The sequence below is a fragment of the Mytilus galloprovincialis genome, chromosome 12 (assembly GCF_965363235.1).
Source record: "Mytilus galloprovincialis chromosome 12, xbMytGall1.hap1.1, whole genome shotgun sequence".
In the NCBI taxonomy this organism is placed as follows: Eukaryota; Metazoa; Mollusca; class Bivalvia; order Mytilida; family Mytilidae; genus Mytilus; species Mytilus galloprovincialis.
Genome location: NC_134849.1, coordinates 13341061 through 13401488, shown reverse-complemented (window position 1 = coordinate 13401488; position 60428 = coordinate 13341061). Strand labels below are relative to the sequence as shown.

At 32.2% G+C, this 60428-nt stretch overlaps 2 protein-coding genes across 2 annotated transcripts; both read right to left on the bottom strand.

The window, feature by feature from the left end:
- Positions 1–10843: 10843 nt before the first annotated feature.
- Positions 10844–41044, bottom strand: LOC143054399 (carbohydrate sulfotransferase 15-like). The gene is made up of 9 exons (XM_076227412.1): positions 40971–41044; positions 24737–24784; positions 23464–23800; positions 21077–21287; positions 19264–19377; positions 14025–14184; positions 12667–12832; positions 12173–12320; positions 10844–11172 (listed from the first exon to the last, which is right to left on the bottom strand). The coding sequence occupies exons 2-9, from the start codon at positions 24742–24744 to the stop codon at positions 10844–10846; spliced, it is 1473 nt and encodes a 490-aa protein (XP_076083527.1). The 5' UTR covers positions 24745–24784; positions 40971–41044.
- A 7658-nt stretch (positions 41045–48702) lies between these two features.
- LOC143054001 (carbohydrate sulfotransferase 15-like) lies at positions 48703–58048 on the bottom strand. Its single transcript, XM_076226839.1, has 6 exons — positions 58011–58048; positions 55221–55334; positions 52263–52422; positions 50892–51057; positions 50363–50510; positions 48703–49285 (listed from the first exon to the last, which is right to left on the bottom strand). The coding sequence occupies exons 2-6, from the start codon at positions 55243–55245 to the stop codon at positions 48957–48959; spliced, it is 828 nt and encodes a 275-aa protein (XP_076082954.1). The 5' UTR covers positions 55246–55334; positions 58011–58048; the 3' UTR covers positions 48703–48956.
- Positions 58049–60428: the final 2380 nt, after the last annotated feature.

Genomic DNA, 60428 nt, shown 5'->3' with positions numbered 1-60428 from the left:
TTAAAATGTGTCACCAGTCGAATTGCTATTGTAAGTACAACCCGGTGATAATAAAATTGAGAATGGAAACCAGGAATGTGTCAAAGGGTCAATAATCCGACCAAAGAGCAAAAACAACACAAGGAAACCAATGGGTCTTCAACACAGAAAATTCCATATCCGGGGACGGGCTTCAGCTTGTCCCTAAACAAAAGGGTATACTAGTTCAGTATAAAACGGTTGTCACCCTCAACCCAAAAACATAGACATGAACTAAAACTTAAACAAACTAATATAATTGAGAAAAGGGCTTAACTACACAGATCAATACAAAGCACAAAACACAGAGTGGATGTGGCAGTGTACTTATACATCCCCACAACAATAGGATTCTTACTGGCGCGAAAGTGCATCGGGGATAAACAGGCCATTAGCGTAGATCATTTTTGAGAAAAAGAGGAAGGGAATGTAATAACAACAACTAGAAAAATCCGTCATCAACTATAACACAGAAATTACACAACGATCAACCAACTGCAGATGATTTCAACTTCATCACTTGGAACTTTTAGTAACAGTCTTTTACCATAAATTAAGCAAAATAGTTTAGGAGCCTGTATATTCAGTGGTTTTCGTTTGTTTATGTGTTACATATTTGTTTTTCGTTCACTTTTTTACATAAATAAGGCCGTTAGTTTTCTCGTTTGAATTGTTTTACATTGTCTTATCGGGGCCTTTTATAGCTGACTATGCGGTATGGGCTTTGCTTATTGTTGAAGGCCGTACGGTGACCTATATTTGTTAATGTTAATGGCTAAATGCACAATGTGTCGTTATGCCTTTATTTGTAGCGCTAACCCTCTCACTTTGATGACAGTCTCATCAAATTTCGTTATATTTACATTGATGCGTTAACTAAACAGACACAATAAACAAAAGTACAATCCTTAGTTTTCGAAAAATTCAAAGTTTTGTTAACAGGAAATTTGTAAAAATGACCACATTATTGATATTCATTTCAACACCGAAGAACTTCCCTTTTGATAGGCAGACATGTCATTTAGATTTTGAGGCATGGAGTTTGGCTAGTGCAGATGTTCATATAACACAAGAAAGCAAGGGAATAGTATTGGCCGATGATCTACAGAAACATGGTGAATGGAAAATAGTATCGTCATCTGTCGTGAATCTCGCGGAATCTCACGAGACGAAAGTTCGGTTTACAATTATGATTCAACAAAAATCATTGTACGCTATAATGAATTATATCATACCGATCTTGTTAATTTCAATATTGGATATCTTTACATTCAAAATACCGGTTGACACAGGGGAACGCATAGGATATGTTATAACAGTCTGGCTAGCATATGCTGTGTTTCTAACGATTATCAGTGATGCGTTACCACAGAGTTCAGAATCTATTCCTATTGTTTCTATATATATCATGCTACAAATATTTGTCGGAACTGTGATTGTAATCATTTCAGCAATAGAATCCGGATGTGCACATCGGTCTGATGATGAATCAGTGTATAACATATTAAAAACACTCACAAAAAAGTGCCGAAAACATAACGAACCTGAAAATTCCATGTGTTTGGATAGGGGAAGTTTGACGACATTGGCTACCCATGAGGATCTTTGTTTTGAAGGAGAAGAAGTTTGTGTAACATGGAAGGAAGCAATATCAAGTTTTGTTTTTGGGTTTTCCTGACAATATTTGTTTCATATCCACTTTGATCACGTTACTTGTTGCAGGTCCTAAGTATATATAAGTTATTTGAATAACTATGCATTTTTGAAATAGATCTAGAGATCGGCGTTGTAAGACATGGATGTTTTAAGAGTAATATGCCTCTCCCAAATGTACAGATAATTTTTACAATTTCAATATATAACAAGTCCAGATTTCCATTTATTGTATATAAAACACGACTGGATACAATAATAGTGTATTTCCGTATTAAAGAATACTTTTCTGCCAAATTATATTGCTTGTTTTCATTTTTCATTGACTACATAGCCTTCAATCAACTTGTGAAAATATGCGAATACAAGTATGCAATTTTCTTTTGACACATGAATATTCACTCCAAAATTACTGCTTTGCAGACATCCTTTAGAAAGGCTTATATCAAAATTGAATGATAACACGTAGTTAAAAAACACCAAATATTATTATTAAAATGGCGAATTCGACTGATGACGATTATTAGTGGAAATTGCTGACGAAGGTTTGAATACCCTAGATAAATCAGATTGATAATAAATTTCATAGACTTCAAATCTTCGTATATCCAATAAAAATATCTTGTACGTATCAATTTCAAACGCACTTTTATTCAAACTAGAAACACTTATGAGCCACATCAACAAACGACAACAACTACTGACACTAGATTTCTGGTTTAGGACAGGTGCAAACAAATGCAGCTGGTTTAAACCTGTCAATAGATACAAACCTTCACCTTTACCTGAAATAATAGTGTAGCATCACAATATAGAAAGACACACTATAAAATATCAATTGAAATGCCTTAACAAATCAAAAGACATATTAACACAAACAAGTGAACATACACTGAACTAATAAATTTGATACATGACACAATGTGAATAAGAAAATCAATAACATCAGTGTTGGGATATTTTAAAAACGATATCACAAAGACAACCTGTCGCCAAATATAATAAAGTACATGGGTAAATGAAAATAATAACTAAAAGGAATACAGTGATCAAATACGGAAATATTTGTTTACAAATACATAATATTGTTGTTTATAGTACGAGAAAAGAAGTGAAAAAATTATAGTTTTACCAAACATTTAACAAAGCTGGTATATATAATTATGTATTTTGTTTTATAAATCAAAAACAAAAAGTGTGATATCTTTGTTTGAACAGTGTAATCTTTATTATTTTTTTTCTATTTCTACAGGAAATTATAATGTAGTAAACAAAAACACCCATGAAAGGTAAAAGATTACTGATGTTTGCTCTATGTCCTTCAAGAAAGTTTGCTTTTTGTTGTTTGCTTTGCTTGGTTATCATTTTGTTTGGAATCCTTGCTGTTAAGGTCTGCTAAAGTCACTATATCCTGTATTTAACAAAATTCGGACGTAGCACAATATATATTGTATAGAGATTCCTCTGAAAGGTTTTGCTTTTCTTGAACTCGCATCATGTTTTAAAATGCTTAATGCAGCGACACAATGAGATGAATTGGCGTGTTTGATTAACTTTCCAAGATAGATTTGAAGTTGATAGTCCTCAAGATAAAGCGTTTTTCTACAAATTTCCCAAAAGTTAAAATTATGCATAAACAATACAAATGATGTCGAGTTTGAGGTCAGATAAACCAAGTCAGACAAACAGTTACACCGTACAATCTATTTATACACTAAATAGAGTATGATGGAGCGTTGTCTCATTGACCATAATACCACATATTCGCGTTTCTGTTGACTTACAACATGTACAAGATACAGACAAACCGTAATGTTTGAATATCAACAAATGAACCATGAAAATGAGATCAAGGCCTGATGAACCTTGCAATACAGGCATATATACTTTATAAACAATATGCACTTTAAATATAACTGATAGTATTCCTTATATAATCTTACAACCAGCTTTTAACATAAAACCAAAGCATTTAGCAATGAACTATACAAATGTAGTCAAACATTGCCAGACTGAAATGTACACCTTACAATTATTCCATGACTTTAACTCCAATCGACAAATCATTGAGATTAGTTGAACACATTACAGTAACTGTAAACTACATCTAATGTTGTCCTGGCTAAAAACACCCAATTACATCTTACGGTTGATGTTTACAATATAGATATACAAAAACCGTTACACACGTGTACATATTCCGAAGAAAAAAAGTTCAAAGTAAAAAAAAAGGTATTATTTTCAGACATATTTTCATAATTTTGGAATTATATGTCGTACCAGCTATCTATAAAATTATTAAATTGACATTAAAAGACTCCGATTTGCATCGAGCATCAATCGTTTCTTCGTATATCCTATAAACGATTGATGCTCGATGCAAGTAGGAGTCTTTTAATGTCATATCATTAAACAATTTTAACATTTGAATGTTGTATGCACTGATTTATTGCAAATATTGTTAATACATTACAAAAATTCTTTGTTTAGTGCATTTATGACTTAATTTTGTTACAAGGTTATTGTTTCAAATAAATTAACAGACGTTATAGGTTATTTTATTGTTAGTTAAGTATATTTATATTATTTTTATGATCATCTGTTCAGTATTCGGAGTTTTTATAGTTCGCTTTAGTATTTGTCGGCCTGTTCATTACTTAAATAAAAGACAGTAAAAATTATTCAATTGTCTAATATCCAGTTCAACATTAATGACCAACAACTTTAAATGATATTGGTATCCGTCTATAAGTCATTGCGCATTTGCATAATTAAAACTGATTTTGTTATTCTTCATTTGAAAAAAATATTCTATATACTTGATAATTGGAAATCCCAATTTGACTAAGTTGAATAGGTGTATCATGGACACAGGTCAGAAAAAACTAATCTCTCATTTAATTTTTAGAATCTATCCAACTTTCATACATGAAATTGTTACAGTTAAATCAGCTTTATAATTCCGAAAAGGGAAAAAATAGATAGCAAAGTGACATTCAAACTCATCAGACAAAAATAGAAAAAGACCAAAAGACAAACAACGATACACAAAACACAAACTAGAAACTGAACATTGAGAAACACGAACCCAAATAAAAACCGGGTTGATCTCTATTGTTCCCGACAATTGCGCCAAAAAAAGTCCCTCTTTCCATTATTGTAATAAAATAATGCAACATGTATATGTATCAAGTATCACTCACAATCTTCATATCTGACATATACCTTTAATTGCAATGGAACCCTTCTACTCGTTACAGAAATTCGACTTTATTTTAGAATTTCTAAACTACTGGTGCAGAATGTTCATGATGTCTGTGTACAAATATTTGGGATTCATTATTTCAACAAAGCGTGACAATAGAAAAACGAAAATTGATTTCATAACTAAAGGTTACTCACACAAACATTCTGTACACTAAAGATTATATGGTTCTTCTTTTTCTTTTTGTTTTGAATTTTATTTGCCAAATAAATACATCAAATATCAAAAAGTAGCATCTCAAAAATACTGAAATCCGAGGAAATTCCAAACGGAAAGTCTCTAATCAAATGGCAAGGGATGATTTCAAGTTCACCACTGGAAACTCTTGTTTGAATAGCTTTTATCCGTTATCAAGGAATATTGCTAAATAAAAATTGGCAGTTCAAAATTGGGAGGGCTTAAATCATCTCTTCCACCGTACATTTACGTTCGCAACCGGCCCTCATTATGAATTTATAGATGTAAGTCAAAATATAAGGCATCCTTAACTGTGTCTTAAGTACCTTTGAAATACGATGACAACAATGCATCCAACATAGTCACTAAAGATTTTTATTTAATTACAGTACATTCTCAATATAGCGAAAAGTGAAATTAAAGTGTAATACTGGATTCTTTTCATTTTTTCAAGAAGAAACTGTATTGTAAGTCAGCAACTTATAAATTGTAGAACAAGTCGACAACTGAGCACCGTTGGTTCCCATAGAAATGACAATTGTTTGTTAAAAATACACGTCTTATAAATATTAAAATATTTTGACAATTGATAAATGCAAACATCTTTATAAGGGCAGTTTCGGAGGAATATGTGTTATTGAATCAAAGTAATTTATTTACAAAGTACGATTTATCTTTCCCTACGTCGACATACTTGTAACTACGTTAGTCCTTATATTCTATGAAACAAAGCAGAATCAATTATATCAATTTGTCCTTTAGTTTTGATTGCGAAACAGAAACCCCTTGGTGTATGGTAAAGGGTAGTCAAATGTATTGACATTATCACAAGATGATAGGGTTTAGATGATATGTTCTCTAACAGATTTAGATTTGTTTTATATTCACATCTGATTAATGCGGCCTCTAGAATATGTAGTTTCACAAATGCTTTGAAACCCTGATTTGATTGCTGATGAAATTGATGTTAATTTTGGAAAATATTTTATTTTGTGTTGAGCACATGAGAGCCGAATTCGCGACACTTTATTTTCAAGAACTAGTATTTGTATTAATGTATTTGATTAAGAAATTATTAGTTTGCTCTGTTTGTGATGGTTTCATTTATTCGAATTATTTTCAATCCGCTTATGTCGAGAAAATATTGCTTGCTAAAGTGTGTTGGTAGCAGTCTATGGAAGAAGCGAATCGATAAAAGCTTTTCTTATATCAACGAGCGATATTGTCTTATATCAACGAGTTGCATTGTGGGAAATTTCAGACGAATGTTAGCATTTGTACGAAGAAAGGCAGATTTCTTGGTATAAAGTAATGACTCTTTCCCTAAAACAGAGTGACATTTAACATGACATACGTCTGGTATATAATTTTCATGAGTTATTTTATGTAATAACAAGCAAGGTGTATTTAAACGAGAAAATTGAATTATTGAATAAATGAAACATAAATGCACGATTTATCATTTGTAGATGTACACATTCTATAAATATGATGTAGCAAATTCAGTGGAATGCAATTGAGATGAATTCAATTGTTTGCTACGCCAAAATCAACTATAAGTCAACAATACTGCTATATTTTAAAATATCAATGCGATATTTGTCTTATATCATAGCGATGATTTTTTAATATCAAAATTTTATGAATGCGATACTTTTTTAATATAACTGCTATAGTTTTCTAATATAGAATTAATACGATGACACGTCACAATGCATGTCAAGAAAACTGCAAACATAATTCACAAAGTTAACTTAGATCATGACCAGTTCAATGTTTTAGGATCAACATCACTAAAACTTCGTAACTGTAACACAATTAACGCTTACATGAACTTATCATTCCGAAAATGTTGCTTGACCCTATTGATAGTTGAAAGTGTTAACAACCTGTTCAGTCTATTGTTTTCAATCACATGGTTTAACCAACTAACTAACATGTTTAACCCCGCCACATTATTTATGTATGTGCCTTTCCCAAGTCAGGAGCCTGTAATTCAGTGGTTGTCGTTTGGTTATGTGTTACATATTTGTTTTTCGTTCATTTTTCTTTTATATAATAAGGCCGTTATTTTCTCGTTTGAATTGTTTTACATTGTCTTATCGGGGCCTTTTATAGCTGACTATGCGGTATGGGCTTTGCTCATTTTTGAAGGCCGTACGGCGACCTATAATTGGTAATGTCTGCGTTATTTTGGTCTCTTGTGGACAGTTGTTTCATTGGCAATCTTACCACATTTTCTTTTTTATAATTCTATTAGAAGTGATGATGCAATGGCGGAATTTAAAGCGGTTGCAAATACGTCGATACCGACTTTTTAGATTCTAATTTACTGGTCACACTGCTATAGTCTACCCACCTTGGTAATATCGAAATAGACAAAAAATATCATTACAAAAAATAAACAATCATTCAAACAATCCAATCCAATACAGCTCCAAATTACAATGAATATTCCAATGGTAAAATCAATAATCCAAAAAAATTAAAATGTACAAATGCTGATGTCCCGCTCTTTGAAGATACCAACTGAGTAGCATCAGACTATAAATTGGACAACTTCAGATACAACGAAAATCAAAAATCTTGTCAAACAGAAAATATATTTATTATTAACATAGCAAAAGATATTGAGAAGGAAGACAGTTCTTTTTGGATATCAAAGACTTTCCCCCGTTGGTAAATCGATATCTCTATGAACATAATCAGCTCGCCGCGTGGACGCTCTTTTACATCGCGATGACCATGAGGGTATTCCGATGTATTGTTGCCACAGAGATTTGACTTTCGTTTTTGGCTAGTAACCGATCGTATAAATACGCGAACTTTTCTTAGTGCAAAATAACAATCCGTATCGCTTATTATAAATTCATTTCTTCAATGAGTACTAAAAAACATGTTTAGAACACAAATAAATAAGATGTAAATGTCTTTTGACGTTAGAAATGTGTAAACATTCGTACATTCATTCATTGTGTATTACGTTACGTTTTTTGATTGAGTTAAGTCTGCCAATTGATATTTTATCGTGTGATTTTCTATGTTGTGATGTTATGCTATTGTTTCAAAAAATTGAGAAGGTTTGGATCCATTAAAACGTTTAATCCCGCTGCAAATGTTTGCACCTGTCCAAAGTCAGAAATCTGATGTACAGTAGTTGTCGTTTGTTTATGTAATATATACGTGTTTCTCGTTTCTCGTTTTTTTTATATAGATTAGACCGTTGGTTTTCCCGTTTGAATGGTTTTACACTAGTAATTTTTGGGCCCTTTATAGCTTGTTGTTCGGTGTGAGCCAAGGCTCCGTGTTAAAGGCCGTACATTGACCTATAATCATGGTTTACTTTTTTTTTAAATTGTTATTTGGATGGAGTGTTGTCTCATTGGCACTCACACCACATCTTCCTATATCTATATATCTTTTCTATATTCATAAATTTAGATTGTTCAATTGGGGGACTGGAAAGCAGTTATTTATAAGGGGAAATTTTAAAGATTTGTAGATATAGGAAGATGGTGCATGAGTTGAATGAGACAACTTTCCATCAAAGTAATAATTTGTTTAAAGTAAACCATTATAGATCAAAGTAGGTCCTTAAACACAGAGCCTTGGCTCACAGCGAACACCACGCTATATAGGAACAAGAACATTGCTAGTGTTAAACCATTCAAACAGGAAAACCAACGGTCTAATTTGAAAGTAAAGGAGATTCAAAAGTACAGGTCAATCATTTTGATACTTAGCTATTTGATTATTTGATTACGGCATTGTTTATTAAACTCTTATTTGATTAGATTTGCTTCCAAAACCAATTGAGAAATTTGTAAGATGTTACCAAAAACAATTTGAATTTAAGCAATGGTCTTAAAACTGCTTATTTACATACAATATTACTAAGAAGTAAAATTTAAAAAAATACTGAACTCCGAGGAAAATTCAAATCAGAAAGTCCCTTATCAAATTGTATAATCAAATGAAAAAACACACCAAACGAATGGATAACAACTGTCATCTTTTTGACTTGGTACTGGAATTTTCAAATTTTGAAAATGGTGGATTGCACCTGGTTTTATAGCACTTCACCTCTCACGTGTATGACAGTCTCATCAAATTCTGTCATATTTACAACGATGAGTGAACAAAACAGACATAATAGGTAAAATTGTCAAAATATGGGTACAACAGTCTAATATTTCTACTAATCGGTACTAATATGTATATAACAAAAACACCGCTATGATATTTTAAATGTATCGCATTGATATTTTAAAAGTATAGCATTGTTTATTTATGTATATAAGAAAAATACAGCACTTCAAAAATTACTCTGACATAAACGTAAGCTTCTAACTAACTTCTGCATGTATATTTAGACTCAATTGTTGTTTATATTTGAACAATATGTTTTAAAATTAGTATTTTCTTAATTTTTCGTTGCCGAAAACAACATTTTCCGCATGGAATGTCTGCATATTTACAATTGATATAAGACAATATCGCTATGTGATATAAGAAAAGTTTTTATCGATACGCTTCTTCCATAGACTGGGTAGCAATAATTTAAAACCCTGTTTTGTTCAAGACAATCACGCTGAATTAATTTATTAAAAATGTTAAAGTCCACAAGGTATGAGTCCACAAGAAGAATGACACTGAGCCGACAATTTTTACGTCTTACTCTCAATAACCTTGTATGATTAAAAGGAGAAGCAATATAATAAACCATTGTAACTCACCCTCTTATGAATGATAAAACGAGTCGATGACCGCGCAACGTTGGATCCCATTGAAATGACAATTGGAAAACCAGGTCTTATAAACTGTAAAATATTATAACAATTAACGAATTCAAATATCTTGAAAAGGTCAGTTTTGGATTTTCTATTGAATCAAAATGATTTTTGTTACAAAGTACGATTTATCCTTCCTACGTCAGGATAATTGTAGCTATGTTAGCCATGTTTTTCTACGAAACAAAGCAGAACCAACTCTATCAATGTATCCTTAGTTTGCATTGGGTAATATATACTTTGGTGTAAGATAACTTGTTGAAATCATTACAAGATGAAAGGGTGTTAGATTATATGTTCTCTAAAAGATTATTTTTGTTATATTCACATCTGATTCATGTGGCCTCTAGAATAGGTAGTTTCACACAAAAGCTGAAAAGCCTGGGTTTGATTGCTGATAAAATTGATGTTAATTTTGGAAAATATTTTATTTGGTGTAGAGCATTTGAGAGTCGAATTCGCGACGATTCACTTTCAAGAACTATTATTCGTATTAATTTAGACATTATTAAACTTTGTTATATTCGGTTTTTTTTTTTTTTGTCTTCTTCGAAATATTTAAAATCCGCGGATGTCGTAACAATAGATTGCCTACAAAAGTATGTAGGATGTAAGTTTTCAAAATCCTGTTTGGTACTAAACTGTTACGCTGAATTGATTTTTAACAATGTTAAAGTCCACAAGAAGAATGACACTGAGTCGACCATTTTTACATCTTACTCTCAATAACCGTGTTTAATTAAGCGGAGAAGCAATATAATAAACCACAGCTTCAGACAAACCTGTGACATCCCAGACTCGAGATTACATTTTAAAACTAGTCTCCACTAGAGGATTAGGTACATGCTATAATCAATGTGCATCCTTACTAAATTCATTAGTTCGATCTATTTATAAATGTGACTGTTGTTTCAAAATGAAATCCATAATCGAATATAAATTAACGAGGTATATATTTATTTCTGAAATATTTCGTAGCGTTTTTCTTGCTAATAAAATAGCGTTTCACTTTTTTCCTTTTAAGTTTAGACACTAAAGGCTTTCTGGCCATAAATCTTGTACAGTTTATTTTACTGGCCATGTCATCTTGTGGCTGAAGTGAAAGATCTATTCCATATTCTTCTACTAGACTGACCATGTCGCGCTGGCTATCGCTATAGAATGTTTCTAACAGGCTTCTCGTGTCGTTCATTATTGGCGACCTGTAATTTGATTTATACTCCAACTCTCTACATGCCATTTTCTCCAGCACATACGGTCCTACGTTGTCTGTAAAAAAAATGCTTTCAAGTAATTCATAAATTTTCTACAACAGAAAACAAAATACTCTTTTGCACCTGTCACAAGTAAGGAGCTCCTGGTCTTTGTTAATCTTGTATGTTTTTTTTTTTTTTTAAATTTAAGTTCATTTTATATGTTTGTGAGTTTAGTCTGACGTCCTTTTTCTTGAACTACACATGTAATATATATTTATTGCTTAGTGGTCAGCTGACGTCGGACTCTGAATTTGGTATTTTTCTCGCTGTGTTGAAGACCCCTTGTGATTATGAATCGGTTTTTTTCTCTTCGGTCGGGTTGTTGTCTCTTTTAAACATTCCCTAATTCCCTTCTGTATTTTATTATTGTAATACAAACAACATAGTACGTCATATATGACGTCACAAACAGTTTGCAGTAAAATATGTACCTCTATAAAACAGTTTTTCAAGCTTTGCTTTACAATAAAATGGTAAATACATGAATATTGATTGTATAATTATCTATCGTACAATATATGTCGCACTCGCATGCAATCTGGAACAATTAAAAAATCTATTAGCAAAACAATATTCATCTATTAGAAAATATACAGATATTTTAGTCTCACGGTATGGAACTATGACAAGCATTAACAAACGAAGTTTAACAGTTCGTGTACTTTAAGACATATTGTGTTTTTTTCAATATACAAAATATTCTTTAATATTAACATACAATTTTGTTTCACAATAAGGGGTGCATGTTAAGTACCCTTGGAATTTCCATTATTTGACTATGTTAATCGTTTTCAAAGCATATTTATAAACAACATATATTATAATGTATCATGCCATGGATTACAAAATATGAACGTGCACATTAAAACAACCACTTCATTTGTTAAAGTGGACTCATCATTCTATACAATTAGAACATTCACAATGCTTAATATTTTGTAAAACCATACACTATAAAACATGCAAAGTATGAGACAAAATATTAATTTTAAGGAAAAGATTATTGTACATACCCAGATTTAAGAATTTGAACACCTTCATCAGAGTTCCTGCTATATTATGTTCGTAGTCTTCAGTGCGTATTACCATAAGCTGATCTTTGTCAAAGACCTTTAACCAATCACGCAGAAAAGTACTGTAAAACCCCGAGGATATTGGTGCCTGAAACGTAAACACGGTTTTGTAATCCGAATTGAAAGAAAATTGAACTAAGCAAGTTTTCAGGAGTACTTTATTTTACTCAAGATTAATGGTGGTTGAAATTTTGATGAAAACATATACATAGTAGTGTGTTTTTTCCAGAAATAAATCTTTAAGAAATGTTTACTTAGAAAGTTACTAAAATTATAGATATATAAATGAAGAAATACACTTGCAAGACACATTATCACTTTATGCTCCTGTCCCAAGTCAGGAGTCTGAAGTGGGTGTCGTTGAACTGTTATCAATTATACACACTGCATGAAAATTAAATAGTTGCTATCGTCTTAATCATAATCAAACGTACCCGTAACCTTTTGTATAGAACTGTATCATATAAACATGCCCGAAGACTTTTTCTATTGGTACAATTAGCAAATGTAGAAACAGCATGTTGAACATCTTCATGGAATTCCTTGGCACTGGGATGTATATTGATCCCCAAATTCGTATGTAGGTAATGACTGTAAAGTCTAAAATAAAATAATTTAATTTTGAATGTAACGCTTCTTCTGATTGGCTGACAGTGTTTTGTCTATCAGATGATAGACATAATTTTGTAATATTACCATGACGTCATCAACGTTTATTTTCACAATTTTTACTCTGGTATAAAATGGATTTGAATTAAATTATAAGTAATGACTGTAATATTTTTTCTGTCTATTCGAAAGAACATACAAAATGTGGCGCACACTTTAAAATACCACGCTATGCGGGTGATTCAGTGTGCACCAACTTTTTGATGTTAGTTCTTCATAGATACAAAAAATATTACAGTCAATCTGGCCTTCAACAACTACAGCACAAATACCGCATAGCTGGCTATAAATGGCATGAAATAATTCAATTGTGAAAAATAACTGTCTAATTTATACGAAAATAAATATGACAGACAGAACCAATGATAACCATTGAACAACAGGCTCCTGACTTGGACAAGAACACAATCATAATTTACTAATAACCAAAAGATTTATGCATCTTAAAATCTACGTTTCAAGAACGCAAATGGTTAGATTACTACTACCTTGAAGTGTTATGTCCAGAAATAAATAAATCAATGGATATAGGAAGATGTGGTATGAGTGTCAAAGAGACAACTCTCCATCCACGTAACAATTTATAAAAGTAAACCATTATGGGCCAAGGTACGGTCTTCAACATGGAGCCTCGAGTCATCTCGAACAGCAAGCTAAAAAGGACCCCAACAATTACTAGTGTAACACCATTCAAACGGGAAAACCAACGGTCTAATCTATAAAAACAAATGAATGATTCTTATTTGTGATAGCTAATGCATCAAATCTTTTATCAGAATAGACAATTCCGTGTTTGCAAAGGCTTCATAATATTCAAACTCAACAGGTTTTCTATTGTACATGTATTTTCGCCAGTGTATTAATATTTTAGGATCGCTGTAGTTCAGTCTGTATAGTTCAACAATATTTGTAAAATGGATTTAAAAAAATACAGATTCATGAATGAATACAATATCTGACTTATTTCAGGAAACATAATTCTGTACGTGCATTAGCGCTCGACTGTAACCTCAATTGAACAGGATTGTCAGTTTTCCTACTGAAGTTCGCTGGTTCTCTTAATCATGCTAATTGACCGCCACGAAATATGACAATAATGCTAAATTCTCTCTCAAAGAATTACCTTTCAGCTGGGTCTCGTATAACGAGAATTAGCCTGACATTTGGATTTATATGAGATATCAGATTCGGTGTTATATAAACTGGTTCTTCTGATGTAGGATTATTCTGCGGTATCAATGTCCAATTAAAAGGGTACCAGATGTCCATTGGATCGCCATGACCTTAATAAAAACAGGGAAAATGAATGAACTGAATAAGCTTTCTTAAGGTTCTTTTTTTATTGGTGGAGTTCGTATTACTCTGTGTTTACTTTTCGTTGTTGTGTTTTGTGTGTTGTTGTATGTTAATTGGATTTTTTCCTCATGTTATTCTCTTTACTGATGAGTTTGAGTTAGTTCTTAGGTTTATTTCGCCTCTATTTTACGTATAATTAACATTGAAACTTCTTTCAATCGGTACAACACAGAACATAAGAGTTTTCTCTACTGTTTTTAAAATAAATGTTGTATTTGTTGATAGTTTATAAAAAAATGTTATTTTTATGTGACTTTTCTATTAAACAAGAGGCTCTCAAGAGCCTGAATCGCTCACTTTTGTTTTTGCCTAAATCTTTCATAAATGATTATTTTTGATTTTCAATACATATTAATGAGTGGCTTAGAAATGACATCTAAATGTTCATTGTATTTGTCATATTTTCTTCTTTAAGGCGAAGTGTACGTAATTAAACTACACAATGGATTTTTTAAAAATTTTACATGTAGATTCTGCTTGTAAAAATAAATCGTAAAATAAAATAAAAAAAGGGGGTAACCGTTTTCGTTTTTGAGATACGAGCTGTTGAAGTTAACAGCATCATACACCAAAATTACCAAGGATATATAGGGAAAATCGTGAAATTCGGCAGGAATTGTTACATTTCCAAGATTTTCTATTATATTAGACAATCGATTTTTTTTTAAATTTATGAGACGATTCTAAAATGTCTGAGGAATCGATTGGTGCAAAGAAAGTCCTTAGCAACCGTGCTACTTTTCAAGCTATACCCTGTTAAAGTTGAATCTTGAGTGTAAAAAAACAAAAAACAACGACAACGTTATTGACGTCGCCGTAACAGTTACGACGCTTCATATAGTTCTATACTTGTATGAAATATATACCGTTTTGTTGGAGTTCGTGTTGCTCGGTCTTTAGTTCTTTATGTTACGTTTTGTGTACTATTGTATTGTATTTGTCTTTTATATTCGGGTGCGTGCGGAGATCGCCAAGCTAGAAAACGGTTGACATTTTCTTTATTATGAACTAGAACTATTTTCGACCTTGGTGCCTTATTTTTGTTAAAATCTAAACACTGCGGCGTGTTTTCAAAATCTTTGTTCCCATAAAACTTCATTTCATCAAGGTCTCTTCTCAGAATATCAGCCATCTGTTTGGCACAGGATAACAAATCAATATTTAAGTAAATTTAAGTTGTGTGGTAATTCTTAGTACATTTGGGTTAATTAATCTTATCTTTGTGCCGCATAAGCATCTCTATAATTCAACACATCCCTGAGCCACGACATTATATATTTTATGCATTGCATGCGCTTCTTTTTATCACAATCCAGACCGGCTAGTAACCGTTGTATAACTTTTACACGTTTGAAGACGAATATTTGCGTGAAACATTTTTGTATGATTTTTATTTCTAGAAATCAATCTGAAATCTACAACAGTCCTTTCCCGAAAGTCGGGCTGGACCTTTACTTTAATGTGCATTCGGGATTTACACAAATTGTAACCCTAATAATTCAGTCGTATTATTCAGCTATAATGTACAAATGCTACATTTCTCGTGTGAGAGAAAATCGGACATGGAAAGGGCTTGAATTATTCGAGTTACTCAAATTGAAACTCGGGAATATATTTCTAGCTGTTCGGAATTCGCGGAAACAAATGGTTGTTTTTCGGCATTACGGCATTGAATCAATAGAAATACAAATTTTTTCTTTTAACAAATTCGAATACCAGTCAGTTCATTGGACTTTAGTTTGAAATAGCGGCGGTAATCCATTCATTTTATCAAATCAATTTGGGGGGGGGGAGTCAACATTGATAGCCAAAATCCTTGAAATATTCGATAAAAAACCGTTGAATGTAAATTATATGAACTCCAAAGTCTCATATTATGAGACTAGTAAACCACAGGCTTCTCAATTCTTGTATGATCATGAACTAGGTGAAAACCTAGAGCTGATCGAGTGCGAGATCCTCATGGATAATCATCGAGGTCGTTAAACACCCCTTGCAGTAAACTTGGGTTAAATTTTAAAAAAAATCCAAATGTAATAGTCTGAACACATTTCACCTCTCATTCCACTAAATATTAAATTACAGTTACAAGTATCACAAAACTTCCCTGACCTCTTTTCTTTAATCATAATAGAGGGAGGAGGGATGGAGGGATCCAGATCCCGAAATCCCGGGCTTAAAAACACGACATCCCGAGGTCCTGAATTTAAAAATAATTAAATACCGACTACCCGAAATTCGGAAATAGAATTCCCAGATCCCGAAAGGGTCAATCCCGAAATCCCGAGCTTAAAAACACCCGATCCCGGAGTTCCGATAAAGGTCCTACCCCCCTCCCCCCGTAATTCTATATTCTATTCATTCATAATCTTCAATTGAGACTTGATACTTCAAAATTACATTCTCTAATTTTGAATGATACACACAGGCACAATAAAAGAAAACAGATTTCGCTATATATCTCTTCGAAATTGGAATTTGTGAAAGAAGAAATGACATGTTATATTTTATCTTACATGTGTACTTTCAATTTCAATATGGTTCTAAATTTAGATTTAATTTTCCCATAAATTGCGGACGGAATAGAAGACACCTGTGTTTATTTTCTGCACATGTAGAAAAAGTTGAAAACTGGGAGTTGAATGACATATTTTTTACTTATTTTAAGATAAATGTTAGAGTGAGACAACTTTCAAGTTACTGAATAATTTTTGGGGCCTAGTTTGTTTATTTTTTGTATGTTTTCCGTCTTTGTTCTTCCGACCTGTAAGTGTTGCACTACTAGTGGTCAAATTATTCTCTTGTATCGTCTGATTTCCGAATGAATATATTAATCATGTCCTTAAATTTTCAATTGCACAAAATACGAATATTTCAACGTATTTTTAATTAGACAATTAAATTCACACGTCTTTCATTAATTATTTGTTACCTATTATAAAACTTTACGTTGAGTACTGTGTTTTTCGTTCAAGACTACGGCTTTTTAAAACGATATTGTTGGGTCAATTCAGGTTTCATTTTAATTAATTTGATATCAATAGAAGAAAAATTGTTACATGTTTATTTGTTTATTTGTTTATAATTTTGTTGTGAGGCGTTTTTTCTTTCTGTTGATATCATAAACACGAAATGCCTTCTCCTACGCGTCTAAAACAAAAAAACAAACAAGTGTTTTTAAGCCAGGCTGCACACAGAACAACGTACAGAATGCTGTGATTTCTAATTGGAGTTCAGTATTTAGATAATTTCTATGAGGTTTAAGCTTGTTGGATTCATTATAGACCGCAGAAAGTAGTTTCTCTTTCGTGTGTCCTTTCGTGGAGTAAGGGAGATAACTTGCGTAACTAACGACGAACGTTTTTAATCCCGTATTCCGCTAGAGGCGTGCAATTACGTACACTTCGCCTTAAGCAAAGAAATGCATTTCTACCATATGTTTCATTTTGCTAAAGTGTCAATGTTTCTTGACGTGCAAGGAATTTTTTTTACAAAATATGAATAACTTGTGTAAAATTGTCATTAAAGGGAAATAACCCCTTAAGGGATTAATTGACAATTTTGATCAAAGTTTTTTTGTACATCTTATCAGCTGAACATGTTTTCTGTTTACAGTTTATCATTATCTTCAATAATATAAATAAATCAGATATTAACCAAAAACTGCAATTTTTTCTTAAAATAACAAATTTAGAGGCAGCAAATCAACAATGGGTTGTTTGGGATGTCTAAAAACTTCAGGGCTGATAGATCTTTACCTTTTGAACGTTGTTAACCAAATCAGATTTGCTCTCAATGCTTTAGTTTCTGATATATAAGCCAAAAACTGCATTTGATCCCTATATTCTATTTTCAGCTATGGCGGCCATGTTTATTGATGGCTCAAAAATTTGGATACAATTCATAAATTAGATTTCAAAAGAAACATTCTTTAAAGTTAAGAAATATTAGGCACAATAGTTTCAGTGGAGAGATTGTTAAATGTTAGCAGACTTGAACAAATTGTTTAAAATTGTTTTAAAAGGGCAATTACTCCAAAAGGGGTCAAACGTTTTGTAGATCTTACTTTGCTGAATATTATTGTTGTTTATAGTTTATATATATATATCTTTCTAAAATATTATTCAAAATAATAACAAAAAACTGCAAAATTTCCTTAAAACTACCAATTTAGTGGCAGCAACCCAACAAGATGTTTTTTTCGATCTTTCTGAATTGCAGGGCTGATAGATCTTTACCAATTGAGCAATTTATTCCTTAACAGATTTGATCTAAAAGCTTTAGGTTTTGAGAACTGTATTTAACCCCTTGTTCTAGTTTTAGCCATGGCGGCCATGTTTGTCGATGGATCAAAACTTCGGATACAATTTATAAACAACATATTATAAGGAACATTTAGTTCAAGCTGGAAGGTATTTGGCACAGTAGTCTCATAAGAGAAGGTTTTTTTATAGTTTACGACGACAGACGACGGACGTCAATTGATGGCATAAGTTCACATCGGGCCCTTTGCGTCCTGGTGAGCTAAAAAGCTGACTTGTTGTACTTGTTTACATTATGATAATAGTATGACAGCACACGCGACTTTCCCCTTCACATGAAAGGTTGGAAGTAGTAAGACTAGTGTACAAACTGATTTAATCCTACTGGATCTTATTTGTTTTTCTTTTCATGTCGACAAATTGAAACATTGTGTCTTATGTATAGTAGATGTAATTGCTCTTCAACTTTATACTTGTTTGACTTTTTAACTATTTTAATCTAAGCGTCACTGAGGTGTCGTATGTAGACGAAACAAGCGAATTGTGTATCAAATTATAAGCCTGGTACCTTGATAATTATTGATAGAAGATTTTTTCCCATTGTACATATTGTTTTCGCAACATGACAATGTTTTGTTTTATTACAATCAATACTTTCTTAGTTACAGACAAGATGATAGAGAATTACTGTCATCCAATCAGAATCATTGATGCAAAATAATTGCATTACAATTATTATTTTACCTGTCACGAAGTGTGAGTAGTACATATCTAAGTCATAACTATATGTAAGTCGTTGTGGTAAGACATCAAATATGTCGGTAAAATTCTTCAGTGTTGAAATTGGACCATCTGAATCTAAAAAGAAAAGCATAGTAAAAATTATTTGTTATCCAATGATTGCACTCTTGAAAATTTTGTAATGTTATTTTTGTAATTACACATAATCTCTTTTATAAAAAGAACCCACTTTATATTTGAAATTCATACATATCAATAAAACACCTGAGAAATCACGGGAATTTGAATCGTAGTTTCGTGATTATTTTCCAAATTAACACGACAAACTGAAAAAAATGCTAATGTTGAAAGTAAATGTGTAAGTAAACTGGTTTCGTCAAGATATTCTTTTCATTTTCCGTTTGTCCTGAACTGAAGTTTGTCAGTTATACAATTGTTTTCTCGTTTTAATAACATTGTGGTGCGTTGTTGTTTGAACTGATTTATATCTTTAGACCAATCTGATTTCATCTAGGTACATAATTTAAGCTGCAGTGTCTTGTTATTATGGATACTTACATGTATGAACTTTTTTATGAATTGTTGATTTCCTGATCGTGTGCTTATATATAGGAAACGATAATCTAAATCCGATTAGGATAACGGGGAAGATTCGGAAACCATCTTCATTCCCAGACTTTTAGAGGGTAATGACACGCTTTTAAAAGGCATCGACATACTTGTGTATATATTTAAATATAAAATATTAAAATTGAGATTGGAAATGGGGAATGTATCAAACAGACAACAACCCGACCATAGAACAGAGAACAGCAAATGTTTACTTTGCGGAAACATTACTTACGGATAATAACCTTTCTGAAATGAAATTATTTCTTGATATCAAGAAATTAAAGCCCAAACAAAAATGAAAATTCGCAACTGAAATGTTCTATTATAGTCAACAGTGTTAACATAGATAGATCCCATCAATCAACGCGTTTCCCTTTTTGAATATGCATTAAATATTCACATCTAGACGTATAACCAGTAACTATATAGATATAAGGAGACCTGGTATACGATTGCCAATGAGACAACTTCGTAAATTTTACGGACGGCATCACGAGTTGGTTGACCGTTATGGAATAACCGTTTCACCAATGATATCGAATATGTTGGCGTTGTCAGTTTATTTTAGTTTGACTGTGTATCTTTCGTCCCTCTTTTCCTTACGTCGTAACTACAATCCCCTTCCCTTTCATGAATGTGACCTATCGAATTAGACTATTTACCAGATTTGTTATCAGATCAGCAACACGACGGGTGCCACATGTAGAGAAGGATCTGCTTACCCTTCCGGAGCACCCGAGATCACCCCTAGTTTTTGGTGGGGTTGGTGTTGTTTATTCTGTAGTTTTCTGTGTTGTGTCATGTGTGCTATTGTTTGTCTGTTTGTCTTTTTCATTTTTAGCCATGGCGTTGTCAGTTTATTTTCGAGTTATGAGTTTGACTGTCCCTTTGGTATCTTTCGTCCCTCTTTTACTATATAGCTATCAATCAGAGTTCAAATACAGTGTATCTAAACAACGACCTTTTATGAAATTTCGTTGCAATGTCAACTTACGTTCGCCATGCCGTTTCCAATACAACTTACGTGCAACGTAACTGTTTCCATGACAACTTACGTTACCAATACCGTTCTCATGAAACTTACGTTTACAAAATCGTTTCCATGCCAGCTCACGTTCACCATACTATTTTCATGACAACTTACGTTCACCATACCGTTTCCATGACAACTTACGTTCATCATACCGTTTCCATTATAACTTACGTTCACCATACCGTTTCCATGACCAGAACCAAGTTTCTTTTTTCATCAATCCTTTATTTGGCATGATCTGGTGATGTATCATCAACCGGCGGAATAAATCTGTCGTTCCTGATTTACATACACCAAAAATGTGGAAGTATGGCAGACAACGAAGGTGTCCATCTTCTATCCAACACGGGTTCTTATAATTCTCCAGAAGTCTTGGTCTTTTCTATAACAAATATATAGCGATGCACGTAAGGATGCTAGCTACTCTTTTTCCCAAAATATCATGGTTTTTAGAGACTGCTTTGATTTCATAGTATGTAAATAAAGAACTAAAAAACAACCGGGGAAATATCATATTCCGTATGCTTGTTTTTGCAATAAAACCCATTAAAACTTTGGCGGTTTTTTTTCTCTCTAGATCTTTCACACATTTATTACTAGCAACTTTTTTCTTTCAAAAACAATGAAAAACAACAATAATTTTATAAAAAAAATTTAAATACATAAAAATTTACTGCTTTTTAAACTCAACATAATGTTATTAAATCATGAAAAGAAAATTAATGGTTGGCGAGCAAAATGTTAAATGAAACTGCATGGATAAAACCAGAGTATTCCGAATATGTTGCAAACATTGAAAAACAGGAGCAAACATCCGTAAACATTATAAATCCTCAATTTATATATAAAAAAATAACTCAAAGTTCTTTGACCGACGTAATATTGTTAGTGTCAATATTTCGGCTGGGACACATTTTCTTAACACACAAACTGGTAATTGAATATTATCATAACATTTATTTAATGGAACTTCAACCCTTTGTACTTAACCAGATGCTCATTTCGAAAATGGATGTTTATAATGATAAGTGTACTGATTGAGGACAAATATGTTTGAAGTCCTAAACTTTATACAAACGTTTGTATCACGTGCTATGCAGAGTCGTAGAATGTTTCCCCGTGTTTGAAGTGAACATGCATATTCTTAAAATGTCTCCACAAGAGACCAAATGACACCGAAAATAACAACTATATGTCACTGTACGGCCTTTGATAATGAGCAAAGCTCCTGTAACACACCAACAAACGACAACCACTGAATTACAGACTCCAGACATGGGACAGGCACATATACTAGTATACAGAATATGGCGGGGTTACACAGGTTAGCTCTTTAAAGGACGTGTATTTTTTGTAAATTCAACTGTCTTGCAAACTATGTTATAAGAATGTGTTTTTTTTTTTTAGAAAATGAATATAACACTATAAATCTTAACAATCGTAATTATCTTTTTAAGGACCTGGGACGCTCAAAGCAAAAATTTGAAAACAAAGATGTATAACACCAAAAAAAAAAACACGAAGAGCTACATGCATATGACAAACACATATAGTTATTTAGGTGATATTATCTTTGAAAATCAAGCAATTTTAATGAGGATTAATATCTTTTTATATATGTTCGTATTCATTATTTGATTAAGATGAAAGGAAAATAACTATTAATATTGTATAATTGCAAGGGTCCTTTAAAAGCACAGAACGTGGCACTCTTTTACACGAAAAGTGCACATAACGGGCCACTGTTTTAAACGATGTCCCTATTCTAACATAACTTGGATGCGTATTTATACATCCTACACGGCTCACTTTGGCAGCCTCACTTTGGCAGGCTCACTTTGACAGGCTCACTTTGGCAGGCTCACTTTGACAAAGGTTTACTGCCAATCAGAAGAACATCAAAAGTGACCATATTTCTATGTCCTAGTCACCCATAAACATAGGTGCTTATTCGTTGGACAACATTGAAAATATGATGGAAAAAAGAAGATATTTATGTTAAAAAATGGCATCAAGCATTATGGTTTGTTTAGTTTATGAGGGCTGTATTGGGGTTTACATAACATATAATTATTGGCACAATCTACAGAAAAGTGGCTAAATAAAGTCGAGCCAAAAGATAATTTATAGAGAAAACTATTCAAGTAAATAAGGAAAAGCGACAAATTTAGGTGCTTAGATATAAAGAATAGAGAATTAAGAGCAAAAATATAAAGAAAAGAGAAGAGCGAATCGCAAAATTAAAGATTACAACATGAAAAACCCAAATAAAACCCTATATTTTCTGTCCATCCAAGTCAAATTTTTAAAAGTAAACTATTATAGGACAATATACGATATTCCAGAAGCAGCCTTGGCCCACACTGAACAGCAAGCTAGGGCCCCCAAAATGACCAGTGTTAAACAATTCAAACGGAAAAACCAACGGTCTATTCATCATATATTTTAAAAAAAAAACGATAATGTTTGGAAACTATAAATTGTAGGAAAACAAAATAAACTACATACATTGCCCACTCCGAAATCAAATTCAATTCATGATTAAAAAAATCACTTACCATGCAAAGAATGTCCTCGACTGGTTCTCTGATTTTATTAAGGTTCTTCTGGGGTACCAGTTCTAACGTTTCAGTACAATTAAAAGGATATGAAATATTGGGCAAATTATAGTGTACGAATTTAAATTTTGTATTCCGAAAATCCTTTACATTAATAAATGACCTGTCAAACACTTGAAATGAACGCACAGATTTGTCACGTGACTGCATATGGACAGCTGGAGTCTCAACATGGATATTATTTTCGTACTTTTTGCTCATATATATCCATGCAAACAAGGGAATGTATCCACAGAACATAACAACAGAGGCTAGACATCTTAATTTTAATCTGCAACTAGAAATAAAATGAGTTTTGTAGTAACCAAAAACCATAGAACCAATAATAAAGTTTGAACTTAAGAATTCCTTAAACAAAATATGACCTGAGGTCGCCTACACATTGTGATGTAGATCGTGTTGCTCAGTCTTTAGTTCTCTTTTTCGTGTTTTGTATTATATTATTTTTCTTGTAATCTTTTTTCGTTTTTTGCCAAGACATTATAAGTATTTGTTTACGAATTGATTTTGGATACCTCTCTTGTGAGTTTCGCGCACTCTTTATATTTTGTGTTTTGTTTACAGTTACTTGTCTTTGTCGTTTTTGTTTTTTGTCAAAACCTTGACAGTTTATTTTCAACTCTTGAGGTTTATTATCCCTGTAGTACTATTCACCTATTGAGAAATAGGACGCAATGTTGCATATTAAAGATTCAGAAAATAATATATATTATAGAAAAACCAACTCTATCAGATACTGAAGATATATAACATTTAAAACGCAAAATTTTGAGGTTTCCTTTTAACATGTATGCAGAACAAATATGCAGTATGGTTATATTATTGTACTCTTTGTAACTTGTATCCATGGTAACACTGACTTAACAATGGTAATAATGAACTAGTATATATATACTGGTTTCCTTTCCTGCATCTGCTTGGCTCTGGAAACAAGGGTGACTTATATACCCGTATGTTGTAAGGTTTCAATAATTCGTAAGTGACGAACAGATATTCAATCCAATTAGTTTTTGAAACATCGGTATACAAAATTGATAGAATTTCTTGTGATAAATTAAGATCACACAAAACTCATGAATTAGTTTCGACTCTCTTTGATATTGTATAATATTATCATTTGCGAAGAAAGGTCCGTCAAAAGCTATTTTTATGTAAGAGAGTGACCACACGATAAACTTTCAGCGCTCTTTTTGTTTAAATATGGTGTACTTACGTTATCATATCCAACTTAATTTCTGAACATGTTTACGTTTGCAAGAAGCTGCAAAATAAAACATAACATAAGATTTGTAAATCAATGAACATAGAAATGAAACGGCGAACGTGTCAAAGAGACATTAACCTTACTAAACAGCATGCAGAAAACACCTCGTGACCACCAAAAAAACTTCAGCTGGTCAATAATCAACGCATAATGTATTATACTAGTTCAGCGAAAGGGACACCATACTAAACTCCGAAACATATAAATGAACATGAACATGAAAAAAACACACAAGACAAACAAAGTCCATGCAGATGTTTGATCATCGCAAAAATACGTACATCTTAGAACATAACTGTATCGCAAAGGCCACAGACGTTGTTTGTATGCTGCTTGTATTCTAGAGTGTTATCAATATTAAACACACGACATTTGTTTTATTTGTATGCTGGAGAAATAACAATATGACACACATTAACATTTGTCTCGTGTGCAAGCTGCTTGTTACTGAAGTATTAACAATATGACACACACAATATTTGTCTTGTATGTATGCTGCTTGTTACTGAAGTATTTACAATATGACACACACAACATTTGTCTTGTATGTATGCTGCTTGTTTGCTGGAGCATTAACAATGTGACACACACAACATTTGTCTTGTGTGCATGCTGATTGTTACTGGAGTATTTACAATATGACACACACAATATTTGTCTTGTATGTATGCTGCTTGTTACTGGAGTATTAACAATATGACACACACAATATTTGTCATGTATGTATGCTGCTTGTTACTGGAGTATTTACAATATGACAGACACAATATTTGTCTTGTACGTATGCTGCTTGTTACTGGAGTATTAACAATATGACACAAACAACATTTGCCTTGTATGTATGCTGCTTGTTACTGGAGTATTAACAATATGACACACACAATATTTGTCTTGTGTACATGCTGATTGTTACTGGAGTATTTACAATATGACACACACAATATTTGTCTTGTATGTATGCTGCTTGTTACTGGAGTATTAACAATATGACACACACAATATTTGTCATGTATGTATGCTGCTTGTTACTGGAGTATTAACAATATGACACACACAATATTTGTCTTGTATGTATGGTGCTTGTTACTGTAGTATTTACAATATGACACACACAACATTTGTCTTGTATGTATGCTGCTTGTTACTGGAGTATTAACAATATGACACACACAATATTTGTCTTGTGTACATGCTGATTGTTACTGGAGTATTTACAATATGACACACACAATATTTGTCTTGTATGTATGCTGCTTGTTACTGGAGTATTAACAATATGACACACACAATATTTGTCATGTATGTATGCTGCTTGTTACTGGAGTATTAACAATATGACACACACAATATTTTTCTTGTTTGTATGCTGCTTGTTACTGGAGTATTAACAATATGACACACACAATATTTGTCTTGTTTGTTTGCTGCTTGTTTTCTGGAGCATTAACAATGTGACACACACAACATTTGTCTTGTGTACATGCTGATTGTTACTGGAGTATTAACAATATGACGCACACAATATTTTTCTTGTTTGTATGCTGCTTGTTACTGGAGTATTAACAATATGACACACACAATATTTGTCTTGTATGGATGCTACTTGTTACTGGAGTATTAACAATATGACACACACAATATTTGTCTTGTATGTATGCTGCTTGTTACTGGAGTATTAACAATATGACACACACAATATTTGTCTTGTATGTATGGTGCTTGTTACTGGAGTATTTACAATATGACACACACAACATTTGTCTTGTATGTATGCTGCTTGTTACTGGAGTATTAACAATATGACACACACACTACTTGTCTTGTATGTATGCTGCTTGTTACTGGAGTATTTACAATATGACACACACAACATTTGTCTTGTATGTATGCTGCTTGTTACTGGAGTATTAACAATATGACACACACAATATTTGTCTTGTATATAAGCTGCTTGTTACTGGAGTATTTACAATATGACACACACAATATTTGTCTTGTTTGTTTGCTGCTTGTTTGCTGAAGCATTAACAATATGACACACACAATATTTGTCTTGTATGTATGCTGATTGTTACTGGACTATTAACAATATGACACACACAATATTTTTCTTGTTTGTATGCTGCTTGTTACTGAAGTATTTACAATATGACACACACAATATTTGTCTTGTATGTATGCTGCTTGTTACTGAAGTATTTACAATATGACACACACAACATTTGTCTTGTATGTATGCTGCTTGTTTGCTGGAGCATTAACAATGTGACACACACAACATTTGTCTTGTGTGCATGCTGATTGTTACTGGAGTATTTACAATATGACACACACAATATTTGTCTTGTATGTATGCTGCTTGTTACTGGAGTATTAACAATATGACACATACAATATTTGTCATGTATGTATGCTGCTTGTTACTGGAGTATTTACAATATGACAAACACAATATTTGTCCTGTATGTATGCTGCTTGTTACTGGAGTATTAACAATATGACACACACAACATTTGTCTTGTATGTATGCTGCTTGTTACTGGAGTATTTACAATATGACACACACAATATTTGTCTTGTATGGATGCTGCTTGTTACTGGAGTATTAACAATATGACACACACAATATTTGTCTTGTATGTATGCTGCTTGTTACTGGAGTATTTACAATATGACACACACAACATTTGTCTTGTGTACATGCTGATTGTTACTGGAGTATTAACAATATGACGCACACAATATTTTTCTTGTTTGTATGCTGCTTGTTACTGGAGTATTTACAATATGACACACACAATATTTTTCTTGTTTTTATGCTGCTTGTTACTGGAGTATTTACAATATGACACACACAATATTTGTCTTGTATGGATGCTGCTTGTTACTGGAGTATTTACAATATGACACACACAATATTTGTCCTGTATGTATGCTGCTTGTTACTGAAGTATTTACAATATGACACACACAACATTTGTCTTGTTTGTATGCTGCTTGTTTGCTGGAGCATTAACAATGTGACACACCCAACATTTGTCTTGTGTGCATGCTGGTGTTATTGAAGTATTAACAATATGACACAAACACTGTTTGTCTTGTATGTATGCTGCTTGTTACTGTAGTATTAACAATATGACACACACAATATTTGTCATGTATGTATGCTGCTTGTTACTGGAGTATTAACAATATGACACACACAATATTTGTCATGTATGTATGCTGCTTGTTACTGGAGTATTAACAATATGACACACACAATATTTGTCTTGTATGTATGGTGCTTGTTACTGGAGTATTTACAATATGACACACACAACATTTGTCTTGTATGTATGCTGCTTGTTACTGGAGTATTAACAATATGACACACACAATATTTGTCTTGTGTACATGCTGATTGTTACTGGAGTATTTACAATATGACACACACAATATTTGTCTTGTATGTATGCTGCTTGTTACTGGAGTATTAACAATATGACACACACACTATTTGTCATGTATGTATGCTGCTTGTTACTGGAGTATTTACAATATGACACACACAATATTTTTCTTGTATGTATGCTGCTTGTTACTGGAGTATTAACAATATGACAGACACAACATTTGTCTTGTGTACATGCTGATTGTTACTGGAGTATTAACAATATGACGCACACAATATTTTTCTTGTTTGTATGCTGCTTGTTACTGGAGTATTAACAATATGACACACACAATATTTGTCTTGTATGGATGCTACTTGTTACTGGAGTATTAACAATATGACACATACAATATTTGTCTTGTATGTATGGTGCTTGTTACTGGAGTATTTACAATATGACACACACAACATTTGTCTTGTATGTATGCTGCTTGTTACTAGAGTATTAACAATATGACACACACACTACTTTTCTTGTATGTATGCTGCTTGTTACTGGAGTATTTACAGTATGACACACACAACATTTGTCTTGTATGTATGCTGCTTGTTACTGGAGTATTAACAATATGACACACACAATATTTGTCTTGTATATAAGCTGCTTGTTACTGGAGTATGTACAATATGACACACACAATATTTGTCTTGTTTGTTTGCTGCTTGTTTGCTGAAGCATTAACAATATGACACACACAATATTTGTCTTGTATGTATGCTGATTGTTACTGGACTATTAACAATATGACACACACAATATTTTTCTTGTTTGTATGCTGCTTGTTACTGAAGTATTTACAATATGACACACACAATATTTGTCTTGTATGTATGCTGCTTGTTACCGAAGTATTTACAATATGACACACACAACATTTGTCTTGTATGTATGCTGCTTGTTTGCTGGAGCATTAACAATGTGACACACACAACATTTGTCTTGTGTGCATGCTGATTGTTACTGGAGTATTTACAATATGACACACACAATATTTGTCTTGTATGTATGCTGCTTGTTACTGGAGTATTAACAATATGACACATACAATATTTGTCTTGTGTGCATGCTGCTTGTTACTGGAGTATTTACAATATGACACACACAATATTTGTCCTGTATGTATGCTGCTTGTTTGCTGGAGCATTAACAATGTGACACACACAACATTTGTCTTGTGTGCATGCTGATTGTTACTGGAGTATTTACAATATGACACACACAATATTTGTCTTGTTTGTATGCTGCTTGTTACTGGAGTATTTACAATATGACACGCACAATATTTTTCTTGTTTTTATGCTGCTTGTTACTGGAGTATTTACAATATGACACACACAATATTTGTCTTGTATGGATGCTGCTTGTTACTGGAGTATTTACAATATGACACACACAATATTTGTCCTGTATGTATGCTGCTTGTTACTGAAGTATTTACAATATGACACACACAACATTTGTCTTGTTTGTATGCTGCTTGTTACTGGAGTATTAACAATATGACACACACAATATTTGTCATGTATGTATGCTGCTTGTTACTGGAGTATTAACAATATGACACACACAATATTTGTCTTGTATGTATGCTGCTTGTTACTGGAGTATTAACAATATGACACACACAATATTTGTCTTGTATGTATGGTGCTTGTTACTGGAGTATTTACAATATGACACACACAACATTTGTCTTGTGTGTATGCTGCTTGTTACTGGAGCATTAACAATGTGACACACACAACATTTGTCTTGTGTGCATGCTGATTGTTACTGGAGTATTTACAATATGACACACACAATATTTGTCTTGTATGTATGCTGCTTGTTACTGGAGTATTAACAATATGACACATACAATATTTGTCTTGTGTGCATGCTGCTTGTTACTGGAGTATTTACAATATGACACACACAATATTTGTCCTGTATGTATGCTACTTGTTACTGGAGTATTAACAATATGACACACACAACATTTGTCTTGTATGTATGCTGCTTGTTACTGGAGTATTTACAATATGACACACACAACATTTGTCTTGTATGTATGCTGCTTGTTACTGGAGTATTAACAATATGACACACACAATATTTGTCTTGTATATAAGCTGCTTGTTACTGGAGTATTTACAATATGACACACACAATATTTGTCTTGTTTGTTTGCTGCTTGTTTGCTGAAGCATTAACAATATGACACACACAATATTTGTCTTGTATGTATGCTGATTGTTACTGGAGTATTAACAATATGACACACACAATATTTTTCTTGTTTGTATGCTGCTTGTTACTGAAGTATTTACAATATGACACACACAATATTTGTCTTGTATGTATGCTGCTTGTTACTGAAGTATTTACAATATGACACACACAACATTTGTCTTGTATGTATGCTGCTTGTTTGCTGGAGCATTAACAATGTGACACACACAACATTTGTCTTGTGTGCATGCTGATTGTTACTGGAGTATTTACAATATGACACACACAATATTTGTCTTGTATGTATGCTGCTTGTTACTGGAGTATTAACAATATGACACATACAATATTTGTCTTGTGTACATGCTGATTGTTACTGGAGTATTAACAATATGACGCACACAATATTTTTCTTGTTTGTATGCTGCTTGTTACTGGAGTATTTACAATATGACACACACAATATTTTTCTTGTTTTTATGCTGCTTGTTACTGGAGTATTTACAATATGACACACACAATATTTGTCTTGTGTGTATGCTGCTTGTTACTAAAGTATTAGCAATATGACACACACAATATTTGTCTTGTGTGCATGCTGCTTGTTACTGGAGTATTTACAATATGACACACACAACATTTGTCTTGTATGTATGCTGCTTGTTACTAAAGTATTAGCAATATGACACACACAATATTTGTCTTGTGTGCATGCTGCTTGTTACTCGAGTATTAACAATATGACACACACACTGTTTGTCTTGTATGTATGCTGCTTGTCACTGGAGTATAAACAATATGACACACACAACATTTGTCTTGTATGTATGCTGCTTGTTACTGAAGTATTAACAATATGACACACACAACATTTGTCTTGTATGTATGCTGCTTGTTACTGGAGTATAAACAATATGACACACACAACATTTGTCTTGGGTGCATGCTGCTTGTATGCTGTAATATTACCAATATGACACACACACACACATCATTTGTATGCTGGAGAATTAACAATATGACACACACAACATTTGTCTAAATTGTTTGTATTCTGCGTGTTTGCTGCGGCATTAACAATAAGACACACACAACATTTGTATCCTGAAGGATTAACAATATGACACGTAACACAACATTGGTCGTGTTTGAATGCTGCTTTTTTGCTGGAGCATTAAAAATATGACACGTGACACAATATTTGTCACTTCTCTGTATTTTGAATTCGTAGCATCCATTTACATGTTTGCTTGACTACGGTATTTTTTTACACGAGTTTGCTATCTGTTTACATCTTTATTCATGTTTGTATCGCTTATATTACAATCGGAGGTCTACTCGATAGTCAATAAGATGGCGTCTAGACTTAAATACATACGGAATGAAGCGTAAGCCATGTAAATTGTTTATTTTAGACTTTGTATATATAACTTGGATAAATGTCAAACAACACGACCACATATGTCCATCTCATTATATATTTTTTTCAAAATTCACCCAAATTTATCTTATTTACGATTTTGGGCAATCATCTTGTTTTTAATATCTTGCAATCTATTAAGAAATAAGTCATGATCTTGTTAAAACCGTTAAGTATACACATAATATTGATAATGTCATAAAAAGTAGAGATTGAGAGACTTGAAAAATGACCCTAGTGTGAAACAAATTGAGCGGGGTGATCAACCTGTGTGATACATGTAAATTGTGTAGTTTAAATGGTTACATTTTCATTTATTAGATTTACGTCTCAAGACTCTCATCCCGATTTATGCTGTCTTTTTGAAGAATTGGACTTGTTAGTTTGTTTTAGAATATAAATCACTAATAAATTTATTAAAAGATAATTGTATATGAATTCTCTATTGGATGTTAAGCAACCAACATATAAACTTTGGATTTACAAATAATGAATAATAATAATAATAATGATTACTACATTTGTAGTATCTAAACAAAGTTAACAAACTCCACACCCCCTTGGCAACATAAAAAACGGGGTAAAAACAAAACAAAACAAAAACAAGACAAAGCAAAGCACAAACAAAACAAAGACCTGATATATATGTATGATCATCATGTTTGTTTTCGGAAGATAATATCTGTTAAAAACTTTGCATTCTCATTTTACACTTTTTTTATAGTCACAACTTATTGTAGTCCTGTTCTGTTGGAATATATTGTATGTTTAGCATCTTTTTGGTAACGCAATGTCTCGCTCGCTCTTGGCAATACGTTTTACAGCAGTTTTTTTACAGTAATAATCACTATTTTCCCTTTTTTTTCCCTTTGTTTTATTTTTTTTAAAGTTTTTATAAAACTTTTGAATTAACATTGCAACTATCAGCATAAAAACATGTGAAATTAGCAGCAGGTTCATTATTCGATATTCGATATCCAATATCCAACCGGTCGGTTGGATGTTCAAATTTATTGCTAGCAGTCGGTTGGATATTCAAATTTATTTGAAAATCATAAAAAAAATATAATATTTAATAACATTAAAAGCATGATTTTGATAGTTCAAAGGAGCAAAAAGATACGTAAGAAATCGTTTTATTACCCTATCAAGCTGTCTTAAACTCTCGTTGTCCTCGAATATAAACCCTTATTAATGCTTATGCAAGTTGCATATTTGTCTTTATGATATAGTTTTTATCAATAAAACGACATAAAAAAATGTTATTTTCTATCTTATATTTCTTAAAACAAAAAAACAAAAACGATGATTCTTGAAACATTTAGAAATATAAATAGAAAAACATATGGAAAGCCCATGAAACAGAAATATATAGTGTAAACCTGCCGAAGACCGCTCAAATGACGGTCAGACGCCCCTGTTCTTTCAATGGACATAAAACTAGACGAATTCATAGACTCTGTATATATAAAGATTGTATCAAAAGGATTTACGAGAATAATGTCATCTTCGATATCTACAGAGGGCTAAGATTGTCACTTTTCAGCTAAAAATTAACAATATAAGCCCACCGGAAAGTGACAATATAAGCCCTCCATAGATATCGAATATGACATAAGGAAGTACACCACTAATTCATGGTCCCATTGCTTTCTATGTTAAATTCCTCCGTTTCAAGTAGGCACACCTCTTTGGTTTTAAGTTCAAATAAAGTGGCAATTATTGCATTTCAAAGCAACACTTTATGGTGTCTTGTACTGAAAAAATCAACATACCTTTAATTGCATATAAGAAAGAACTGGTTCCCGAAACTTTGGATCTGACAAACAGACAGCTTTTTAAAATTTTGTGCATTTTTTTTAATATTCAAAATCGAAAGTCCAAAAGTGTTCTACAATGATCACCAGTTCTTCAGCTTTCATTTGATACCAAAAATATCTAAATATTCTACATATTTTGAAAGTTACACTCATGCGTAGGAACTATTTTGTGTTAAATATGTACTACTTTCTGGTATGTGCTTTCTGGCCGGGCCTGATTTAGTGGTGTTACACCATTATTCTGGGAAATCCTTTTGATACAATCTCAATCTAATTAAAAACCGATCTCTCGTCCCTCCCGTTTTCTGATATGTCCCGTGGGAGATCTAACGAAACCCGCTTTGAGGTCACATGTGGGTGACCTCGTAGGTGTGTCTTTTTCGACCAATGAAATTGAGTCTTCCAGGATCTTGAAAGTTTATCGTAAGGTAAAGGGATGTAACTCATTTTATTTACGACGAAATATTCAGTCAAAATAATTCATAAACTTTTTTGATTGGGTTATTAATAGATCGTCAACTCATTTGCATATCATTATAAATTCATAACTTCTAGTTCACTCACATGTGACCTCAAAGCGCGTTTCATTAGATCTCCCACGCGACATATCAGAAACAGGAGCGATGAGAGATCGGTTTTTTAATTAGATTGATACAATCTTTATATATACAGAGTCTATGATTTACTCAAATTGTTATGAACATGGAAAGACCAGGGAGTCTCAACGTCATTTAAGCAGTCTCAAGTAGGTTTTCACTATATATTTTGAATATCTTACTGGCACTTTGGTCGCTCCGTACACATGAAAGACAGGAAGTGTACCTAAATTCCTTTGGGTCGCGTTTGTATGTACCTATTGATTGAATGTATGCTACATTGTAATTAATATTAGGCCAATTTAGAGATCAGGGGGCTATCACCATTTTCCTGTGCTTTTTGTCTTAAAATATTGATAATTTTTAGCTGAAAAGTGACAATATAAGCCCTCCATAGATATCAAATTTTTATATATCCAGAGGCTTAAATTCACTCAAATTTTATGGTCATTGAAAGATCTGGGGTCTCATCCTCATTTAAGCGGTCTCAGGTAGGTTTTCACTAAACAGTTCTTCTTTGGGCATTCCATAAATATTTCTATTTATATTCCTAAATGTTTTCTAGAGACTCTAGAGTTAGAGGTTTTTCTTTTTGTTTTAAGAAATCATTATAAAAGTGCATCGTTAAAGCTTTTTTATTGACAATCTATGCAAGTTAGAAAAGGCTTTATATTCGAGAACAACGAGAATTTACGTCAGCCTGAAAAGGTCACGAAACATTTTTTTGCGTATCAATATTATCAGATTTTTACTTCATTTTAAATGATATATTAAAATAAGTCGGGTCCTTGACAAATCCAGTATTTCTTATTACGGGTGTAATCCTTTGTAATGAATTCTCTATGAAAATGTTTTTTTAGAATTATGTATCTAGATGTGTATTTGGTATATTCGTGTCCGTCCGTCGTCAAAATATCGGACATTAACTCAAACACTCTTTAATCATTTTACATAAAACTTTGGGAAATTGTAAATTTTAGATTTTAAGTTTCTGAGTAATGGGGTTTTATTCAATAAAAATGTCGTTTTTTCAGTTTTCTGATAATATCTCAAAAATCCTTTTTTTATGAATTGTTTATATCTATTGACATGAACTCCCTTTCAATTTTTATAAATCTTAAGTTTTACGTTTCCGAGTTATGAAGTTTTATTAATTAAAAAGGGGGAATTTTGTAGTTTTCGGGAAATAACTCAAAAATGTTTTCAGCAGTTCTCATGAAACTTTGATGTATTGTTTTAATATATACATTTATGTGCAGCTTCGGAACCCAGTACATGGTGGGTACTTTCATTGTACAATGTATTTAGTTCTGCTTTGAAAAGAGCTGAGTCTATACCATATAATATAAAAGGTTAACTGGTTGTAAGGACCTAGTCCTTAATATAATTGAGATCCTTGTCAGATATTTTTGGGCCAAATGTTTTCTTTTTTGTCATATTAAGAATTGTTCTAATTTGATATGTTCGTACGGGAAACAAGGAACATTATCCTCACACAAAAAAAAAGATAATTCTAAATAAATGTTCCAAAAAAAGGGAATGTATTACAAAGGATAATCATAAGATATACTGGAATATTGTCCTGGACCTCACTTCTGTGATGGGTATATGCTATTGGAATTCTTCTCCGAATACGGGACCAACATATTAGTAGTGGTAGACTCCAATGTCCATGCAATTATGTTCAATTTCTACCGAATTTTGGCTGTCAAAAAATGCTAACATTTCAATTTTCAATAACAGTTAACAGCAAAAACATTATCACAATTATAACAGATAACAAAAAAAACAAAAGCCCAATAACAGCTAACAAAGAGTAGACAATAACCACTAACAGCAAATATATTTTCAAAATAACAGAACAGCATAACAGCTAAACCCCTTGCGCCCTCATCATAAAAACGTTGAATTAAATGTTTGAGAAACCAAGTATAAACTCAGATACCAACATTTGTTTAAAACTAACTCAATATACGAGGACGTATTTTATCAATACAAAATAGTAATACGTCCTTGTAAAATAGATTAGATCTGCGATGTATGACCGATACGTGATACTATATTACACAACACACAACATGTAGATAAACTATACGTTAACAATTTTATGTACGACCTGTTTCGAACTACACGATTATAGGTCAGTATCAAATAACTATGTTCGAATAGACATTTAAATGTGTTTGTGGTTCACTGTCATTGAGCTGGTTAATAAATAAATAAATAACGTCATCACCAAGTGAAATAATTCTAAAGTTAGTTCGGAAAACCTACTAAATAATTCAATATTCGGTCACTTTGCATGGTAAGTTTTTTTTCCTAATTCATATATGCTTATATTATGTACAAATACACACACAAATAAGACTTAGTGTATGGCAAACTGTATAGTTGTATTCATGATGCATTCATTTGCGTGTTCTAAGTTGATATAACGTACAATTTAATGCATTCTTTCTAAAACCAGTTGAAAAGTTATGAATAAATTTCATGTTAATTCGATTTTATCATATTTAAGGTAGCACAATACAAAGATTTTTTCATTCCCAATATTTCAATATTCCATTCAAGTATGGACATCACAATATGGCAACTAATTACAAAACAATTAATTATGTAATAATTATGTCATAATGAAATTATCACAATTTGAAAGATTAATCCTTCTTCTTTCTTTTGGTACCTCATTTATAAAATTTAAAGAAAGATGAGTGGAATTACATCAGTTAAAAGATGTCTGATTGGGGATGAAAAATATTTGTATTGTGCTACCTTAAAACCGAAACCGAAAGTAAAATAATGGGATAACTTTCAATTATGTGAAAATCGGTCTTAGTTTAAACAGTATTTAATTTTATTAATGAAAAATTACAAGATATATATTACAATGTTACATAAAGTTCAAATATGGGAGTCGGAAACAAGTTTGGAAAACTTTTATAAATCGGTCTTCGTCACTCATCATGCTCATGTAAATGTTACCGGACGAAAAGTGACTTTAAAGTTTTTCAATAATTCATAATGAATGTCGTACATGCATTTTAAATGTTTTCTTGTTTAAATTATTATTCATTCTTAAAAATAGAGTTTATCTATTCCAAATGCTCCAATCAATTATAGATTAATTTTCATAGTTTAAAACTCAATTGCAGTTTTTAAACGTGCGAACAAATAATCCATGTTCATGCTGAAAGAGTGAAAAACCCTGAAAACATCGTTCACAGAAAATGCACGTTTGAAACGACACTCACTTATACTTTTTATTGGAAAGCAAAATTTAAAAAAAAATTAAAATATCATTCGGAAAATGGATTTTAGTTTATAAAAAGTTTAAATAAAAGCACATGTTAAAGTCAGTACAGTGTAACAGTAAGTTGATGTGGAATAACTGCCTATTAGACAACTCTCCACTGGAGACCAACATGATAGGAATTATATGTAGGTCGCCGTAATGCCTTCAATAGTAAGCAAAATGCATACTGCTTAGCAAGCTATAAAAGGCCTCTGAGTTATTAATAAAAATAATTCGAACGAGAAAAGTCTCTGGATCAGCATGTTACATGTTCACATGTTCTCGTTCTCGATATACTTGTAAAGTATCCACTGGACGGTATAGCAATTATACAAGTCGTTATTGTTACCTAAACATCAATAACAATAATCTTTTTATTTTATATGAATAACGTAAATTGGTTTGATGGTTTTTTTTCATTAGGCGAGAGCCATTTCATGGTTTAATTTTTTTTACATAGGTGGAAAAAAATGACTGAAAATGGATAAACAACAGAAGCAGCGTACTCTTGAAAACGAAAAGAAGTGGAAACATTTTCTATCTAGTATCAAGAGAGTGCATAATTTTCAAACAAATAATGTATGTATAAATTCTAAAATTAATACAAAATGTCTGGCAAATGAATTTGCGAACAAGTTGTTAAAGAAGAAAGGCGGATTTATTGAGATTAGTGGAAGTAAAAATACAATGGAAACGTATAAACATTTTAATGTTAAAGAACCCCAAACCCAACCACACAATATTGATTTTAACGACAGAAATCAGGTGGGTATGTCACGGGCAGACACATGGCCAAAAGAAAGATCTAAATATATAGAACCATATAATATTTCTGGTACTGATTCTGCCCGCCGTCAGCTTAGTTTCGAAACTACGAAAACAATAGTTTGTGATTCGTCAGACGAAGAAATGAGTCCGAATATTTTAAAACCAATTCCTTCGGAAAAGTTAGGTTATCATTGGAAGTCACAGCCTCGGTTTGATATTCCAAATGAAATAGATTTAAGTCCCAGTAAAAAAATCAAGTTTGAAAAGGAACTATTCGCAGATAAAACGATGGAGAGCCGAACAGAACAAGCAACCGGAAGTTCAAAAGAGGTTCAGGAAAAATACGAACAAGAGGAGGAAGCAACGTTAACTGAATTAGACAATAACGAACCTGGCGCAACATCAATGTCTGAAGACAACATGTCGAGCCATGTGGGAAATGTTAAAATTATTCGGAAAATAGATATCGTTACAAATCCAATATCAATAAAATCAGATATTGATAATTCATACAGGGATACAGTCCGGAGAATCGATAAGTCAACAGACTTTTCGGAGGCTCCGGAAGATTGGGAGAGGAATGGCTCAACAGAACCAGGAGCAAATACAGTGATAGCGGTGCAGGCAGAAAACAGAAAGGGGACGACAAAAAATAAGGTCGACAATAGGCCTGTCACACTACAAGTGTCAGCAGACGATATTTTCCATATTAAGGCAAATTTTGAAATTAATCGTTTACGAGATCGAAATGAAAATATTCCAAAGTCAAAAAAATCTGACATTGATAAATCATGCAGTAAATGGACTATACCAAATATTGCAGAATACTTTGATTTTGATAAATCAGTTCGCAAAATTGAAATGCCGACATATTTTGCCATTGGTGCTGAAAAGGTGTCAGAAAATATTCAATTAGAATTAATTCAAAAACTTCAAGTTTTTAAGTCTGTGCAAATACATAAAAGCAAGCAAAACAATGATAAGGAAATTATTTCACATTTAAAGTCTCTCACGGCGACAGAATGCGGAAGTAGGCTGGTATTAGACTCGTTACTTATTCCACTGTGTGCATCGTTAGGCTTAAACATCGAGGTAGACAAAAACATAAATTGCAATTTTCTACCGAACTGCAGATTTGATTATTGCATAGCTAAAGGTGATAAACTAATTGGGTGTGTGGAAACAAAAAGTATTAAAAGTTTGAACGACAGCGCCGTTGCGCAGGCTTTGATGCAATTGCTAATCTTGCAGACGAATTTATTACGAGTTGATGACCCCTTGACCACCAAATGTCCATTGTTTGCTATTGTTACTGATGGACATAGATTTGTTTATATTCAATTACAGGAGTCTGTATTCAAATTTGAACACGAAGGAGAAAAGTGTAAAGTTCGCGAAATCGCACATGAAGACGATGTTAAGTGCATTTTCGAACAAATCGGTTATCTAATGAATAAAGCAACCGCTGCACTAAAAGGGACTAACTTGGGTTCTTGTACGGTAATAGAGACAAACTCAACGAGTTCAAATAATTTAGTGCCAAATGTAATTAATTTAGATGATCAGAATAGTGAGAACCCGCATATAATTGTCATTGACTGAGCCATGCTGATAAATAAATTGAACATTTAATTATGTAATCGAAGTATAAACTCTTGTTTGAGCTTTTGATTTTGTCATTTGATTAATCTACTGACAGTACTGTAAATCATGTAAAATCGGGTGCGAGAATTTCTCGTTGCATTGAAGACCTGTTGGTGACCTTCTGTTGTTGTCTGCTCTATGGTCGGGTTGTTGTCTCATTGGCACATTACCCATTTCCAATTCAGAAATTATTGCGTGCATTTATTATTGCGAATTAGTCATTTTGGACTTAGATGCGATTTGAATTTTAACGATTTGGGGGCAAATCCTGCTTAATTCATATTTAAAATATTTTAAAATGCGAGTTTTAATTATTGCGTTTACAACACAAGTTTCGTCTCAAGTTTTGCAACAATAAAAACCTCGCATTTATTTCGGAATTTACAACTAAAATATAGACCTCTGATTTCGTTATATTACATGACATGAGTCGTGTAATGCAATCAAAGATCTATATTTTAATAAGATTGCCATTTGATTCGAGACTTTCCTTTTTTAATTTTCCTCGGTGCTCAGTATGTTTGTTATTTTACTTTTGACCGATACTTGTTTTCCAATTATCAAAAGTGAAACAATTTTGTCTCGTGTTTCTATACTGTTGGAATTTTCGATTTGTCTCCTATTCTAATATCAAGTTTAAGCCACTTCATATTGAATCGAGTTTTCTTAGGCATTTGAAAATTCCAAGAGAAAAAAGGACTTCAATCGAAACTCAAAATATTTAATATTTAAAAGAATAAAACTTTGAGTAGACTTATAAATGGAAACATAAGGGTTCCAGGTTTATTAAGCATACTGTAGAACTGACGATAGGAGATATATTTTGTGTAATTGTATACTTGTTAAAGATATGTTATCCCATGTTTTGGGGTTTGTTATTTCTTTATATTTATCATACATTATGTTTATTATGTAATTAATCTCGATAAAATTTATATGTCAATACAATATTTAATAAATAAAATGGAATTGTATTACAATTAAAAAAAACTTACCAAAATTACATAGTTTGTTATTATATCCCATTTCAATGTTAAGAACTTTACGAACGATATCTGGATAATTGATAAACTATGTAGAATATATTTTGTATAAAACAATTGTGGATACGCATTGAACATTTACAATAACAATGAATAACATGAATAAGTAGTGTGTTGTATAGTATTTGTCTGCCATGGACAATTGATATTTAGTGTACACAAAGCTATCATTACAATTCATCATATAAGACAAGGTTACGTAGTTCAGTTTTTGAAATTTACGATTCGTGATTTAAAGAGTTTTTGTAAGGTCACAGATCAAACAGGGTGAACATGTAAATTAAACATATACAAGGGATTTAAATGCACCATAGAAAATCATAATATGAATACAAAAATCATTGTTTAGTATTTATAAAAGAGAGGCGAAAAATACCAAAGACAGACGTTCGAACTCATAGGTCAAAAGTTGACAACGCAATGGCAAAATAAAAAAACGACTAAAACACATATATGCAACAGTATACAAAAAAACCAACAACATGGAGAACTAAACTGAGCAACACGACCCAATAAAAAAACCGTGGTTGATATAAGTGCTCCAGAAGGGTCAGCAGATCATACTTAAAATGTGTCACCAGTCGAATTGCTATTGTAAGTACAACCCGGTGATAATAAAATTGAGAATGGAAACCAGGAATGTGTCAAAGGGTCAATAATACGACCAAAGAGCAAAAACAACACAAGGAAACCAATGGGTCTTCAAAACAGAAAATTCCGTATCCGGGGACGGGCTTCAGCTTGTCCCTAAACAAAAGGGTATACTAGTTCAGTATAAAACGGTTGTCACCCTCAACCCAAAAACATAGAAATGAACTAAAACTTAAACAAACTAATATAATTGAGAAAAGGGCTTAACTAAACAGATCAATACAAAGCACAAAACACAGAGTGGATGTGGCAGTGTACTTATACATCCCCACAACAATAGGATTCTTACTGGCGCGAAAGTGCATCGGGGATAAACAGGCCATTAGCGTAGATCATTTTTTAGAAAAAGAGGAAGGGAATGTAATAACAACAACTAGAAAAATCCGTCATCAACTATAACACAGAAATTACACAACGATCAACCAACTGCAGATGATTTCAATTTCATCACTTGGAACTTTTAGTAACAGTCTTTTACCATAAATTAAGCAAAATAGTTTAGGAGCCTGTATATTCAGTGGTTTTCGTTTGTTTATGTGTTACATATTTGTTTTTCGTTCATTTTTTTACATAAATAAGGCCGTTAGTTTTCTCGTTTGAATTGTTTTACATTGTCTTATCGGGGCCTTTTATAGCTGACTATGCGGTATGGGCTTTGCTTATTGTTGAAGGCCGTACGGTGACCTATATTTGTTAATGTTAATGGCTAAATGCACAATGTGTCGTTATGCCTTTATTTATAGCGCTAACCCTCTCACTTTGATGACAGTCTCATCAAATTTCGTTATATTTACATGCGTTAACTAAACAGACACAATAAATAAAAGTACAATCCTTAGTTTTCGAAAAATTCAAAGTTTTGTTAACAGGAAATTTGTAAAAATTACCACATTATTGATATTCATGTCAACACCGAAGTACTTCCCTTTTGATAGGCAGACATGTCATTTAGATTTTGAGGCATGGAGTTTGGCTAGTGCAGATGTTCATATAACACAAGGAAGCAAGGGAATAGTATTGCCCGATGATCTACAGAAACATGGTGAATGGAAAATAGTATCGTCATCTGCCGTGAATCTCGCGGAATCTCACGAGACGAAAGTTCGGTTTACAATTATGATTCAACAAAAATCATTGTACGCTATAATGAATTATATCATACCGATCTTGTTAATTTCAATATTGGATATCTTTACATTCAAAATACCGGTTGACACAGGGGAACGCGTAGGATATGTTATAACAGTCTGGCTAGCATATGCTGTGTTTCTAACGATTATCAGTGATGCGTTGCCACAGAGTTCAGAATCTATTCCTATTGTTTCTATATATATCATGCTACAAATATTTGTCGGAACTGTGATTGTAATCATTTCAGCAATAGAATCCGGATGTGCACATCGATCTGATGATGAATCAGTGTATAACATATTAAAAACACTCACAAAAAAGTGCCAAAAACATAACGAACCTGAAAATTCCATGTGTTTGGATAGGGGAAGTTTGACGACATTGGCTACCCATGAGGATCTTTGTTTTGAAGGAGAAGAAGTTTGTGTAACATGGAAGGAAGCAATATCAGCTCTTGATAAAGTTTTGTTTTTGGGTTTTCCTGACAATATTTGTTTCATCCACTTTGATCACGTTACTTGTTGCAGGTCCTAAGTATATATAAGTTATTTGAATAACTATGCATTTTTGAAATAGATCTAGAGATCGGCGTTGTAAGACATGGATGTTTTAAGAGTAATATGCCTCTCCCAAATGTACAGATAATTTTTACAATTTCAATATATAACAAGCAAGTCCAGATTTCCATTTATTGTATATAAAACACGACTGGATACAATAATAGTGTATTTCCGTATTAAAGAATACTTTTCTGCCAAATTAATTTGCTTGTTTTCATTTTTCATTGACTACATAGCCTTCAATCAACTTGTGAAAATATGCGAATACAAGTATGCAATTTTCTTTTGACACATGAATATTCACTCCAAAATTACTGCTTTGCAGACATCCTTTAGAAAGGCTTATATAAAAATTGAATGATAACACGTAGTTAAAAAACACCAAATATTATTATTAAAATGGCGAATTCGACTGATGACGATTATTAGTGGAAATTGCTGACGAAGGTTTGAATACCCTAGATAAATCAGATTGATAATAAATTTCATAGACTTCAAATCTAATATATCCAATAAAAATATCTTGTACGTATCAATTTCAAACGCACTTTTATTCAAACTAGAAACACTTATGAGCCACATCAACAAACGACAACAACTACTGACACTAGATTTCTGGTTTAGGACAGGTGCAAACAAATGCAGCTGGTTTAAACCTTTCAATAGATACAAACCTTCACCTTTACCTGAAATAATAGTGTAGCATCACAATATAGAAAGACACACTATAAAATATCAATTGAAATGCCTTAACAAATCAAAAGACATATTAACACAAACAAGTGAACATACACTGAACTAATAAATTTGATACATGACACAATGTGAATAAGAAAATCAATAACATCAGGGTTGGGGTATTTTAAAAACGATATCACAAAGACAACCTGTCGCCAAATATAATAAAGTACATGGGTAAATGAAAATAATAACTAAAAGGAATACAGTGATCGAATACGGAAATATTTGTTTACAAATACATAATATTGTTGTTTATAGTACGAGAAAAGAAGTGAAAAAATTATAGTTTTACCAAACATTTAACAAAGCTGGTATATATAATTATGTATTTTGTTTTATAAATCAAAAACAAAAAGTGTGATATCTTTGTTTGAACAGTGTAATCTTTATTATTTTTTTTCTATTTCTACAGGAAATTATAATGTAGTAAACAAAAACACCCATGAAAGGTAAAAGATTACTGATGTTTGCTCTATGTCCTTCAAGAAAGTTTGCTTTTTGTTGTTTGCTTTGCTTGGTTATCATTTTGTTTGGAATCCTTGCTGTTAAGGTCTGCTAAAGTCACTATATCCTGTATTTAACAAAATTCGGATGCAGCACAATATATATTGTATAGAGATTCCTCTGAAAGGTTTTGCTTTTCTTGAACTCGCATCATGTTTTAAAATGCTTAATGCAGCGACACAATGAGATGAATTGGCGTGTTTGATTAACTTTCCAAGATAGATTTGAAGTTGATAGTCCTCAAGATAAAGCGTTTTTCTACAAATTTCCCAAAAGTTGAAATTATGCATAAACCATACAAATGATGTCGAGTTTGAGGTCAGATAAACCAAGTCAGACAGACAGTTACACCGTACAATCTATTTATACACTAAATAGAGTTTGATGGAGCGTTGTCTCATTGACCATAATACCACATATTCGCGTTTCTGTTGACTTACAACATGTACAAGATACAGACAAACCGTAATGTTTGAATATCAACAAATGAACCATGAAAATGAGATCAAGGCCTGATGAACCTTGCAATACAGGCATATATACTTTATAAACAATATGCACTTTAAATATAACTGATAGTATTCCTTATATAATCTTACAACCAGATTTAACATAAAACCAAAGCATTTAGCAATGAACTATACAAATGTAGTCAAACATTGCCAGACTGAAATGTACACCTTACAATTATTCCATGACTTTAACTCTAATCGACAAATCATTGAGATTAGTTGAACACATTACAGTAAACTACATCTAATGTTGTCCTGGCTAAAAACACCCAATTACATCTTACGGTTGATGTTTACAATATAGATATACAAAAACCGTTACACACGTGTACATATTCCGAAGAAAAAAAGTTCAAAGTAAAAAAAAAGGTATTATTTTCAGACATATTTTCATAATTTTGGAATTATATGTCGTACCAGCTATCTATAAAATTATTAAATTGACATTAAAAGACTCCGATTTGCATCGAGCATCAATCGTTTCTTCGTATATCCTATAAACGATTGATGCTCGATGCAAGTCGGAGTCTTTTAATGTCATATCATTAAACAATTTTAACATTTGAATGGTGTATGCACTGATTTATTGCAAATATTGTTAATACATTACAAAAATTCTTTGTTTAGTGCATTTATGACTTAATTTTGTTACAAGGTTATTGTTTCAAATAAATTAACAGACGTTATAGGTTATTTTATTGTTAGTTAAGTATATTTATATTGTTTTTATGATCATCTGTTCAGTATTTGGAGTTTTTATAGTTCGCTTTAGTATTTGTCGGCCTGTTCATTACTTAAATAAAAGACAGTAAAAATTATTCAATTGTCTAATATCCAGTTCAACATTAATGACCAACAACTTTAAATGATATTGGTATCCGTCTATAAGTCATTGCGCATTTGCATAATTAAAACTGATTTTGTTATTCTTCATTTGAAAAAAATATTCTATATACTTGATAATTGGAAATCCCAATTTGATTAAGTTGAATAGGTGTATCATGGACACAGGTCAGAAAAAACTAATCTCTCATTTAATTTTTCGAATCTATCCAACTTTCATACATGAAATTGTTACAGTTAAATCAGCTTTATAATTCCGAAAAGGGAAAAAATAGATAGCAAAGTGACATTCAAACTCATCAGACAAAAATAGAAAAAGATCAAAAGACAAACAACGATACACAAAACACAAACTATAAACTGAACACTGAGGAACACGAACCAAAAAAAAAACACCGGGTTGATCTCTATTGTTCCCGACAACTGCACCAAAAAATGTCCCTCTTTCCATTATTGTAATAAAATAATTCAACACGTATATGTACATGTATCAAGTATCACTCACAATCAATCTTCATATCTGACATATACTTTTAATTGCAATGGAACCCTTCTACTCGTTACAGAAATTTGACTTGATTTTATAATTTCAAACTACTGGTGCAGAATGTTCATGATGTCTGTGTACAAATATTTGGGATTCATTATTTCAACAAAGCGTGACAATAGAAAAACGAACATTGATTTCATAACTAAAGGTTACTCACACAAACATTCTCTATACTAAAGATTATATGGTTCTTCTTTTTCTGTTTGTTTTGAATTTTAATGGCCAAATAAATACATCAAATATCAAAAAGTAGCATCTCAAAAATACTGAAATCCGAGGAAATTCCAAACGGAAAGTCTATAATCAAATGGCAAGGGATGATTTCAAGTTCACCACTGGAAACTCTTGTTTGAATAGCTTTTATCCGTTATCAAGGAATATTGCTAAATAAAAATTGGCAGTTCAAAATTGGGAGGGCTTAAATCATCTTTTCCACCGTACAGTTACGTTCGCAACCGGCCCTCATTATGAATTTATAGATGTAAGTCAAAATATAAGGCATCCTTAACTGTGTCTTTTGACATATATGATGACAACAATGCACCCAACATAGTCACTAAAGATTGTTATTTAAGTACAGTACATCCTCAATATAGCGAAAAGTTAAATTAAAGTGTAATACTGGATTCTTTTCATTAAATTAAAGTGTAATACTGGATTCTTTTCATTAAATTAAAGTGTAAAACTGGATCCTTTTCATTTTTTTCAAGAAGCAACTGTATTGTAAGTCAGCAACTTATAAATTGTAGAACAAGTCGACAACTGAGCACCGTTGGTTCCCATAGAAATGACAATTGTTTGTTAAAAAAAACACGTCTTATAAATATTAAAATATTTTGACAATTAATAAATGCAAACATCTTTATAAGGGTAGTTTCAGAGGAATATGTTTTATTGAATCAAAGTAATTTATTTACAAAGTACGATTTATCTTTCCCTACGTCGAGATACTTGTAACTACGTTAGTCCTTATATTTTATGAAATAAAGTAGAACCAACTATATCAATTTGTCCTTTAGTTTTGATTGCGGAACATAAACCCCTTGATGTATGGTAAAGGGTAGTCAAATGTATTGACATTATCACAAGATGATAGGGTTTAGATGATATGTTCTCTAACAGATTTAGATATGTTTTATATTCACATCTGATTAATGCGGCCTTTAGAATATGTAGTTTCAGAAATGCTTTGAAACCCTGATTTGATTGCTGATGAAATTAATGTTAATTTTGGAAAATATTTTATTTTGTGTTGAACACATGAGAGCCGAATTCGCGACACTTTATTTTCAAGAACTAGTATTTGTATTAATGTATTTGATAAAGAAATTATTAGTTTGCTCTGTTTGTGATGGTTTCATTTATTCGAATTATTTTCAATCCGTTTATGTCGAGAAAATATTGCTTGCTAAAGTGTGTTGGTAGCAATAATTTAAAACCCTGTTTGGTTCAAGACAATCACGCTGAATTAATTTATTAACAATGTTAAAGTCCACAAGGTATGAGTCCACAAGAAGAATGACACTGAGCCGACAATTTTTACGTCTTACTCGCAATAACCTTGTATGATTAAAGGAAAAGCAATATAATAAACCATTGTAACTCAGCCTCTTATGAATGATAAAACGAGTCGACAACTGCGCAACGTTGGATCTCATGGAAATGACAATTGGAAAACCAGGTCTTATAAACTGTAAAATATTATAACAATTAACGAATTCAAATATCTTGAAAAGGTCAGTTTTGGATTTTCTATTGAATCAAAATTTGTTGAAAGCATTACAAGATGAAAGGGTGTTAGATTATATGTACTCTAAAAGATTATTTTTTTTATATTCACATCTGATTCATGCGGCCTCTAGAATAGGTAGTTTCACACAAAAGCTGTAAAGCCTGGGTTTGATTGCTGATAAAATTGATGTTAATTATGGAAAATATCTTATTTGGTGTAGAGCACTTGAGAGTCGAATTCGCGACGATTCACTTTCAAGAACTATTATTCGTATTAATTTAGACATTATTAAACTTTGTTATATTCGTTTTTTTTTGTCTTCTTCGAAATATTTAAAATCCGCGAATGTCGTAACAATACATTGCCTGCAAAAGTATGTAGGATGTAAGTATTCAAAATCCTGTTTGGTACTTAACTGTTACGCTGAATTGATTTTTAAAAATGTTGAAGTCCACAAGAAGAATGACACTGAGCCGACCATTTTTACATCTTACTCTCAATAGCCGTGTATAATTAAGCGGAGAAGCAATATAATAAACCACAGCTTCAGACAAACCTGTGACATCCCAGACTCGAGATTACATTTTGAAACTTGTCTCCACTAGAGGATTAGGTACATGCTATAATTAATGTGCATCCTTACTAAATTCATTAGTTCGATCTACTTATAAATTTGACTGTTGTTTCAAAATGAAATCTATAATCGAATACAAATTAACGAGGTATATATTTATTTCTGAAATATTTTGTAGCGTTTTTCTTGCTAATAAAATAGCGTTTCACTTTTTTCCTTTTAAGTTTAGACACTAAAGGCTTTCTGGCCATAAATCTTGTACAGTTTATTTTACTGGCCATGTCATCTTGTGGCTGAAGTGAAAGGTCTATTCCATATTCTTCTACTAGACTGACCATGTCGCGCTGGCTATCGTTATAGAATGTTTCTAAAAGGCTTCTCGTTTCGTTCATCATTGGCGACATGTAATTTGATTTATACTCCAACTCTCTACATGCCATTTTCTCAAGCACATACGGTCCTACGTTGTCTGTAAAAAAAATGCTTTCAAGTAATTCATAAATTTTCTACAACAGAAAACAAAATACTCTTTTGCGCCTGTCACAAGTAAGGAGCTCCTGATCTTTGTTAATCTTGTTTTTTTTTAAATCTAAGTTCATTTTATATGTTTGTGAGTTTAGTCTGACGTCCTTTGTCTTGAACTACACATGTAATATATATTTATTGCTTAGTGGTCAGTTGACGTCGGACTCTGAATTTGGTATTTTTCTCGCTGTGTTGAAGACCCGTTGTGATTATGAATGTTTGTTTTTTTTACTATTCGATCGTGTTGTTGTATCTTGTAAACATTCCCCATTTCCCTTATGTATTTTATTATTGTAATACAAACAACATAGTACGTCATATATGACGTCACAAAGAGTTTGCAGTAAAATATGTACCTCTAACGATTCAAATAAGTGACACCGGTAACGAAACATGTATAAAACAGTTTTTCAAGCTTTGCATTACAATAAAATGGTAAATACATGAATATTGATTGTATAATTATTTATCGTACAATATATGTCGCACCCGCATGCAATCTGGAACAATTAAAAAATCTATTAGCAAAACAATATTCATCTATTAGAAAATATACAGATATTTAAGTCTCACGGTATGGAACTATGACAAGCATTAACAAACGAAGTTTAACAGTTCGTGTACTTTAAGACATATTGTGTTTTTTTCAATATACAAAATATTCTTTAATATTAACATACAATTTTGTTTCATAATTAAGGGGTGCATGTTTAGTACCCTTGGAATTTCCATTATTTGACTATGTTAATCGTTTTCGGAATTTTTATGATTAACCAAAGCATATTTATTGATAAACAACATATATTTTAATGTATCATGCCATGGATTACAAAATATGAACGTGCACATTAAAATAATCACCATTTTTTCGGTCGAATGACCCTAAATTTGTTAAAGTGGACTCATCATTCTATACAATTAGAACATTCACAATGCTTAATATTTTGCAAAACCATACACTATAAAACATGCAAAGTATGAGACAAAATATTAATTTCAAGGACGAGAGTATTGTACATACCCAGATTTAAGAATTTGAACACCTTCATCAGAGTTCCTGCTATATTATGTTCGTAGTCTTCAGTGCGTATTACCATAAGCTGATCTTTGTCAAAGACCTTTAACCAATCACGCAGAAAAGTACTGTAAAACCCCGAGGATATTGGTGCCTGAAACGTAAACACGGTTTTGTAATCCGAATGGAAATTAAAATTGAACTAAGCAAGTCTCCAGGAGTACTTTATTTTACTCGATTAATGGTGGTTGAAATTTTGATGAAAACATATATATAGTTAGTGTGGTTTTTTTCAGAAATAAATCTTTAAGAAATGTTTACTTAGAAAGTTACCGAAATTATAGATATATAAATAAAGAAATACACTTGCAAGACACATAATCACTGTATGCTCCTGTCTCAAGTCAAGAGTCTGAAGTGGGTGTCGTTGAACTGTTATCGATTATACACACTGAATGAAAACTAAATAGTTATGTTTCCGTGGCAGGAATAAAAAAATGTCTTTTGCTATCGTCTTAATCATAATCAAACGTACCCGTAACCTTTTATATAGAACTGTGTCATATAAACATGCCCGAAGAGTTTTTCTATTGGTACAATTAGCAAAAGTAGACACAGCGTATTGAACATCTTCATGGAATTCCTTGGCACTGGGATATATATTAATCGCCAAATTCTTATGTAGGTAATGACTGTAGAGTCTAAAATGAAATAATTTAATTTTGGATGTAACGTTTCTTCTGATTGGCTGACAGTGTTTTGTTTATCAGCTGATAGACATAATTTTGTGATGTTACCATGACGTCATCAACGTTTTTTTCACAATTTACCCTGGTTTAAAATGGAATTTAGAATTAAATTATAAGTAATGACTAATATTTTTTTTCTGTCTATTCGAAAGAACATACAAAATGTGGCGCACACTTTAAAATACCACGCTATGCGGGTGATTCAGTGTGCACCAACTTTTTGATGCTAGTTCTTCATAGATACAGAAAAATATGACTGTCATTCTGGCCTTCAACAACTACAGCACAAATACCGCATAGCTGGCTATAAATGGCATGAAATAATTCAATTGTGAAAAATAACTATCTAATTTATACGAAAAATAAATATGACAGACAGAACCAATGATAACCACTGAACAACAGGATCCTGACTTGGACAAGAACACAATCATATTTTACTAATAACCAAAAGATTTATGCATCTTAAAATATACGTTTCCATAACGCCAAATGGTTAGATTACTACTACCTTAAAGTGTTATGTCCAGAAATAAATAAATCAATGGATATAGGAAGATGTGGTATGAGTGCCAAAGAGACAACTCTCCATCCACGTAACAATTTATAAAAGTAAACCATTATGGGTCAAGGTACGGTCTCCAACATGGAGCCTCGAGTCATCTCGAACAGCAAGCTAAAAAGGGCCCCAACAATTACTAGTGTAACACCATTCAAAGGGGGGAAACAACGGTCTAATCTATATAAACAAATCACTGATTCTTATTTGTGATAGCTAATGCATCAAATCTTTTATCAAAGTAGACAATTCCGTGTTTGCAAAGGCTTCATAATATTCAAACTCAATAGGTTTTCTATTGTACATGTATTTTCGCCAGTGTATTAATATTTTAGGATCGCTGTAGTTCAGTTTGTATAGTTCAACAATATTTGTAAAATAAATTTTGAAAAATACGGATTCATGAATTGATACAATATCTGACTTATATCAGGAAACATAATTCTGTACGTGCATTAGCGCTCTACTGTAACCTCAATTGTACAGGATTGTCAGTTTTCCTACCGAAGTTCGCTGGTTCTTTTAAGCTTTCTCCACCAATAAAAATTGACCGCCACGAAATATGACAATAATGCTAAATTCTCTCTCAAAGAATTACCTTTCAGCTGGGTCTCGTATAACGAGAATTAGCCTGATATTTGGATTTATATGAGATATCAGATTCGGTGTTATATAAACTGGTTCTTCTGATGTAGGATTATTCTGCGGTATCAATGTCCAATCAAAAGGGTACCAGATGTCCATTGGATCGCCATGACCTTTATAAAAACAGGGAAAATGAATGAACTGAATAAGCTTTCTTAAGGTTCTTTTTTTATTGGTGGGATTCGTATTACTCTGTCCCTACTTTTCGTTGTTGTGTTTTGTGTGCTGTTGTATGTTAATTGGATTTTTTCCTCATGTTATTCTCTTTACTGATGAGTTTGAGTTAGTGGTTAGGTTTATTTCGCCTCTATTTTACGTATAATTACCATTGAAACTTCTTTCATTCGGGACAACACAGGACATAAGAGTTTTCTCTACTGTTTTTACAATACATGTTGTATTTGTTGATAGTTTATAAAAAAATGATTTTTTATGTGCCTTTTATATAAAACAAGAGGCTCTCAAGAGCCTGAATCGCTCACTTTTGTTTTTGCCTAAATCTTTCATAAATGATTATTTTTTATTTTCAATACATATTTAAATGAGTGGCTTAGAAATGCCATTTAAATGTTCATTGTATTTGTCATATTTTCTTCTTCAAGCAAAGAAATGCATTTTTACCATATGTTTCATTTTGCTAAAGTGTCAATGTTACATGACGTGCAAGGATTTTTTTTTACAAAATATGAATAACTTGTGAATAATTGTCAGTAAAGGGAAATAACCCCTTAAGGGATCAATTGACAATTTTGATTAACAGTTTTAGTTTGTTACCCCGATTTCGTTTTTTGTCCATGGATTTATGAGTTTGAACATCTGTATACTACTGTTGCCTTTATTTTGTACATCTCATTAGCTGAACATTTTTTCTGTTTACAGTTTATCATTATCTTCAATAATATAAATAAATCAGATATTAACCAAAAACTGCAATTTTTTCTTAAAATAACAAATTTAGAGGCAGCAAATCAACAATGGGTGGTTTGGGATGTCTAAAAACTTCAGGGCTGATAGATCTTTACCTTTTGAACATTTTTAACCAGAACAGATTTGCTCTCAATGCTTTAGTTTCTGATATATAAGCCAAAAACTGCATTTGATCCCTATATTATATTTTCAGCCATGGCGCCCATATTTACAATAATGTAATGGATACAATTCATAAATTAGATTTCAAAAGGAACATTCTTTAAAGTTAAGAAGTATTAGGCACAACAGTTTCAGTGGAGAGATTGTTAAATGTTAGCAGACTTGAACAAAATGTTTAAAATTGTTTTAAAAGGGCAATTACTCCAAAAGGGGTCAATTGACAATTTTGGTCATTGAATGTCTTGTAGATCTTACTTTGCTGAACATTATTGTTATTTATAGTTTATATCTATCTAAAATATTATTCAAAATAATAACAAAAAACTGCAAAATTTCCTTAAAACTACCAATTTAGTGGCAGCAACCCAACAAGATGGTTTTTTTTCGATTTGTCTGAATTGCAGGGCTGATAGATCTTCACCAATTGAGCAATTTATTCCTTGACAGATTTGCTCTAAAAGCTTTAGGTTTTGAGAACTGTATTTAACACCTTGTTCTAGTTTTAGCCATGGTGGCCATGTTCGTCGATGGATCAAAACTTCGGATACAATTTATAAACAACATATTATGAGGGACATTTAGTTCAAGCTGGAAGGTTTTTGGCCCAGTAGTCTCATAAGAGAAGGTTATTTTTATTATTATTGTACTCGTTTCGGCTTTCAAACTTTTGTATCTGTGCGTCACACATAGGTCTTGTGTGGACAAAATACACTTCTGGCGTATTAAAATTTTGAACTTGTTGCCTTTTGTTGGCTGTTGTTCGTGTGATTCTTTGTCAATTGTGTTCTCCAATTTATTTATATTGTAGTCCTGTGTTGTCATTTTGATGTTATATTTCACATGGCCATAAAGTGCGAGGTTTGGCATGCCACAAAACCAGGTACAACCCACCATTTTTTCCTTTAAAAATGCCCTGTACCAAGTCAGGAATATGGTCATTGTTATATTATAGTTCGTTTCTGTGTGTATTACATTATAACGTTGTGTCGTTTGTTTTCTCTTATTTTTGAGTGTAAATTCACATTGCGATAAGACGTGTCACGGTACTTGTCTATCCCAAATTCATGGTTTTGATGTTATATATATATGTTATATTTGTTATTCTCGTGGGATTTTGTCTATATGTGTTACATTTTAGTGTTATGTCGTTGTTCTCCTCTTATATTTAATGCGTTTCCCTCGGTTTTAGTTTGTTATCCCGATTTTGTTTTTTGTCCATGGATTTATGAGTTTTGAACAGCGGTATACTACTGTTGCCTTTATTTAATAGTTTACGACGACAGACGACGGACGCCAATTGACGGCATAAGATCGCATCGGGCCCTTTGGGTCCTTGTGAGCTAAAACGCTGACTTGTTGTACCTGTTTACGTTATGATAATATTATGATAGCACACGCGACTTTCCCCTTCACATGAAAGGTTGGAAGTAGTAAGACTAGTGTAAAAACTGATTTAATCCTACTGGATCTTATTTGTTTTTCTTTTCGTGTCAACAAATTGAAATATTGTGTATTATGTATAGTAGATGTAATTGCTCTTCAACTTTATACTTGTTTGGCTTTTTAACTATTTTAATCTAAGCGTCACTGAGGTGTCGTATGTAGACGAAACAAGCGTCTTGTGTATCAAATTATAAGCCTGGTATCTTGATAATTATTGATAGAAGATTTTTTCCCATTGTACATATTTTTTTCGCAACATGACAATGTTTTGTTTTATTACAATCAATACTTCTTTAGTTACAGACAAGATGATAGAGAATTACTGTCATCCAATCAGAATCATTGATGCAAAATAATTGCATTATAATTATTATTTTACCTGTCACGAAGTGTGAGTAGTACATATCTAAGTCATAACTATATGTAAGTCGTTGTGGTAAGACATCAAATAGGTCGGTAAAATTCTTCAGTGTTGAAATTGGACCATCTGAATCTAAAAAGAAAAGCATAGTAAAAATTATTTGTTATCCAATGATTGCATTCTTGAAAATTTTGTAATGTTATTTTTGTAATTACACATAATCTCTTTTATAAAAATAACCCACTTTATATTTGAAATTCATACATATCAATAATACACCTGAGAAATCGCGGGAATTTGAATCGTAGCTTCGTATTTATTTTCCAAATTAACACGACAAACTGAAAAAAAATGCTAATGTTGAAAGTAAATGTGTAAGTAAACTGGTTTCGTCAAGATATTCTTTTCATTTTCCGTTTGTCCTGAACTTGAGTTTGTTAGTTATACAATGTTTTTCTTGTTTTAATAACATTGTGTTGCATTGTCGTTTGAACTGATTTATCTCTTAGACCAATCTGATTTCATCTAGGTATATATTTTACGCTGCATTGTCTTGTTATTTTGGATACTTACATGTATGAACTCTTTTATAAATTGTAGCTTTCCTGATCGTGTGCTTTTATTGGAAACGATAATCTAAATCCAAATTGGATGACGGGGAATATTCGGAAACTATCTTCATTTCCAGATTTTTAGAGGGTAACGACGCGCTTTTAAAAGGCATCGACATACTTGTGTATATATACATTCAGCCAAAAGTTAAGCACCACCGATATATAACTGGCAATATTTTTTTTAACTATTGCGAAAAAAATATGTATGTTTGGTGTTATGAATTGCCTTTAACATACACTAAGAAAATTCATTACGACCAAAAAGATTGAACTCCGATAAAGCAGCCAAGTAAGTTTGTATTAAAGGGCTTCTGCGCGTTTACAAATACACTGTTTCTCCAGGTGGTCGTGTTAGTGTGCGAACATTGGTCCGTCGACTTCACAAAGGCAACTGAAGAGCAAGTCGTATTGTCAAAAAACATGCCCTAACAGGCAGGCACTGTAAAGGCAGATTTCAACAGGATAATGACTATCTATACTCGAACATGAGAAGCTGACAAAACACTCATTGGTCAGATTAGATAAGAGTCGGTTTATGATTCGACCAGTAGTCGCCATAATACAATTTTCGCGGGGAAATAATAAGGCCAATGACCAAAACAACATTTGCCCAATGATTTCATTCGGTCCTGGTTGTGTTACAGTACGGGGTTGCTTCTTATACCGTTGTAAGCCGGGTATGCATATCCTGTAGGGTCACATAAACGGACAGACATTTAGTGCCTAAAAACATTGTAGTCTTTCATTTGATAATCCCCAAATTGCGGCAACATGATCACGACCCTTGTACATGGACGTCAAAGCTAGACCACAAAGGGCAAGAATTGTAACCGAGTCCAAAGAGCAAAAAGCCATTTACACTATATTTTGGCCTTTCATGTTTCCATACATAAACCCTATCGAGCATGTCTTGGATGTCATTGGCAGAAATCTCAATCGCAGAGATCAACCTTCACAAAATTTTGTCGATATAAAAGTGGTAATTGTTGATGAATGGCTAAGATTTCCTCAACTCAATTTTTGAATGCTTGTAAAGAGTCTTAGACGTCGTGTTATGGAACTGTACTGGAAGAGAGCTAGGTTGTTACACATGCTATTGACTCAAATATTGACATTAATTTGACGAACTTGTTGTAAAAAATTAAATCACAGTGAAACTTAAATTCCGTTTCTGATTTGTGTAATTTACTATTTCTATGAACATAAAACCTAAATGCATAGAACCTTCATAAGTGACCAAAATTGTATGTGTGGTTTGTTGTAAATGGTATATGTTAGCAAACTTGCTACATGAACGTTTTCTTTTTTTCGAGGAATAATTGATTTTTTTAAATTGGAAAAAATGTCGATGCAATAAAAATAGTTGGTGCTTAACTTTTGGCGGGCTGTATATATCAATATAAAATATTAAAATTGAGAATGGAAATGGGGAATGTATCACACAGACAACCCGACAATAGCACAGACAACAGCAATTGTTTGTTAACTTTGCGGAAATATCAATTACCGATAATAACCTTTTTGAAATGAAAGTATTTCTTGATATTAAGAAACTAAAGCCCAAACAAAAATTAAATTTGCAACTGAAATGTTCTATTATAGTCAATAGTGTTAACATAGATAGATCTCATCAATCAACGCGTTTTCCTTTTTGGATATGCATGAAATATTCACAGCTAAACGTATAACAAGTAACCATATATAAGAAGGCCTGGTATATGATTGTCAATGAGACAACTTCGTACATTTTACGGACGCCATTACGAGTTGGTAGACCGTTATATTAGACCTGAGATCACCCCTAGTTTTTGGTGGGGTTCGTGTTGTTTATTCTTTTGTTTTCCATATTGTGTCATGTGTACTATTGTTTGTCTGTTTGTCTTTTTCATTTTTAGCCATGGCGTTGTCAGTTTATTTTCGATTTATGAGTTTGACTGTCCCTTTGGTATCTTTAGTGCCTCTTTTACTATCAATCAGAGTTTAAATACAGTGTATTTAAACAACGACCTTTTATGAAATTTCGTTGCAATTTCAACTTACATTCGCCATGCCGATTCCATCACAACTTGCGTTCAACCTAACTGTTTCCATGATAACTTACGTTCCCAATACCGTTCTCCTGACAAATTAGGTTTACCATATCGTTTACATGACAGTTTAATACGTTCACCATACTGTTTCCATGACAACTTACATTCACCATACCGTTTCCATGACCAGAACCATGTTTCTTTCTTCATCAATCCTTTATTTACATACACCAAAAATGTGGAAGTATGGCAGACAACGAAGGTGTTCATCTTCTATCCAACACGGGTTCTTATAATTCTCCAGAAGTCTTGGTCTTTTCTATAAGAAAATATATTTTTCCCAAAATATCATGGTTTTTAGAGACTGCTTTGATTTCATAGTATGTAAATAAAGGAACTAAAAAACAACTGGAAATATATCATATTCCATGTGCTTGTTTTTGCAATAAAACCCATTAAAACTTTGGCGGTTTTTTTTTCTCTCTAGATCTTTCACACATTTATTACTAGCAACTTTTTTCTCTCAAAAACAATGAAAAATAACAATAATTTTATAAAAATTTTAAATACATAAAAATGTACTGCTTTTTAAACTTACCATAATGTAATAAAATCATGAAAACAAAAGTAATGGTTAGCGAGCAAAATGAAAAATGAAACAGCATGGATAAAACCAGAGTATTCCGAATATGTGAAAAAAAATTAAAAACAGGAGCAAACATCATTAAGCATTATAAATCCTCAATTTATATTAAAAAAAATAACTCAAAGTTGTCTGACCGACGTAATATTGTTAGTGTCAATATTTCGGCTGAGACACATTTTCTTAACACACAAACTGGTAGTTGAATATTGTTATACATGTAACAGTAATGGAACTTCAACCCTTTGTACTTAACCAAATGCTCATTTCGAAAAAGGATGTTTAAACTGACAAGTGTAATGATTGAGGGCAATTTTTTTTGAAGTCCTTAACTTTGTACAAACGTTTGTATCACGTGCTATGCAGAGTCGTAGAATGTTTCCCCGTGTTTGAAGTGAATTTAGATTTTAAACATATTTTATTCATTAAGATATGAAAAGGATTGAGCAACAGGCACAGCCTATAAAAGCTCTCTCCATATTACATGTTCAATGTAATATTCAGTTATAACAACTGTATTAAAATAATGCAATATATATACATGTAGTGGAACATGCATGCTACTTATGAGCACACACGAGCAAATATATGTTTACATTGTTACTTTCTAAATGCAAAGTATATTTAAGTATATAGGCAATTACTCATCATGTATTCAAGAACCTTAAAACATGCAAATATCCTTTATAAGTCATTAGAAATATATATATATGGCTTGAAAGAGACACTAAGCTTGCTTAGTGGATTAAATGAATTAATGTTTAAGTGGAGGAAAAAAATAAAAATAAAACAAAATGAAACAAAAAATAAGTTAGTTTCAAACAAAACGTTGAGTGTCACTGATATATTTATGAACAGATTTAAAAATAGCAATATTCATATCATATGAAAATAATCTGTTTCCAAAAAGTAATAATTCAATATTTATATCAACATTATCAGCAATGGAGTTAATGGAATCAAGAAGGATCTGTCTTACATCATTGTACTTTGGGCAAATGAAAAAGAAATGTTTGTTATCCTCAACAGGGTGGTTACAGTTTGCACAAAAAGTGTTCTCGGATAAGAATTGATTATAAACAGATGAGATTTTAGGTTGCTAGCATTATTTCTGAGTTGACAATGACTTATATTAAGTTTCCTTATTCCATAGTTGAAGGGTTTGAATATATCATCAGTCCTATAAAACTTTTCCAGTCCACTTCTAAATATACCCAAACTTGGGGATTTTTGTAAACTCAAAGGAAGACTGTTCCAGTCTTATAGTGGAAGGAATGTAACTATTTGAAGTGAATACGCATGTTCTTAATATTTCTCCAAAAGAGACCAAATGACACAGAAATTAACAACTATATGTCACTGTACGGCCTTTAACAATGAGCAAAGCCCATACCGCATGAACTATAAAAGGCTCCGAAATGACAATGTAATACAATTCATACGGGAAATCTAACGGCCTAATTTATGTACAAAAAATGAACGAAATACAAATATATAATACATATTTCATGTTATAATATATAACACGAATATGTAACACACCAACAAACGACAACCACTGAATTAAAGACTCCTGACATGGGACAGACACATATACTAGTATACAGAATATGTCAGGGTTACACAGGTTAGCTTTTTCAAGGACGTGTAGTTTTTGTTAATTCAACTGTCTTGCCAACTGTTTTATAAGAATGTGTTTGGTATTTTTTTAGAAAATGAATATAACAATATAACACTATAAATCTTAACATTCGAAACTATCTTTTTAAGGACCTTGAACGCTCCAGACGTTACGCACGTTATTGCTTCAATACCGTGTAATCAACCAGTCCACACTAATAAACAGCTTTTCTATAAAATCATAACAGTTAAGTTATATAAAACTTATATCCATAGACTAGACAGGTAAATACTATTCCGAAAAAAGTACAATTTTTTT

What these genes read in the sequence shown, in the direction of transcription:
- LOC143054399 (XM_076227412.1), bottom strand. An exon ending in ATACGAGACCCAGCTGAAAG is followed by an intron (nt 12,833 to 14,024) that starts GTAATTCTTTGA and finishes ATTTTATTTTAG; the next exon opens with ACTTTACAGTCATTACCTAC. An exon ending in GTTCAAATTCTTAAATCTGG is followed by an intron (nt 11,173 to 12,172) that starts GTATGTACAATA and finishes TTTTTTTTACAG; the next exon opens with ACAACGTAGGACCGTATGTG.
- LOC143054001 (XM_076226839.1), bottom strand. Translation starts at nt 55,245, where the DNA reads ATGTACTACTCACACTTCGTGACAG. An exon ending in CTACTCACACTTCGTGACAG is followed by an intron (nt 52,423 to 55,220) that starts GTAAAATAATAA and finishes GTTTTTATAAAG; the next exon opens with GTCATGGCGATCCAATGGAC. An exon ending in GTTCAAATTCTTAAATCTGG is followed by an intron (nt 49,286 to 50,362) that starts GTATGTACAATA and finishes TTTTTTTTACAG; the next exon opens with ACAACGTAGGACCGTATGTG.